Source organism: Pleurodeles waltl, chromosome 7 (genome assembly GCF_031143425.1).
Source record: "Pleurodeles waltl isolate 20211129_DDA chromosome 7, aPleWal1.hap1.20221129, whole genome shotgun sequence".
In the NCBI taxonomy this organism is placed as follows: domain Eukaryota; kingdom Metazoa; phylum Chordata; class Amphibia; order Caudata; family Salamandridae; genus Pleurodeles; species Pleurodeles waltl.
Genome location: NC_090446.1, coordinates 555916077 through 555988165, shown reverse-complemented (window position 1 = coordinate 555988165; position 72089 = coordinate 555916077).

Genomic DNA, 72089 nt, shown 5'->3' with positions numbered 1-72089 from the left:
ATCTCGCTTCGCCAGTTAGCCAGAGTGGTGGGGTTACTATCCTCATCGATTCAGGCTATTTTTCCAGGCCCTCTTCATTACAGGGCTCTCCAACGCCTCAAGGCACATCACTTACGAAGGGGGCTGACCTACTCTGAACGGATTGCTCTCAATTTGGAAGCCAGAACGGAGTTGATGTGGTGGTTGGACCACATGGAAGCGTGGAACGGGAGGGCCATCTTCGGCTCTGCACCCGATTGGATCATAGAGTCGGATGCCAGTCGACATGGCTGGTGAGCTCATTGCGGGGATTTGTCCTTCGGGGGTCGTTGGGCGCCTCAGGAACTCGACCTCCATATCAATTGTCTGGAACTTCTGGCGGGCTCGTTCGCGATCAGATCCATGACCCGGGACAGGGTTTCTTGTGTGGTCCTTCTCCGGATGGACAATGTTTCGGCGGTTCAGTACATCAACCGCCTGGGGGGAACCCGATCCAGGGCACTAGCCGAACTGGCGAAGGATTTTTGGCATTTTTGCCTCGCGCACCAGATTTCTGTCACAGCGGAATACCTACCGGGCATTCACAATGCTACGGCGGACTGGAACTCCAGATATCGGACGGATTCCAGTGACTGGCAGCTGGATCCAGCGATTTTCCGGGCGATTATGGTCCATTGGGGTCCTTGTACGGTGGACCTGTTTGCCTCGAGGTGGAACGCGCAGATTCCCCGCTATTTCAGTTGGCGCCCCGATCCGGGGCGGAGGCGGTGGATGCGTTGCAGCAGAACTGGACCTCCTTTCTTGGGTACGCATTTCCCCCGTTCTTGATGATTCCGAGAGTCCTGTCTCTGGTATGCCGTCAACGAGCCACGATTATTCTGGTGACTCCGTTGTGGCGCTCTCAGGCGTGGTTCCCAACCCTGCTAGAGCTGTCGTGCGACTTTCCTCTTCGCCTTTCCTCTACACCCCTCAATCCTTCGGGATGCATCGGGCCAGTGCCATCCGTTGGTCCACCAGGGTCACCTGAAGTTGGCAACCTGGAAGATTTCCGGAGCCGCTGGCACAATTGCCGACTTTCGCAAGAGGCTCAAACCCTCATTTCCCAAGCCTGGGCCCCTGGGACTGGAAAGAGGTACAAGTCAGCCTGGTCTAGATGGGCTAGCTGGTGTCTCGACAGACATACCGATCCCTTGGGGGCCCACGTTACAGATGTGCTAAATTTCTTGGCGGAATTGGCCGCTTCAGGGTTGTCATATTGCACAGTGAACTCCTTCCGGTCCGCTATTTCGGCTGGACATCCACCTTTAGAGGGCTACCCAGTGGGATCCCATCCATGGGTTTGCAGCCTACTCAAGGGTGTGCGCCTGTCCCGTCCTCCCCACCCTAGATATTCTGAATTATGGGATGTTAACCTGGTCCTAAGGCTACTATCATCTTGGCAGGATAATTCTTTCCTTTCCAGGAAACAGTTGTCAGCGAAGTTGGCAATGTTATTGTGTCTCATATCTTGCAAGAGAGTCTCGGACGTTCGGGCTCTTGAAGTTATTGATTTCCTCAAAGAAGCCGTTCAAGGCGATCTCTTCACCTACCATTGCTAGGTGGGTTAGATGGATCCTTTCCGAAGCGGGGGTGGACATTCAGGTCTTCGGCACCCATTCAACTCGAGGTGCCATGGCCTCTAAAGCCGTCCAGGTAGGTGGTAGATTAGAGGACATCATGAAGGCGGCTGATTGGTCCTCGGAGTCGGTTTTCAAGAAGTTTTATTTTAAACCGATCCATGAGGCAGCCTCTCTGGTGGTAAGTAAGCTTTGAACTTGCATAATCCTCGCCTCCGGTCCTGATATAGAATGTAAAATTTCCTAGCTATCGTGAAGGAAAGTTTAAATTCTATTAAGGACACGGAGGCGAGGATTATCCCTCCTGTCACATGTTAGGTTCCGCCCCGCCCGGAATAGACGTGTGGACCAAGTTCAAGGTGGTATACTTTAGGTATTTTGGAGTGCAGGCTCTGTTGTATGATGTGTTTTTCTCCTGTACAGTTTCTGCTTACAGTGATATAGGATTTAGGTATAAGTACCAGATGGTTGATTTCTTTATTCCTAATCGCTTTGTATGCCTAATGTTTTCTTAGGTTTCAGCGGTTATGTGTTGCGGTCAATTATCAGGGGGCTGATGCTGTGTTACGTTTTCTCTTAGGTGCTGAGTCAACGACTACTTGAAGTTCTGCTGTCCCTTCGCAGTGAAGTCGACGGTGGATGACGTTACTCGGTGGCATTTATACTGTCAATGTTGTAGCTGTTCATTGGTTCACGGTTTCCATGACTACAGACTCATGGGAGTTGTAGTTTGTTATATATTTTTTTGTTGTACTTTGAATCTGCTGTATAATAAAAAGTGAAGAAAGAACTGCATAATCCTCGCCTCTGTGTCCTTACTAGAATTGAAACTTTCCTTCACGATAGCTAGGAAATTTTACATTATTTGTGCTTTATTTCCTTAAGTCCTGCACAGAGTGTTTGGAGGACTGCCGTTAGTTAGATCTGTAGAGTAAAAGGGCAATGGGAGAGGATCCTCGGGATCTTAAAGACAGGTAACAGGCGGAGCCTGAAATAATTATCTGGTGACAAAAAAGAGAGCATGGTAAGTATGAAATGTATTGGAGCGCTAGCCAAGACCTTGTATTTTTAATAACAATGCATAATAACTTGCATGGGCTTTCAGTTCCCCCTCTTCATCCATCAGTCTTCTGTATTGCCATTCACATTTTTTATGCACAGATAAGCAGCATGGGGGCACCATCAACCCACTTCAGCTACTGGCTTACCAGCCTCAAAGTGAGCTAGGGCAGCCTGCCCTTCAACAATGTGCACGTCCGCACAATAAGCAGTTCCCTTCAGTGCCGGACTACAGGATATATATTCTGTCTTTTAGACAGTGTTTGCTTGCAGACAATGTGTGCTTTTGTATATAAAAAAAAGTTCATAAACAAAATAAGCATTGCCAAAGTGAAAAAAGCCAACGCCAGACCTTTTTTATGGTCTGGCCTTTAAGACAGCATTAGCTTTCTCGCTAGTCGCTTGTTTTCACAAAATGTAAACATATCTGTATTTCCATCTATAGCTCTCTCTCCCTCTCTTTCATATATATATATATATATATATATATAAAACAAAAGTTAAAGTACATTGTAGTTAGGTGAAAATGTCAGTTTAACCGTAAATGTTACAATAAACAAACTCTAAAATTCACCAGTTATAGAGTTTTAGCAGCGCACTCTGCTGCCGGTGCCGGTGACAGAGGAGACCACCCTTGACGTAATTTTGTATCCAAGAAGTGAATCACCGCACTCCAAAAAATCTCAATGTTGCATCTCTATATGAAACAATCAACAACCACCAGCGCATTTCAACTCCTTATGGGTCTTGCTCACGGTTAGTGAGTCCTACTACTATTACCCTTAAATAGTAAAATTCCGTCCTGCTCATAATGATGCATTCTGGATGTAGTAGTTTAAAAGTATAACCAAACGTGATAAAAACAAAAATATACCATTCAATATTTTACAAGATGGATATGTTATAAACACCAAATGTAAAGGTATTACATAAACTAGCAAGTTAGCAAGATTGGTCCGCTAATATTATACTTCAAGTGTGCACTACCATAATGATGTTCTTTAATTCTTTTATCCATTCTAACTGAAAAAGAGGTTTGGTACATCCAACTGAATTGTTCAAAAGAAAATCAGTTCTTTACATTATATTTCTAGCTAATACTGGCAGTATTAGCTAGAAATAATAAAGTATAATATTAGCGGACCAACCGTGAGCAAGACTAATAAGGAGTTGAAACGCATTAATGGTTGCTGATTGTTTCAAATACAGATGCAACATTGGGATTTTTTGGAGTGCAGTGATTTTCTTCATACCTATATATATATATATATATATATATATATATATATATAGTTAGAGTTATGTCAAGAAAATATAACTCGTGCCTTAAGGTAACTATAACATGCACAGTTTTTTGGCAAAACGTTTACTGCAACTATTACATTGATATTATCAATAATGTTATCAGAAATGTCACGAGTGGCATAATTTTAGGTAATTAGCAGTGCATGGCGAGGGCGCGAGTTATAGTTACCTTAAGGCACGAGGTCCCCATCGCAATGGGGGACACGCGCCCCCACATATTTTAAAATGAAAGCCCTGGGAAGGTGGCGATCCCCAGGGCAGCGAGGAGGCCAAGGGCCCCCACATATACTTTTATTAATACTTGGGGTGGTGGTCCCCAGGGCGCAGCAGGGCCGGGGCCCCTCCTCGTACATCAAAAGAAAAGCCCTTGGGACTGGGGAAGTGGGGGTCCCCAGGACAGCGGGGGCCACGGGCCCCGCATATTAATTAAGGAAAGCCCTGGGGAGGTAGCAGGCCCCAGGGCAGCGGTGGGGCCACGCCCCCGCATAATTAAAAAGGAAAGCCTTGGGGAGGTTGCAGTCCCCGGTGCAGCAGGGGGGGGCGGGGGCCCCCGCATATACAAAAATGAAAGCCCCGGGAGGTGGTGGTTCCTGGAGCTGTGGGGAGCCAGGAGCCCCACCCCCGGCCCACACTAAATTTTTAATGTCCCCAGGACCTGACCAACCTGGAAGCCTCTAAAAAAAACAAGTGCGGGAGCCCACGCTTGTTTTTTTCTATTTTTTTTGCAGCAAAATCTTGAATATTGCAAACTTGCGGCAAAAACATAATTAAAAAAAATGTTTTTTTGATCTGGGGGTGTCCCTCTGGGACCTCCCCACCAGTGCTAAGGGGTAAGGGTGTATTTACCCTGGCACCTTTTATTTTATTTTTACTTTTTTTCTGAGACTCGGCTCAAGCCAATTCCCAAGATGGCTGCCAACATTTCCTGGTTTGAAGTGTTGGCAGTCAATCAAAGCTGTGCATTTCCCTCCATGAGCTTGTCTTTGTTTGGGAATACTTCGCGGCCAGAGATATACAAATTTGAATTTCCCTACATTTTTCAAAAACTACTGAACGCTTTTAATCCAAATAAGCAAAAGCGTAATCTGCATACTGACAGCTGGCATTCTCCCAAATTTGTGGGTTCAAGCTGTAGACGTGTCTAAAGAATCCTATAGGAATTGACATGGGAAAACCAATGTTTTTTGAGCCACCTTTTTTTCTCGGCACCCGCTTGATGGATCACCCTAAACCTTTCTGTGCGCAACAAGAATCACTACAACAATTTTTTGGGAAAAATTTTGTGAAGATTTGTCAAACGGTTCCAAAGATATAGGAAAGTCAAAAAATGCGTTTTCTATGGAAACATGGTCTTAACTATAACTACCTATTTGCGACCGCCACTTGGTAATATATATATATATATATATATATATATATATATATATATCGCCCACATAACCACATATATATCTGTGTGTATATATATATATGTATAAATATAGAGGGCCTTTTGGTCATGAGGCTTAATCCATTGGTCTGTTTTTCTGCCATTCACAATATATGTCTGCACACCATAGCATGGGACAGTGGTGCAGCCCACTTTATCCATCGGCACCCTTCAGTCTGAGCAACTACGCAAAGTCTTTCACATTGTTCACATCCAAATAAATGAAGTTTATTTTTTCTTCAGTGACACATTTGGGTCAAAGTGTGCTTTACTCTATTGTTTTACATTAACTTTAAATACCAGCTATTTATTTTGCCAGTTAGATGGTGATCTACCTACCCTCTTCTCTTTTAAATTTTATGTTATAACGTGGTTAAGTGACATTGTAACAATCTAGCTCTCGGTGAGTTGAGGGCTTGGTGAGTTGGACATTTTTTGTCTTCCTCACCATCACTAACAATAAAGTACATAACATCCCTGGTTTCATAGTCACATCACTGAATTATTTGAACGTATATTGTGTACTGCAAGCATATCTTGCCACATGTAGGAGGCTGCATGTTTTCTTCTTTTCTGTTTATTTTAATGGCACATGCTTGCAGTAAAAAGTTAAGCATCACACCGGTTTGCCAGGGCCAAACCGATTTACTTTGCCAGTGCTTTTTTAAACTTCATGTACTTCGCAAAGCAAACGTTTGTTTAAAAAATGTGAAATTTTAACTAGCGAGGTTTTATTTTTAGGTTTTCATAGGAACTGGCACCTTAGTAGGTGAAGATAGCCATCCCTGTAGTTAACATCTGTCCACTGGGTAAGACCACAACCCCAGACTGTGTCGCTCACCAGATGTGAAAACTACAACCTCCAGGCTCCGTCAATTCAACCAGATGTGAACAGCACAAAAAGCATGCCACTACAAGCCACACAAGGCAGATCAGTGCTCTGGAAATATCCAGTGATGAAATTAATCTCTACCCAATTCCTACCACGCTCTGTCCTGGATTAATACTCCAACACTCATTAGTCCGGCGGCCGCCTGTGGAATACCATACTTGGCTCTGTTATACTGTATTCTATATATGGGTAGATCTGCAAAAGGCTTCAACTAAAATCCAATATGCTTTTCAGTACTCAGAATCTAGACTCTCTGTCTGCCATTTGGACAAGCATGATATGACTTTCTGAAGAGATCTATTGCTCACTACTGGCCACCGATGGGCTTTCACATAGTCCACCATTGCAGGTTCCAGCAAGCCACATTCTATTGCATTTACAGAAAGGATAACTCTAATCCAGGATATCGTTGCATATCTTTGATCCTCTCACATCACACCCATGCCTGCTTTTGTCCATTAATACCACTGCCTGTACACTAGTAACCATAAACGGTGTGCCCATGTCACACCTCTCCATCCATCACCCCGCTAAGTGTAGCATCCTATAATCCAAAACGGCAGCTTGGGCTTTGTCACACATGACGCAGAAACACTTCCTCCACAGGATCAAACTAAGGATTGTGTGTGCTAAATTGAGAGCAAGACAGAGTTGAGGCAATTATTCAGCAACCACAACCATATTGTAATTGAATAGACAAGCCAGGGTTCAGGCATCCTGTTAGGAAACAGTACCAAATTGTAAGCCAAAGAACATGTTAGCATTCAGGCTCTAAGGTCAGGGAACCAGGAAGGTAACAAAACAACAACGTTGAGTGATGCAACAATGGTGAACAAAATGAATGAAAGCTAAGGAGCCAATACAATACGGAGAGGTTGCCAGGCATCCTCCCAAGGGAAGCAAACTGCTTATAAAGTCATTCTACCACTTATTACCTGCAAGTCCCACCCATGACCTTCGCCAGTGATACTTCTGATGCCTATCCACCACAGACTGGTCCTTCACAACCTTTTATGCATTCCAATTATATTGTTTGGCCATCAGTCCCAGAAACAAATCCCCGATTTTGCATAGGCCCCTTATCCCTGACACCAGCCATGTGTGAGTGGGGCCGAAACAGAATGGGTGTTTGGGGGCACACCTGATGAGGAAAGTTTGCCCTTTGACTTTTCTGGGCGGTGTTTCAGCCAGGGGCGGGGGCCACGTAGTGAGCAACTGTTTGGTTTTAGCAGTGTTTATAGGGTAAAAGGTGGGTCCACTACAATGCTGTCACTTTTACCAAGGAGGGATTTAGGAAGGGCAGTTTGTGAGCAGCTAAGGCTTGCAGGTAAGTCAGGTAGGACGGAATAGGAAGAGATAATGCAGTCATATAAGGCTTCAGAGGAGGCTTTAAGGATAGTAAATGTGGTTTGCTAATTGCTGCCAGGAGCCTTTGAGGTGAAAGGCCCAATCCAAGGTGTTTCCCATGGTACTAGCTTGCTCACCACTGCGTGCCAACTTAAGCCAGTGTCAAACGAGATGTGCAGGCAAGCATAGGGTACAGAGTAGCAGGTGCATGGTGAAGGCCCCTGTGGTGCCTGCAAGGCAAGAAGCAGGGCAAGCGATTCAGAGTGATGGCTTACCTTTAGAAGGTGCAATAGAAGAGCTCCCAGTAGGAGTGGGCCAGGACATTTAGATCCTCTGCAGGCAGCCAGAGCGTTCTACGAGACATCTGTGTACTCCCTCTTTGTAGTGATAGCAGATGGGAGAAAGAGGACACTAACAGCAGTAGCGCGACCTGCTTCTGTGCATGGATTGTCACTCAATGGCATGTCAGTGAAGAGGCAGACCAGAAGAGTGGCATACCTAGACATAGGGTAGCAGACCAAATTGGTGGTAAGGAGAGGAGAGGAGAGGACAGGAGGGAGGTGAATGGGAATACAAAGTGTTCAGGTGGATAATAGAGGCCTACAGGGAACTTAAAAGCAAGGACCTTTATGACAGGAATGAAAAGGGGGTTAAAGTGCAGAGGGCAGAGGGCTTTAGAACCACAATGGAGATTAAAGAAAATGAAGGTGCCTAAGGGGAAGGAGCAGGTTTTTTGCCACCCAGTAAGGGCAAGGGCAATGGAGGAAAGTGGGTTTAGGTGCCATAAAGTATTGAACAGATGGATTGGAGAGAAGCCTGCTCATCTAGCATCCTTGGCCTCCTGGAGACAAACAGGCCATCTGCAAGAAGACAGGCATGGCAGAACCTGGAGTATTTTGTGCAGCTCATAGATCCCGAGAGAGGACAAGGTTTGCTGCGACCAGCCTGACTGTAGCGGTGGACCATGGTGCAAACAACTAGGAAAGGTTTAGTGCAACTTCCTGTGGCACATCGCAAAACATCTGCATGATGAATGGGGCTATGATGAAGTTGGGGATGGGGAGTTGATGGGTATGAGTGGTGTACAGCGGGTCAAGGACATATATGGGGAAATGTCAACTTTGGATTAATATGAAAAGGAATTAGAAGAAGGGGAATTGGTGAAAGTAGCAGATAATGGGCAGGATTTGGAAGAGTGGAATCGGTGGGCAGCAGAGACTGCAGTCCGGAAAGGGAAGGGGCAAAAGAAAATGGACGAAGGTTGGTGTTTTACATCTAGTGAAGAAAAACAGAATTGACAACACAAACGTGCAAACACTGGTGACACGGTCACATGCAGGATGGCAGACTGACCCACTGGCACAGACCTTAAGGCCAAGTAAGAAGGCTGACGGTGCCAAGCCGTGGATGGTTTCCTAAGAGGGGAATGGAGGAGGAGGAAAGGAAGAGGATGGTGTTGGCTTTAGACAGTACAAGGGTAGGTCTGTGGCAAATTAAAAAATTAAGGAGAACGCATTGAGGTGATGGGCATTAAGGCGTTGGTGGAAAGACAACGAGAGGTGAGGAAAGGTGAAGGGGACAAAAGGAACAAAGATAGGGAGGAAAAGGACAAAGGGGGTTATTCTAACTTTGGAGGAGGTGTTAATCCGTCCCAAAAGTGACGGAAAAGTGACGGATTTACCACCAGCCGTTTTACGAGTCCATTATATCCTATGGAACTCGTAATACGGCTGGTGGTATATCCGTCACTTTACCGTCACTTTTGGGACGAATTAACACTCCTCCAAAGTTAGAATAACCCCCAAAGACAAGAAGAAGGGTAAAGACTTAAAGCTTTCATACATGGGAATAACAAAACCATTTGGGGCCCACTTGATGACATTGATAAAGGTGTTGATTTGGAAAGGGGAATATATTAAAGTTTTCAACTTGTCACATAGGAAATTTAGAGCCAAGGAGGGGACAAAAGAGATGGGGTATGAGCTAGCAAAGAGGCCAAACACGCTAATTGCAATTGAGAATTAGACGGCAAGATCCTTTTTTTTTAAACCTTTTTTATTGAGTTTTTTTTAAATTCCAAAACAGAAAGTGAGAATAACACCACTCCATTCATATTATTACAACAAACACCAATACCAATTACATCCCCTGCCAACTCCAGCCGAGCAATTTCACTATTAAATAGTATTTGGCTGAAAGGTGCGCACTTCATCTGTCAAATTGCGTGTTTTAGTCTGATGGGGTCTGGTGGAACGCCCCTGTATGCAGCCCATTTTTCTCATATCTTTCTGGTGTTTTTGGGGACAACCTCTGGATTGAAATATTGGCTTTTCCAGGCTCATGCATTAATTCAGACCCGTTCTACACGTTTCTTCAAGAGTGGAGCTCCAGTCCTTGCATTACTGTGTGATGTCCTTCTTGGCGAGCACGAGGCCCAGCCACTACAAAGCCAACGTATATCTGTTGCTGTCTAAGTCTACATTGATGTGTAGCAGGGCCATCTTAGAATCTTGTGAGAGCCGCCATCCAAGTAACTTCCCTGGCGTGGAGAACACATCTTACCAGAAGGGGTCAATCTTCATACTGCTCCACAGTGTATGAATTAGGTCACCCTGGTCTCTGAACAGCAGAGGCAAAGCAGCAATTCTATTGCTTCCATCTTCAGAGTCAATGGCACGTGAAATATGGTTGTTGTAGAATTTTGAGTGGAATCAATCAAAACCGAGCCACTATTCCTGAGGCCAGTGCCTCTAGGAGAATCTAAGGTTCTCGTGAGCAGAAGTCTGAAAGTTCAGAGAGGCCTGATATATAAAGCTCCAGACCATAACAGTTGCAGGTACCTAAAGAATTGAGTTTGGTGTAAATAAAAATCTTCTTGTGGGGTGGAAAAGGATTTCCTCTCCAATCCACATATGACATCGCCCAACTTGGGGATGCCAGTCATGTCCCAGCTCTGGAATCTCTGTAGCTGAAAGACACCTGTCTTAACAACCTTCTTGTCTCTTTTGGGAATCTGTTTCTCCACCCCAGCACTTTAGAAGTGTTGTGCAGGTGCATAGAAGCACCTATTTGAGTGGTGATAGGGATATTTCTGCCCTCTCCCCATACAACAAGTGTGCCAGTTGCTGCCCCCGCAATGCCCATTTCTCAGAAGCAAACACAACGTAACGCCACGGCGGCTGATAACCGCCAAGCATATTAGGACACACACATACCAATCCGTCACTATACAGCCACACACACAAGTCCGCCAGCCCAAAGGTCAGTGATAAACTGGTTTAGCAAAACCCACACCCACGAATCACGTGGCAGACATTCAATGGCGGTAAACCATTTGCGGTACATCGCGCAGCGCTCAAAATACACAAACAAAACAACACCACATTGGACAATTCAAACTACACACACCTGACACACATACATACACCACACCCACACCACTATAAAACACACACCCACATTACCCCAACTCTTTACGACTAGAAAGAACACAACCAGAGCCACACAACATCATCACCTATACACCATCCACGCACCTTACATCACACACTCCAACACATCACTCCACACACCCTCACCCACAGCACTCACACTGCACCCATTGCACCACAACAACACCGCAGATTCTCTGAGGAGGAGCTGAGGAAATCATCCAGGTAGAGCCACAGCTATTTGGAGCACAGGTGCAGCAGACATCCATTGCTAGGAAGATGGAGCTATGGTGGAGAATCGTGGACAGGGTCAAAGCCATGGGACAGCACCCCAGAACAAGGGACGACATCAGGAAGAGGTAGAACGACCTACAGGGGAAGGTACGTTCCAGAGCAGCAATACACCAACTAGCTGTACAGAGGACTGGTGGTGGACTTCCACCTCCTCCCCTACAACTAACAACATGGGAGGAGCAAGTCTTGGCAATCATGCATCCTGAGGGCCTGGCAGGAGTAGGAGGAGGACTGAACTCTAGTAAGTCAACTCTCTATTACTATCACACCCCACCTGCATGCCATCACAAACCCCCACCTGTACCCTCACTGCTATCACTTCACCACCTCCCACATACCCCACCATCACAACTCACTCATCCCAATACCAAGCCCTGCATGTAACACCAATGCATTGACACCCCTCACAGACCTGCATGGACACCTATCACCACTGCATGCACACTGGAGAGAATCACCTAGCCCACCAAATAGCTACTCACTCTAAGGCAAATCGGCCAGGGCAACAACATCCATAGAGGACAACATACAGGTGCACATGATGCACACGCAGAAACAATAACACTGCATTTACATCCCCACAGATCCCCCAGCTAATGTCACCGGAGAAGGGGTGCCAGCAACATCCAGGCCCCCCCCCCACAGGAGGCCCACAGTGATGACTAATATAAATTGGTACGTTTTTGCAGAATATATTGGCGCTTCCTGCCCTCAATTCACTTACTTTCTAGCCCAGAAGGTGCACTGAACAGGGTGAATACCCCCCAAAAAACCCTGTAATCAGCAACAAAGTTCCTGATAAGTTATATTTAGTTATTTTCAGGCACTTATCCAGCTAATAAATCACAATTAGTGTACTTCGCAATATATAGTCAGAAATTAAAGAATTTAAACAAAGGAAAGCGAGGAAGTTAAAAAGAGACAAATGGGATTACCTGAATGGTAGAGTTTTTACTTTTACTAGGAAATACGACCACTTAGCCAAGGAGACCATCACTAAAACCTCTTCAATATCTTCTTTAAGCTCTGACTCATCTTCAGTTGTTAGAGGGCAAATACGCGAGAGCGACAATGCTAGGAGAGAAGCAAGTACAAGTGCAAATCCCACAAATGGGAGTTCTTTTTTACAGGAGATGTTAAGAATAATGCAAGGGAATTGACAACAAAGAAGAGAAACAACAGGAAAACCAGGAGGGGACACAGAGATAGGTAACGTTACACAGAGACGAGGGATAAAAACAAGATCTTGGGACAGGAAGACACATGGCCCATGACAGGGCAGCAAATAAATGTGATTAACTTGTCGGATAAACACCTAACGACAGATAAGATCTCCTTACTTAGCACAGGGCTAGGGTTTTGCCCTACTAATAAGGGAGATTCCTGTAAACAGCAAACTGACTTTTTTTTAAATACGTGAGACGTTTGAAACTTAAGAGCTTTTTTGATATTAAGAAACAATTGGGACAGAACTCTGATCCTATAAGGAGATGAAGTATAGTGAACTGACGATACAGGACATTCATGATACAGCAACCATAATGTCCGTAACAGACTATGAGGAGGTACCAACTATCATTCAAAAATTATTGAATGATTACAAAAACAATTCAGATCTACATGAAACGAGTAGTTTGAAGAAGAAATCCAGTTGGACACCAAGAATGGGTAATGATGGCAACATTGAAGTGTTCTATAAATTAGTAACTAGGGATTATAGAGAACACATGTTTAGAACGAAAAATAGAAGAATGAGGACTAATCTTACTAGGAAGGAGTGGCAAACTTTGAAATTACAACAAGAAGATGAGGACAGACATAATGATTAGACAAGCCGACAAAGGAGACAATACTGTTGTTATGAACAAGAGAGATTATGATGAGGAAATTTATAATCAGTTAAATAATGAAGATTGCTATGAAGCTCTCCCCTCTAATCCAATACATAGTCTTACTATTGTAATCAATAATTTACTAGGGATATGGCATCAACAAGGGTTGTTGGATGAAGAAGAGTACATGTATTTGAAAGTAGATCGACCTAGATATCCATGCTTCTACACTCTACCGAAAATACATAAGAATCTCCCTTTTCCCCCTGGGAGACCAATCATTTCAGGGATTGAGGGACCTACGGAGAAAATTTATGAATTTGTTGATATATTTGTACAACGATTGGTAGACAACTTGCCATCTTATATCAGGGACACCAAACAGATATTAGGATTGTGGGGGGATATACAGTGGAAGACAGACATATTGTTAGTGACTTTCGATGTGGTGTTATTATATACGAGTATTAAGCATGAAGTAGGTCTTGAGGCATTGAGGTATATGCTAAATCGTAGATCAGTAAGTTTGCTTAAACATACAGAAATTATTCTGAATATGGTGGATCTAATCTTGAATCATATTGTATTTCTTTTCAACAACCAATGGTATAGACAAAAACAAGGAGTGGCAATGGGAGCCGAATTCTCCCCTTCTTATGCCGATCTCTTTATGGGATGGTTTGAGGAGAGGTGGGTCTGGGGACCTGGTGCCAGAGACTGGCAAGATTATATATTGTATCGGGGACGATTTATTGATGATTGTTTCATGATATGGACAGGCAATACAGAGCAACTCATTACATTTTGTGAGTATTTAAATAATAATTATGTAAATATAAGATTTACCTATCAATACAGTAAACATAAAATATAATTTCTAGATGTAGAACTATTTATCAGGGAGGATCACATTCACAGTAGATTATTCAGAAAACCTACTTCATGCAATGCAATACTACATGCCTCTAGCGCACACCCAAATCATCAGATACAAGCAATTCCATTTGGGGAATTAATGAAGGCAAGACGCAATTGTAGTAGGGACACAGACTTTGAAAAATGCGTACAAGATATGACATTACGCTTTGAACAAAGAGGATACAATAGGAATACTCTTAAGGTTGCACGAGAAAGGATCAAGAGAATCAAAAGAACTGAGACTTTATTACCACACATGAAATCTCGAGAGGAGGATACTAATAAGATACGATTGATCATGGATTAGACTGACTATGCACATATCATAAGGGAGATCATGAAACAACACTGGAATATTCTGAAACAAGATAATTTTTTTAATACTTATACCTCTTAAGGTCCGCTAATTACATACAGAAGAGGAAGATCATTGAAAAACTTGTTGTGTCGTACCTACCCAAGACCTCAGGCAAAGGAAATTTGGCTCACAGAAAATAATTTAGGTTTTTATAAATGTGGTCATTGTGGATCTTGCAAATAGGCTTGTCATGGCATAAAAGAATATGTTGATTGTAGTGGGAATATCTACCAATTAAGATCACATATGACTTGTGGTACAAAATATGTAATAGACATTATCAAATGTAAATGTGAATGCATATATGTTGGCAGCACAATACGTCCTTTGAGAGCAAGAATTGTTGAACACTTGAGAGCATTGAAACATATGGATGAGAGATATCCAATTCTACAACATGTACTGTCTTGTGTTAAACAAAATACCCATGAGAACATTAAAATCTTTGGTTTAGAATACATGCCTGTGGACCCCAGGAGAGGTAACAGGGAGTTACAGCTGAGACGTAGGGAATCACTATAGATTATGAAATTACAAGTGGTGGAGGAGCGTCTAAACACAGACCATGAGTTAGAATATTTTTGGGGGATATAAATGCATGAGTACAACAACTCCCCATATGTTAGGGGAACTTTGGTACATACACACACAATTCTTTTTATAAATGAGACCCATAGTGTATAATTTACATATGTGAATTCAATAGTTCTGGATTAGGTACAAAATTATTAACAATTTTTAGTGACATCTCTAATTAGTATACTCACCTATTTTGTAAACTCAGGTTATGTGTGAATAGTTATTTATAGATATTCGATGATTTAGGATTAGATATATGAAGTAGGAGTAACAATAGAAATACTTTAAAAAATCTGAAATGTATATATTTAATAGCTTCATTTACACTAATTATTCTAATATTATGACATTGAGTATGTAGTAGATCAAATATGCACATAAATCACAAAAGTAATTTTAAATTAATAAGAATCTATATATTTAGTTACACTGCTTACAGTTATAAGACATTTTAAGCGAATTTATTTGTGTTAGCAGACTATTTCGATCTGCGATTGAATTCATGGGGATTTATGTGTATTTATACACACTAGTGAAATATACATTTAATAACACACACGGGGAGGAACAGCGGTCAAGTCCGCCTTTTGTTGTGGTCGGAGGGATGATAAAACTAAAATAGGACTAATCAGGGTGAGGTTGCTGGCTCACGCGCGCAACACGTAGAGCCAGCTATTTAACTGCTGAGTGCTCACTGCCAGCGTTTGATGAGCGTACCCGCATCAGACGTTGGCAAATCATAGGGATAATGGATAAAATCAGGTAGGCAGTTAGAGAGTCCTATTCTACAGGGTGCTATAATATAATCTCAACAGCACAAGTTTTGGAATCTATCTGTATTTATATCGAGGGGTAAAAACTATTGCATATTTTAATATGGGCACTTGAAGCAACTCCAAAACGCATTAGCGCTAATATGGATAAACCCAACTAATAAATCCCACTTGTGCAGTGATTAATCTAGATGGTGACTGGCAAGTGCATTTAAATTTTAGTTCATCTATTATGATTTTGTATGAATAATTATAGATAACAAATAACACAAGGAAGTCATATTGACTATTTATGTTCTAGACAAATGGAGAACAAACAAAGATAAGTTACGTTGGCCAATTAAATATGAAGAAAGAGAGTATAATAGAACAAGGATTATAACCTGGAAGTAAGGAATCTATTACTAAATGAAGGTCAGTTTAAATGGTAAACATGGCAATATACACAGGTGTGTGCATGTAGACAGTGTGATTGGTAATTGGAAACTGGGCTAATATTTTACATGATAATTAATATATTACCTGCACAATAAAACTATTAATACATTAATTACATTATTTTAATATATATATAATTATGTAATTTACAATAGAGCTCATGTTGAGGGAATATTACACAAACATTAATCACACAATTTAATAAGAATATTGGAGTTATTTCATTGCTTTCCACTGAACATCAAAGGGTGAATTAAATGCAGTAACAATACAAATGGTTACATTAAAGCTTTTTGTATGTTATATATTATTACAGCCCTGATGAAGTCTAATGGGAGATTTTCCTTATGAAACACGTGTTGGCTGATGTAATGAGGATATCTAAAACGGCTGATTTGGCTGACATAAAGCTGATGTAATGTGGATATCTAAAACAAAATTTATATGATTTGGATTGAATGGATATCTAAGGGATTTATGTTGGACTTTTTTTAAAAAAAAAGCTACAAGGCTCGATGTGGATATCACGTAGGCACATGTCAGAGCTGTTGGGAGCAAAAGGTCGAGGAGGAGTGAGTAGGGAAGATGTAGAACTGATGAGGTACACTGTGGAGAACACGTTGTGTAGTTGAAAAATCGATTAGAGAGGAAAATGTATGAATGTGCTTTTGAAAACATGTCCCATACAGAGATTTTGCCCAGTGCTCTAGTGGAGCCTGTTTATAGGAAGTAGTTTCTGCAGTGGAAGTATCTTTTTAGGCATAAGGCCAGAGCAATGACACTCCAGCTGCTGGGGGTTTTAAGAAAGGGTATGTGCAAGCTGGGGTAACCTGAAGGGGAGTCTAGGGTGTACACCTGCAGGATGGGGCAGCAGAGCAGGTGGCAAAAAGAGGTTGATAAAGTGACAGAATTAACAATCTGGGGAGGTGGTACTCAGAATGTTGTAGGAAATGCGAGTGGGAAGAACCAGAGGTTTATTTATGGGATGGCATAAAATGATTGCTTGTTTTCTAGTTGCTGTACCTGACATTGCTACAGAATTAATAACAATTTGAGCAGGTGGACATGTGTGTGTGAAGTGGGCAGAGAAGCAGAAGGCAGCAAGACAACAGGGGAGGCAGCTTGGATTCAATGAAGCAAAGATACGGGTGAAATTGAGTGGGCAAGGGTGGTTGGAATGATATAAACTACTATCCACTTTGAAAGATGCTGGGCACGGATGGATGTCCCGATGTTTTTAGCGATACATTTCGGCTAAAATATTTTGGTGAGGGTGAACGATTTAGCACTAATAATAACAATTAAGTCAGACTTAGCAGAAGTAAAAAGGCAGTGAGTAAGCACGTTTGTCCTGTTGACGGAATTGATACCAGGAAGGGTGCTGAGAAGAAGGGAGTGGCAATAGATTGAGCTAGAAGGAAAATGAAAAGAGAAATGGTGAGATACTCTGGGGAAACGAGCATAGGTAGAATTACACATCCTGAGGTTCAATACGGTAAAAACGTATTTTACTGAGACGTTGATGTTCATTAATCTGAGATGAGGATGGGGATGTACCTGATGCAGATGAGGGAAACGTTGGCCGAAACACTGGAGATTAAGAAGTGGTAAGGACAGACCAGGACTATGGGAAAGATGTGGGGCAGAAAAACATCTTATAAAGGGTTTTTCTGTGTGGCAGAGCTGCGAGATGTTTTACAATAAGAATGAGGTTGAATACACTTTGAGGTGGGCAAAGCAGCCAGCCTGGGGTGGGTGGTGGGGGGGGGGGGTAATAGAAAATGTGACATTTTATTCGCCAGGAACCTCAAGGTTTGGAATGCTAAGGGTTTGAACAAAGTGATGGTTCCAGGGGCCTGGAGAAGTGGGATGAATTTGAGTTGGCAATGTGTTTGGGTGGTCTTTTAGGGTAGCGGTGACAGACGTTGCAGGTTACACTGAGGTATAGTGAGATTTACAATCAGTTTTATAAGGCTATCAAAAGGTTTGATGATTGTGCTGTGTACCTTCAGTATTAAGGCGACAGTTTTCATACAATCGTTAGCCTTTATGGAGTAGTTTGTACGGTGTGCCTTGTTGTCCAAAGCAGTATGAAACATGTGCTTCTTGTGAAATCTTGTAAAGGGGCAGAATGCTATTACAGTGAAATTAGCCAGTGGCTGAAGTGGGCTTACCTACTGCCTGACGCCACATGCTGTAGTGGACTGAAACAAGTGTAATTGGCAGGATAAAAGACCAACAGATGAAGAGGGCTATCTGAAAGCCCCTTTGAGTACGTATATTATACATATAATTTTCTAAAATCAAAAGGTCTTGGCTGCTACCAGGCATAAATGACACAACAGCAGACCAATGGATGAAGAGGGGTGGTTGAAAGTCCCTATAAGTTAAGTATATTAGCCTTGGCTAAGGCCAGATCTAATGAAAGGAAGGGATTGCTGGACTGCACCTTGTTACAGTCACGGCGACTATTGGTAGCTATTAGTTGAACTCATGAACATTAGTCTAAAATACACATCTTTCCAGAAGAAAACAACATAGCAAAATGTTTATCGTACCTCCACTATTTAAACGAAAAGCAGCTTGTATATTTACTGTTCAAATAATGGCATGCTGGATGATTGATTTGTTGTCTCACTTAAGCAAAAACTTAAGAGGGTATGATTTGTAAGATGAACCCAAAAAGAGGCGAACTTCGTAGAGTACTATGATGTGATGAGAGTCAGACTTCATATTCATGGGATTTAAGCAGCAGATGAAAAAAGCAACACCAGTTTATTAAGAAATGAAAACTGCGATCCAACCCAACCCCATGATTTGGGAACATTCTTACTCTCCAACCATCTCTATGGCAGAGTAATGGCTGCAAGCAAAATTAATGTCTGAACTCTGAGGCTGTTGTCAGAGTCAAATCTTTTCACCTTTCATTCCAAAACGTTGTAGAGATGCATTAGATAGTACGTATTTTCCTTGAAAGGAAATGGAACAAGCAAAGACAGTCAAAGTGATAAAGAGCACCATTCATCTGAAGCAGACATCACAGTAGCGGTATTCGCGGGCTACACTGTTTATGCTTAGAAGACTAAGGAGCCAGATCTTGGGGGATGGGTGGAGCAGTGGCATAATGCAAAATGTTGGCCCCCCTATAGATTATGAAGAGGGCCTTGAATCCCCCATATCATACAGATAATAATTGACCCTGGGCTAAAAGGGCACACTTAATGCCTCGAGGCCCTCCTGAAAAGTAGGCAGCACCCCCTGCACTGTAGGTGAAGGTGAGAATGCAGGGCTGGCTTTAGGCCCATTCTTCTTAAATGTCTCTGATCCTGGCTGCACAGAGTCACATTATCTCACTGGCAACGCTCAGCCAAATTGGTAATGCTTCTTTGTTTAAGTTCGTGTCAGAGAGTCTCAGATGTGCTGAGCTTTAGACTTGGTCAGTTTTTCACCCCTGGGGCCCTATTGTTGATGCAACACACTTTTCAGTTTTTATGCCACGGCGCACCTTAAAGCAAGTGTAATGGGGTCCCGGGGGGGACCTGCCGAAGAATGAGGTCTCCCCCCCTGGGTCTTTGGGGAGGGTGGTGCGGTCCGAGGTGCCGTGGGCTCTTTTTGGGCGTCTTTTGGGCTTCATAGAAGTGGGATATATAGGTGGCCATTTTGGGCAGGGACAATTTTTCTGGCATATTCCTCGCATTTTCGAGTTGCGCTTTAAAAAAAAACAACAAAAAAAAAACAACGAGCGGGTTATCAGTAGTCGGAAGGCTACATACCGAGAATGTTTTGCAGCAAGCACTGTACTTATACCGGTATCTCGAGTCCGACGTTTTTTTTCCTGTACGCGGCGAATGTCGGCGTTTCCTGAGGATGGAATCTGGGCTACTGCAAGAGGCGCTGGCATTATTGCGTCGGGCCGGGCGCATGGACCTCTTAAACCAAGATGGCCTGAATGCGCTGCGCCTGGCCCGTAGAGCGGCCCAAGGGGTTGCGGCCGCAGTTCTGGCGTGCTCGCCGCCTCTTTCGCCGGGCTATGTCAGGAAGGTGAGTAGTCCTGGGTGGGCCGCGGGGCGGGCCGCGGGGCGGGGCTGTGGGCAGGCAAAATGCAATTTGGGCAGTGCAGCCTTCAAGGCTGCCGGCTTTGGTAGGCGGATCGGGGCGTCGCCGCACACCCAGAAGGGCGGGGTGCGAACGGCGAGGTCTCACGGTGCGAAGAAGAAGGGGCGTGGGTCATTAACTCTGAGAGTTTAGCGCCCCCGCGTAGTTGCAGGCAAGGAGTTAGTGAGGGCCCAGCAGGACCATAGCAGCGAGGAGGGGAGCTGGAGGGGCGTGAGCCCCCAGAGTTCTGAGGAGCCGGGGGTAGCTGAGAGATGGCGGCAGGAGCTGGTTGAGTGCAGTGAGGATGAGGAGGGTGGAGTGGGTGTTGATTGTGGGGAAAAATCAGACCCTTCGATACCCCTTTCTAAGAAGTGGCCCACTATGCTTGAGTGGAGTAGTGAAGGAGAGGATTTAGGAGGCCAAGGGGCACAGAGGTCCCGTTCACCTTCCCCCGCCACGTTGCAGAGTTCCCCGTCGGGTTTGTGGGGACTGGGAGGGCAAGGTTCCAGGTAAGCCACTGGTGGAGAGGGTTTTTTCGCGGTCCAAGTACGGGGGTTTCAGGGAGGCACGTGTGGGTGACAGGGCTCGGGGGGGGGTGCAGCCCAGGGTTAACGTTTTTGCCGGTGCGCCAGACCTTTTTTGGCAGAAGGAACGGAGAAGCCAGGTGAGTCCGGGGCGGCTCGGATACCCTGGAGTGAAGTTCAGGCAGAGCCTAGTGCGGCCGGCCGGTGTATGTCAACAAGCGGACGGAAGAAGAGGTCGTCGACTGCGGATGCTCCTGAGGGGGGGTGTGGTAGTACGGGTATTGCGCCCGGTAACGCCGCCCCTCTTTGGGAGCAACGTCCGGGTCCATCAAGGCTTTCACGGGGTGAGGTCGCGGGCGTAGAGTCCCAGCAGGAGTTCGATTCACGGGGCACCTGGGCAGCGGCGGTACAAGGAGGGGGCCCATGGTGCGAGGAGGCATGTGTTTTGGATTTTGATGAGGACAGTGTGAAGAAGGGTTGAGGAGAGGGAGGAGTAGGATTGGTGGCCACAGGGTGGGGCGGGGCCCGCTAATGCTCTGTCTCAGTCATTTAAGAGGGCCAGGCCAGTGCAACCGGCTTTCGGGAAGATGTTGGAAGGATCCCAAATGGGTCGACGGAAGGAAGAAGAGCGGCCACCGTCTTTGACTGCAGGTGAGGAGAGCGCTGGCGTTCGCAGGGTTTCGGTTGAGGCCACGGGGATCTGGGTAATGGCGCAGCGCGGCTGTTTAAGGGCATTTACGTGTCCGATGTGGGCGTCAGGACTGACAAGGCAGTAGGGTCAGAGCCCATTAAAGGGGAAGGTGCAGACAAGGCGGCGGACGGAGGCGACAAGGCAGGTGGGGAGGGCGGGGGCAAGGAAGGCAGCAAACAGCAGGAGGATAAGGGGGATCAGCCGATAGCGAAGCGGGCATGGCTACCATACATGGGCACGGCTAAGCCGTTGGGGGCCCACCTGATGCAGGCCACTAACGAGAAGATTTGGAAAGGGGAGTATGTTGGGGTGCTCAAACTTCTGCACAGGGAAGTGAGAGCAAAGGAAGGGTCTAAAGAGGAGGAGTTTGAACTGGCCAAACGTCCGAGGGTGCCGGTGAATATTGAGAATTGGACGGCGGCATTTTTTATTTTTGCCAGCGTCTATTGCGAGAGTTATCCAGAGCGGTCCGTCGTGTTGTTTAAGTACATGAATATAATTCGGAAGGCCCACCTCAATTATGGGGGGTTTGCATGGCGCCAGTACAACGAGGAATTTCGCGCTCGTATAGCGGCAGATCCGGAGGTCAAGTGGGGGGAAATAGATGCCGATCTTTGGCAGCATACTATGGGTCCGGCGAAATTTGGCAAAACCGTTTTTACGGCCAGTGGTTTACCGATCACTTACTGGCCCTTTCGGGGGTGCCCCACCCAAGGGGTGGGGAACGGGGGCAATAATCAGTCTGGAGCCAGTCCGTCAGGCAGCAGCCGAACAGGGGCCTGTTGGGACTACAACAAGGGGATCTGCCACAGGGAATATTGTAAATCTCAGCACGAATGTTCTAAATGTGCAGGGAGACATCCGGTCACTAATTGCTCCAGCCAACCGTCCTCGGGAGCGTCGGCCACTCAAGGACAGGGGTCTTGGGTGCGTGAGCAAGCAGGGAAGGTGGGGCGCGACCAAAGATTTAGGCAAGGAGCTGCTGGAAAAGGCTTGTACTCCGGTTAAGGTGGACGCGTTGGCGGTGTGGTTGTGTTGTTATCCGAACGCGAGTGACGCGGACATGCTGCGTCGGGGTTTCACTCACGGTTTCAGGCTGGGATATGAGGGCCCGCGGCAACGTCAGTGGGCGGAAAACTTGAGATCAGTGAAAGGGAAAGAAGATTTAGTTCGGGCTAAATTAGAAAAGGAGGTGGGAGAGGGCCGCATGGCGGGCCCCTTTTCGCATTGGCCCTTGCCCAACCTCATCTTGTCCCCTATTGGCGTGGTGCCAAAGAAAAAAAAGGGCCAATATTGCTTGATCCAACATTTGTCTTGGCTCGAGGGCTCTTCGGTGAATGACTTCATTCCGGAGGAGTGCACGCGCGTGTCGTACGCCTCGGTTGATGTGGCCATTGGTATGGTCGATGCTTTGGGGCATGGGGCTTTGATGGCAAAAACGGATATCAAATCGGCATTTTGATTGCTCCCGGTTCACCCGGATGATTTTGAGCTGCTGAGTATTCAGTTTGGTGGATTTTGGTTCGTGGACAAACCTCTGCCTATGGGGTGTGCAAGCTTGTGTGCCCTGTTTGAATGTTTCAGTTCTTGCCTGCAATGGATCTTTATGGAAGTGTCTGGGCATGCTCAGGTTACGCATTACCTGGATGACTTCTTTTTTGCGGCAGAGGCTGACTCTCCGCGGTGCGCGGAGATGTTGCGCATTTTTCAGGGCATTATGGGGGACCTTGGTGTGCCCTTGGCCCCCGAGAAGACAGTGGGGCCTAGTACGGCACTGTCGTTTCTTGGTATTGAATTGGATATGGTGGTGGGTACGGCGAGGCTGCCGGAAGAAAAGAGAGTGGACAGGATCCACAGGATATCGCATGTGCTGGAGAAGGAGAAAGTCACGGTACATGAGTTGCAGATATTGCTGGGCCATTTGAATTTTGCATGTAGGGTCGTGAGGGCGGAGAGGACTTTTTGTCGCTGCTTGGCTTTAGCCCTCACGGGTAAGACTCTGCCTCACCACCATGTGCGGATCAAAGTGGGCGTGCGAGAGGATCTTCGGATGTGGCTCACGTTTTTGGAATCTTTTAATGGCATTCCTTTGAAAGCATGGCAGGAGTGGGAATGAGACGTGCAGATCTTTTCAGATGCGTCCGGGGCGACGGGGTTTGGAATTTATTGGGAAGGCAGGTGGTGCGCAAAGGAGTGGCCGTCCGAGAGGAGGGGTGGAGGGCGCAGCATTGCTTTTTTGGAACTTTTCCCCCTGGTGGTAGCGGTGTGTTTGTGGGGGGATGCGTTAAGACATAAGAAAGTGTTGTTTAGGGTGGACAATTTGGCGGTGGTCCATCTGGCGAACAGGCAGTCTGCAAGGGAACCCCAGGTCCTTGGGTTGCTTCGGGCATTTGAGCTACTGTGTTTGAAGTTGGACATTGCGTTTCTGGCGCGGCATGTGCCGGGAGTGGACAATGACATTGCTGATGTTTGTTTCGTTCGCAGTGGGACAGATTCCATGGGTTAGTCACGGGCACAGAGTTGTGCAGGACGGCGATGCCGGAAGAGCTGTGGAGCATAGGCACGAGAGGATGCTTCAGCTGGTGGTAAACTCTTTGGCGCCTTCAACTCGCCGGGCGTATGCAAAGGCATGGGAGGAATTTAGACAGTCGGGTGCGCGCAGTAGGAGCCGGCCAGAAGATGCGGAAGATGTGGTGCAGTTTATTTTGATGTTGATCGATAAAGGTCAGTCTCGGGTGACCATAGCGGGTAAGCTTGCGGCTCTTGGATTTATGGGGAAATGCTTGTGGGGCTACCAGCCGTCGGCTGGGGAATTGGGACAGAGGATGTTGGAAGGTTGGGCGAGGGAGTACCCCAATGCGTCGATGTCGCCCGGTGTCGCTACGCCTGTTAAAAGACTTGTCGGGGTCATTGGGTACGGTGTGTTTCTCGGGGAGGGAGGTTACTCTTTTTCGGACGTTGATGTCCTGGATGTTTTTTGGGGCTTTTCGGGTGTCGGAATTACTTGGTTCATAACAATCGCCGGGGATTTGCTGGTCAGATGTGCGGCTGGGGGCTCGGGGCGTCGCACTCCACATTCACATGTCGAAGACGGATCAGAAGGGCTCTGGGGTGGTGGTGTTCCTTAGGCGTTACCTGGTTTCGGCGATATGCCCGTTAGCGTTGGGGCGGCAGTGGAGCCTGCAGTCTGGTAGCTTGGGGGGTGTTGTTTTTAGACATGCAGATGGTACCAGGGCGACACCTTCTCAGTTGCTGGCAGTATTGCAAAAGGGTTTGGTGTACCTGGGGGAGGACCCACGTCTTTTTGGCACCCATTCTTTCAGGATTGGGGTGGCGACTGAGGCTGGGCGGAAGGGTTGGACAAGGGAGTCTCTCATGTCTTTGGGTAGGTGGAGGTCAGAGTCTATCAGGAGGTATATCAAGGGGCGGAAGGCATCAGCTGGGGGTGCGTGTTAATTGTCTTCTTTCTGTTTCAGGTGCCGGAGCTGGACCCGAGGAGGAGTTTGTGCGCATTTAGGTAGTCAGACATTCTTTTGTAAAATGGGTCCAGCGCCAGGCTCGGCGGACCTCGTTGGGCGCGAATTTGGGCTTGGATTTATGTTGATATCAAGTCCAGTGGTTTGGGAAGGGGGGTATGCGGTGGCAGGAGCTTTTACCGCGTTTGCAAGGGGCCCGGGGGGTGGCCCTTGCCCTGATGTTTTGTGCTTACAATTGGGGGAAAATGACATGGTAGTTAAGACTGGCTTGGACCTGTTGAAGGCAATGAAGAGGGATCTGTCGTTGATTGTGTCGCAGTGGTGTGGTTCGCATGTGTTGTTTACGGGTTTTGTCCCGCGTTGGGTGTGGAGAGGAGCGCGTAAACCAGGAGCAGTGGAAAGGGCAAGGCGGAAGGTTAACAAGGAGATGAGGGGTTTTTGTTTGGAGAAGGGCATTACGTTTTTAGAGCATAAGGATTTGCGTTTTGAAGACTCCGAATTTTTTAGGGACGATGGAGTTCATTTGTCTTTCATTGGGATGGCGCTGTACCTCTTACAGTTGAAGGATGATTTGAGAGCACTGTTTCGGTAGACATAACGGGGGCAGAAAAAGGCTGTAGGGCTTTTTCTGGTGGCGGCGAGGAGAGCTTGCAGCCAACAAAACACGTGCGGTTGGGCAGGATGGCAGGGAAATTGTGGATAGTGGGGGGGGTACAGCAGCAGGTAGCGACGGGCAGGAAGGAAGATTAGAAGTGTTCAGGAGGAGAACAAACGAGTAGGATTGGGAAGTAGTTTAACAGGAGTTGAGAGGGGTGGCAGGAGTACTTGACAGGGAGGGGGGAGGTCGGGGTAGGGGAGGGGGGAGGATTGTGGGGTTAGGTGGACTTGATGTCTAGTGAGGATTTCGTTTTGTAAGGCAAAGGCTGAGGTTAAAATGTTATAAGTGCACCTGTTCCAATAAAGCGGCCTTTTACACACAACATCGGTGTTGAGTTTCCGTGCCTCTCCTCCCCATTGGGTGCAAACAGGGAAAGTGTCACCTATTAGGAAGAATGTGCTGCTCTCAGGGCAGCTGCCAACTCACGTTGCCTGCAGGGCAGCTTCTCCCCTCCAGAGTGCTGCTGAAAGAACACACGTTTTTTGTGTATCTCCTAGAGGCATGCCTCTGCGCTCATGTCGGTAATACGGCGTGGGCCGAGACGCAAAGAGATTCCCTGATTTGTATGGGGCCACGCCCCCATGCAAATGAGGGAACACCATCTCTTCATAGCGCTGGCTCGACATATGTACCAGAACTATCTGTATTACAGGAGAGGCAACACAAGCTTCTGCAGTCCCATCTGTAATACCAGTGTGGCTCCGGGGAGCACACAGTGAGCATAAACACCCGTTGCGCCCCTGCAGCATTTATTGAGTACGGGCCCAGTTGGCATTACCTATATATTATCTAAAAGGATAGATCCCCTTTCTAGACAAGAGTTTTATGTGTCTTTCCTTGGAGATCCCAAGCTTTGTGTGGCAACTGGTTTCATACCTATGAAAGAGTTACCAAAGAACCTAAAATCTCCCCTTCTCTCTTAATCCCTATTTTATGCTCTTATACTCCCATTTCATTCCCTACTGTTACCATATGGATTAGATGGATTCTATCGGAAGCAGGCATAGATGTCTCCATCTTTGGTCCCCATTTGTTCAGAGCTGCTAAGGTGTCAAACTCTTACGCAATGGGTGCTTGCTGTGTTGATATTATCCAAAGGCAAACTGGTCCTCTCATTCACTGTTTAGGGAGTTCTATTTTAAACCATCAAGTCATTCTTTTTCTATTGTTCTAGCTTTGAATTTCCATAGGCATTGCCTCCAGTCCTGACATAGAATGTGAAATTTTCTAGTAGTTCTGAAACAGATTTTCAATTCTATTAAGGACATGGAGGTGAGGTTTTTCCCGTACTGATTATTCTGGCTGTTGTCTCATTAAATGCTGTTTATGGTTAATTAAGTACATGCTTTGCTGTAGTTCTTTTTTTCCAAACCCAAGGAAATAATACAAATATGGGTCCCAGTGATATTTATTATGTTGTATCTGTTTGCATTTATCCATAATTATTTTTCAAGCATTTTATCAGTACTCATTTTGTTAATGGGAAGAAAAACGGTGCAGCTTATGTTTTACCAGATTTATTTTAAAATGCAATAACCCTTTGCACCTGATTTTTATAGAGTTAGATATGTTTATATGTGCACAAAAAGAAGAACCTCCATACTCATCTGAAAACCTTAAAATAATAGTGCATACATTTCAAGAGAATTTACAGGCATTAACACTCTGATTTGATCACTGACTGCAGGCCACTGAAAAGCTGTTTGCTATTTACCAGTGATGCTGATATGATCACAAGATTCAAAGAAAGATTATGGGGGTGATTCTGACCCTGGCGGTCGGTGATAAAGCGGCGGCCAACCCGCCAACAGGCTGGCGGTCCGAAAAATGGAATTCTGACCCTGGCGGGAACCGCCAACAGAGACCGCCAACTTAACACTCCGACCGCCACGGCGGGACAAACAAACAGCGCGGCGGTCACCGCCAACAGGCAGGCGGCAGACAATGTACCGCCCACCCTATCACAACTCACCAATCCGCCACCTTTTCCGGGGCGGGAGCACCGCCGATAAAAACACGGCAGAAACAGCCTACGAACGGGAAAACGCTCACCTCTACGCACTCCACGAGGATGGAGGACAGCATGGAACCCGAATTGAACATCATACCTGCTCTCGTCTACCTGCTCATCTACCACGAGGACGAACTCCGCCGCAGACGTCAACGGTGAGTACTGCACCTACGACACACGGGAGGGGGGGAGGAGGAAAGGTTACGGGCACACACATATGCGACCCCCCCCCCCCCCAAGATGTACACACCAATGCAGAGCAACAACTCACAGTGACACCACCCAAACACCCGTAAAAAATACAATCACATAACCAAATTGAGAATAAATATTTATGAACAAAATAGTCTCAGAAAAGTATTATCAACCATCAAAACTTTCTTCTGATAAACAAATTATTTACACAGCAGTGGATAACTGAAGCAAGTAGTCCTGCACATCTTACGAATCCATCATGTCCGTGGGCCAAAGTGTAGCGAAACAAGGGCAAAGCCCACACAGGAGACCTGAGTCCTTTGGAGAGAACACTGCAGGGGCATCTGGTGACAAAACTACAGGCACCTCAGGGGGAAGGGAAGGGGGGGCACCACAGCCACATGAGTCCACGACGCCAGATCCACGATGGGCCCACCATGCCCACTGTGCCATCCTGGGGAGTGCAAAGCCACAGTCTCTCAAGTCTCTACAGTGGGTGGGTTGCCCACTGTGCCATCCTGGGGAGTGCAAAGCCACAGTCTCTCAAGTCTCTACAGTGGGCGGCTTGCCCACTGTGCCATCCTGGGGTGTGCAAAGCCACAGTCCATCAGGTGGATAAATGTCCCCACTGGACAAGGAGGATGCATGGTGGGCACAGTGAACCCTGAACAGTGCCTGACAGGAAGGGCCCAGCGGAGCGGTGCTTGACAGGTAGGGCCCAGCAGGGCGGTGCTTGAGACGGCGGGGCCCAGCGGAGCGGTGCTTGACAGGAAGGGCCCAGCGGAGCGGTGCTTGAGACGGCGGGGCCCAGCGGAGCGGTGCTTGACAGGAAGGGCCCAGCGGAGCGGTGCTTGACAGGAAGGGCCCAGCGGAGCGGTGCTTGGGACGGCGGGGCCCAGCGGAGCGGTGCTTGAGACGGCGGGGCCCAGCGGAGCGGTGCTTGACAGGAAGGGCCCAGCGGAGCGGTGCTTGAGACGGCGGGGCCCAGCGGAGCGGTGCTTGAGACAGCGGGGCCCAGCGGAGCGGTGCTTGAGACGGCGGGGCCCAGCGGAGCGGTGCTTGACAGGAAGGGCCCAGCGGAGCGGTGCTTGAGACGGCGGGGCCCAGCGGAGCGGTGCTTGACAGGAAGGGCCCAGCGGAGCGGTGCTTGACAGGAAGGGCCCAGCGGAGCGGTGCTTGAGACGGCGGGGCCCAGCGGAGCGGTGCTTGACAGGAAGGGCCCAGCGGAGCGGTGCTTGAGACGGCGGGGCCCAGCGGAGCGGTGCTTGACAGGAAGGGCCCAGCGGAGCGGTGCTTGACAGGAAGGGCCAGCGGAGCGGTGCTTGAGACGGCGGGGCCCAGCGGAGCGGTGCTTGACAGGAAGGGCCCAACGGAGCAGTGCTTGAGACGCCGGGGCCCTGTTCAGCGGTGCTTGTCTTCATGGCGGGGCCCTGTTCAGTGGTGCTTGTCTTCACGGCGGGGCCCTGTTCAGCGGTGCTTGTCTTCACGGCGGGCCCTGTTCAGCGGTGCTTGTCTTCACGGCGGGGCCCTCTTCAGCGGTACTTGTCTTCACGGCGGGGCCCTCTTCAGCGGTGCTTGTCTTCACAGCGGGGCCCTCTTCAGCGGTGCTTGTCTTCACGGCGGGGCCCTCTTCAGCGGTGCTCTTCTGCACGGCGGGGCCCTGTTCAGCGGTGCTCTTCTGCATGGCGGGGCCCTGTTCAGCGGTGCTTGTCTTCACGGCGGGGCCCTCTTCAGCAGTGCTCTTCTGCACAGCGGGGCCCTGTTCAGCGGTGCTCTTCTGCACGGCGGGCCCTGTTCAGCGGTGCTTGTCTTCACGGCGGGGCCCTCTTCAGCGGTGCTTGTATTCACGGCGGGGCCCTCTTCAGCGGTGCTTGTCTTCACGGCGGGGCCCTCTTCAGCGGTGCTCTTCTGCACGGCGGGGCCCTGTTGAGCGGTGCTCTTCTGCACGGCGGGGCCCTGTTCAGCGGTGCTTGTCTTCACGGCGGGGCCCTCTTCAGCGGTGCTCTTCTGCACGGCGGCGCCCTGTTTAGCGGTGCTCTTCTGCACGGCGGGGCCCTTTTCAGCGGTGCTTGTCTTCACGGCGGGGCCCTCTTCAACGGTGCTTGTATTCACGGCGGGGCCCTCTTCAGCGGTGCTTGTCTTCACGGCGGGGCCCTCTTCAGCGGTGCTTGTCTTCACGGCGGGGCCCTCTTCAGCGGTGCTCTTCCAGTCAGTGTAGGGAGTCAGACCTGGCCTGGACAACCTGCTCACTCGCCCTCCAAACGTGCAGTGTCAGGCCCCTTCGGAGACGGAGTCCTGGGCCCTTTGGTGTCGTCCCTTGCAGCCGGGATGGGGCGTGTGGGACCCTCCTGCTCCGCGCTCCTGCTGGCTGGCCTCTCCGCCCTGCTGCCCTTCCGCTCCTTAGATGGGGCTCTCGGGCCCTTGCCTCCCCTGGCTTTTGTGGCAGGTGAAGTGGCCTGAGTTACCTCCTTGGGGGCAGCCGTCTCAGTCCGCTCACGGCGGCCCTTCACTTTCCGGGTCCTCTTGCCTGGGGGGGGGGCTACCAGTCCCCTTGCTGCTCAGTGAAGTGTCACTGCCGCCAAAGGGTGGACTCCATATTCCATGCACCACTTGTACCTTGGAAGCTGGGCTGGTGGTGGCTGAGGTGCCTTTGGGACTTTTCCCAGATGGAGGGGGTGGGTCAGGGGAGGGGAAGAGGTCAACATTTGTGAGGTAATATTTCTTTGGGCCAGGGTAAAGGGTAGGAGTAGTGGAGATAGAAGTGGAGGAAGAGGATGTGGTTGTAGGAGAGTCAGGTGTGCTGTCCTTGGGTGCAGGTGACTGAGACGTAGGCTGTCGTGAGGTGGTTGGCTGTTGTTTGGGTGTCTGCCTGCGTTTATGTGTCTTGGAAGAGGGGGTGACAGACACAGTGGGAGAGCACACAGGGGACGTGTACATGGCAGTGGGGGTGGTGACTGCACGTGTGAGGACTGTAGTGGAGGGTGTGCTGGTGATGGAAGAACTGGCTGATGTTGGTGTGCATGCAGGTGTGAGTGTAGACGTCACAGGGAGGGAGGAGGGAGACGAGGAGGAGGGGGACACAGAGGTGGTAGTGACTGTTGGTATGTCTGCAACTGGGTGTTGCTTGGGTGAATGCTTGTGTGTTCTGTGGTGCTTATGTTTGGATGAGCTGGCCTTGGGTGTTGAGGTGTGTGCAGGCTGGTCAGATGGTGTGGATGGGATAGGCTGAGGAACAGGAGACAGAGAAAGGCTGGAGGCAGTTAGAAGAGGGAGACTGGAGACAGGGACAATGGCTGCCGTCAGTGCTGAGGCCAGAGAAGTGAAAGCTCGTTGATGGGCAGCCTGACCCGAATGAATGCCCTCCAGGTAGGCATTGCTCTGTTGCACCTCCCTTTGCACCCCCTGGATGGCATTCAAAAGGTCAATGAGCTCCGCACTGAGGGCAGCAGGGGTAACAGAGGCAGGGGCTGAGGTGCCTGGGGCGAAGGAGACGCACGCCTTCCTGGGCGAACGGGCATGGAGCGAAGACTGAGGGGCTGCTGAGAGGGCGGTGCTGGTGCGCTGGGTGGCGGCTGTACCTGTTGTTGCTGGGGGCACAGATGTTGCCGCCCCCGCCAGGGAGCTCCCAAACGAGGACGTGTCCGTGTCGCTGGTGTCTCCACAGGCCCCCGTTGTGGTGCTCCCCTCGCCCTCCGGATCACTGGTGCCCTCAGTGTCTGTGTCAGTGCCCACCGGGGCCTGGTGACCTGCAGCTCCCTCATGCTCCGACGCCAATTCTCCTCCGCCTGATGATGCTAATGCACAAGAAACAAAGAATAAGGGTGGGGGGAGAAAGAAAACAAAATTGAGTGCATGCCTTGTCAATAGCCTTGGCGGAGAGGACAGACACAGGTGCCTCATGCACTAAGCCGCGAACTTGGGGTACACTACTCTGTACTTCTGACTAGGCCAACAGGTCGAGGGACAACAGACGCGCTCATGGGTGATGTTGGACCATGGATAGCTGCACTTGGCACCCTACAGAGGAGGTGAGCGGGGGCACAGGGCCATGTCTGAGGGAGGGGACTACACGACAGAAAGCGCCCTGGCCTACTGTCACCCACAGCCCTCCTCCCCCACCCAGACGCCTCCACTGCGCGTATAGATAGGAGAATGTGCTGATACTCACCCCCTTGTGTTTGCTGTGATGTCCTCAAGCGCCCATCCAAATCAGGGTAGGCCACCGCCAGGATCCGGGACATCAGGGGGGTCAGGGTACGACTGGCACCCCTCCTAGGTCGGGAGGCCATCCCCAGCAGTGACTCGGCGGTCTTTCGGGTTCCGCGGTGGATGTCCTCCCACCTCTTCCGACAGTGGGTGCCCCGTCTGGTGTAGACCCCCAGGGCCCGGACTTCCTTGGCGATGGCAAGCCAAATATCGATTTTCTGATGGGCGCTCACCTGTTTGACATGTACAGGATGGGAAAGAGAAAACGTCACATTTCTGCATGTTTGGAGTACATGCCCCCCCTCCCCACCCTTGCCATGTGGCCCATACTCTCATCAGTCGTGCGTTGCATTCCTCATTTTCTCCCCACCCCACCAACTGACAGCCACCCCACTCCACACAGGCATTACCCATTCAATGTGCACTCAGTGTACTCACCTGTTGGTCTGGAGGACCGTAGAGTAGCGCATACAGGGGGAGGACCCCGTCCACGAGTTTCTCCAACTCTTCAGACGTGAAGGCAGGGGCCCTTTCCCCAGTCGCAGCAGCCATTGTCACTTCCAGACCGAGTTCACAGCAGCACTTGCAGTATAGGTCCTCTCCTGTGGATGATCAGGTCTCGAGTGATTAAGCAGTTAGAAAATGGCGGTCACGCCCGCGGCGGTGCGTACCGCGGCGGTGCGTACCGCGACCGCCGGCGCACATCGTCATTGGCTCATGAATCCCATAGGGTTCAATGTTAACCAATGCGACTTCGTACAGCGGTTTTCGACCGCCTACCGCCACGGTGTGCCACGCCAGCGCATTGACCTCACATCCCATTGTCCCACTTCACAGGTCAGGCAGCCGCCATTTCAAGGGCCCACATGGCTTTAATTCTACTGCGTCACACAGGCCTAGGCCTTGCATTTGCACACATACAAACATAGCAGTCAAAACATTTTCGTGTACTGTGCAAGCTGTGTTGTACGTACCTGTGAGTTGATTGACTCAGTGCTCCATGTTGTCCTTCCTAGGCACCGTCCGCAGGGACTTGCGAGGAGAAGGAGGAATCCTCCCGTGTACCAGCCGCTGGTTGACCTGTCGACAATGGAAGAACGCCATATAATACTCCGATACCGACTTGACCGAGCCACTATACATGAACTGTGTGCCCAGCTGGAGCCAGACCTGATGTCACCCATCCACCAACCCACAGGAATTCCCCCTCTAGTGCAGGTTCTATCAGTCCTCCATTTCTTTGCAAGTGGCTCATTCCAGACAACAGTGGCCATGTCATCTGGAATGTCTCAGCCTATGTTTTCAAAGATTCTGTCCAGAGTGTTGTCTGCCCTGATGAAACTCATGAGGAGCTACATCATATTCCCAGAAGAGGGTGATTTGGCCACAGTGAAGGGTGATTTCTATGCCCTTGGACATATCCCCAACATCATTGGTGCCATTGATGGGACCCATGTGGCATTAGTACCCCCAAATGATGATGAACAGGTGTACAGAAATAGGAAAAATTACCATTCTATGAATGTGCAGGTTGTCTGTTTGGCAGACCAGTACATCTCCCATGTAAATGCCAAGTTCCCTGGGTCAGTGCATGACGCGTATGTTATGCGTAATAGCAGCGTCCCCTATGTGATGGAACAGCTACAGAGACAGCGTGTGTGGCTAATCGGTGACTCTGGTTACCCCAACCTGCCGTGGCTATTGACCCCAGTAAGGAATCCCAGGACCAGGGCTGAGGAACGGTACAATGAGGCCCATGGGCGTACTAGGAGGGTCATTGAAAGGACCTTCGGCCTCCTGAAGGCCAGGTTTCGGTGCCTGCATATGACAGGTGGATCCCTAATGTACTCACCAAAGAAGGTGTGCCACATCATCGTGGCCTGCTGTATGCTTCACAACCTGGCTTTGCGACGCCAGGTGCCTTTCCTGCAGGAGGATGGTTCAGATGGTGGTGTCGTAGAAGCCGTGGAGCCTGTGGAGAGTGAAGAGGAGGAAGACGACGGTGAGGAAACAGACAACAGAGAAGCTGTCATACTACAGTATTTTCAGTAGCACACAGGTAAGATTCAGCCACGCCATTTCCCAGTTACTTAGAGCCTCATGCATCTCAACTTTATGTATTTCCCCCCAGCTCTTTTAAATAACATATTCTTTTTCCCTTCCCTTCTCAGTTGCTTAATGACTCATAGCCCGACTTCTGCTTGGTTTGGCCATGTACTACAGCGTATTGACATTGGTATGTTGTCATCACTAACTGACATCACATATTGTGAACTGTTATGTGTTGTACGAATTTTTGAGAATACAGCATGACTCCAAACGGTTTTCTGTGCAATAATTGTTTTATTTTGTGTGCTTAGATAATGGTACATTATATGATGACGGTGATGGGGGGGGGGTGGAGTGATGTCCATGGCAGAGTCCAGTTCTCAGTCTGACAGGTCTATTGTCCATATGCCTGTGGAAGGATGGAGCAGGGGCTGTTTGAGTTTGGACAGGGTGGCAATGTGGGACAGTGGGATGACTTCTGGGGGTATCTCATGCTGGCGGTGGTCTTGGCATGCTACTCTGTTTTTTTTTTGGGTCTTAGGCTCCTCTTGCGTGCTGGTTGTTCTTCAGCAGGAGGTGGGGTTCTTGTGGCCTGTCGTTGTGTGTGGGCCTCCTGTCCACTTGCGCCGGAGGAGGTGGTAGGCTGTTCCTGGCTAGTGACAGTGGCCCTGTGTGGTGCCACATGGTCCCGCAACTTGTCTTCTATCCTGTTGAGGGCCTGGACCATGCTCCCCATGGCGGTAGCGATGGTGGTGAGTTGGTTGCTGAACCGCATGTAGCGTTCTTCCTGCTGTGCCTGTATCTCGGTGAACCTGGCCAGTACCGTCGCCATCGTCTCTTGGGAGTGGTGGTATGCTCCCATGATGGTAGTGAGGGCCTCTTGGAGAGTGGGTTCCCTGGGCCTCTCCTCCCCCCCCTGTCGCACAGCAGCCCTCCGAGTTGCCCTGTTTGCCTGGGCCTCTGTCCCCTGGACGGTGTGCCCACTCCCACTGCCCCCAGGTCCCTGTTGTTGTTGGGGTGTTGGGTTAGCCTGGGTGCCCTGTAGTGGCAGACACACCGCTGCTTGACCTGTCCTAGAGACAGAGGCATGGGCCCGCTGGGTGGGAGCTGTGCTGTTGTTCCCAGGGGGGTTTGGGTCTGCTGTGGCCTGTGTCTGTGTTTGGGGAACCCACTGCCCAGAGGTCCCCGATGGTCCGGGCTGTTCATCAGGTTCCAGGTCGCCAGAGCTGCTGTCCTCACTGGGGGCCTGTTCCGGGGGTGGGATGGACATTTGAGGACCCTCCTGACCGGTGTGTTGGCGTTCGGGTCCTGCATGGGGTGAGAGAGTATTGTTATTGTTTCTGTGTGTGAAAAAGCGTGTGAATTATGGGTGCCCTTGTCCCCCAGTGCAGGCATTCCCTTGTGGGTGGTGTTGTGAGGGTGGTTTGTGGGGGGGATGGGTATGTGCAGTGGTCATGCTTAGGTAATGGGTGTCCAATGTTTGTGGTGGCATGCAAGGGTTGGTGAGGGGTTGGGTGGGTTGTGCTAGGGATACATTCTCAGGGATGATGTGTGATGGTGGGTTGGGGGTGAGGGTGGGGGTGTGGGTTGGCATGCTGGTGGGGTGGGGGGGATGAAGTATATGAGATAGGACTTACCAGAGTCCATTCCTCCGGGTACTCCAGCGAGGCCCTCAGGATGCAGGATGTTTAATACTTCTTGCTCCCATGCTGTGAATTCTGGTGGGGTGGGTGGGAGTCCTCCGCCAGTCTTCTGCTCCGCGATGTTGTGTCGCGACACCATCGAGCGCACCTTCCCCCGTAGATCGTTCCATCGTTTGCGGATGTCGTCCCTATTTCTGGGATGCTGTCCCACCGCGTTGACCCTGTCCACGATCCGCTGCCAGAGCTCCGCCTTCCTTGCTATGGTGGTGTGCTGCACTTGTGAGCCGAAGAGCTGGGGTTCCACTCTTAGGATTTCCTCCACCATCACCCTGGGTTCTTGGTCCGTAAAGCGTGGGTGTCTTTGTGGTGCCATGGGGTGGTGTGGATGAGGTGTGGGGTGGTGTATGTGGTGATGAGTGTGTTGGTGTGTGGTGCTTTGTGCTACTATGTGGTGTGTGTGATGTTGTAGTGTGCCTCTGTGTGTCTGGCTCTCTATTCTCTGATGTGTCTCTCTCTCCTTCGTCTCTGATTTTTGGTCGTAGGGGTTTGTGGGTGATGTGGGTGTGTGTTTTATATTGTATTGGATGTGTGGGAGTGTTGTTTGTATGTGTATCAGGTGTGTGTATTTCAAATTGTCCAATGTGGTAGTGTTTTGTAAAGGTGTGGGTATTTTGACCGCGGCGGTGTGTACCGCCAATAGACTACCGCGTTTGAAAGACCGCCGCGTGGATTTGTGGATCGTAATGGCATGGGCGTATTTCTGTTGGCGTGGCGGTGGAGGTTTGGTCATCTCCAGTTTATCGTGGGCCGCTGATGTGGCGGACTGCAATGGAGGTCGGATTTTTGGCGGTTTGGCAGTTGTGGGTCAGAATGACCATGGCGGCTGACCGCGGCCGCGGCGGTATTGTGGCGGTCTTCTGACCGGCGGTAAGCGGCTTTTACCGCCGAGGTCAGAATGACCCCCTATATTTTGCCAATTTCTCCTTCTGAGACTGCCAGTATGTTCGATCTTTCTTTGTGGAATATTGTGTATTTGTTGAACCCTTCTTCTAAAACATTCATGATGGCTTACTACTCTTAAAAAAAAGCTCCACATTCCATAAGATATACAGTGGAGATGTGGGAATTATGTGATGGTCAAATGTAAATAATACATTTAGACTGACCTTGCTCTCACCATCCCACCTGCTGTGAATGTTTGAGAGCTATGACAATATGCCGACCCAACCCTTCCAGCCTCATCGCAAAAATGTGTGTACTGCCAGTTTGGACTAGTCCATACCCACTTCATGAGGATTGAAGTCTGTTTTCCTCAGTTCATTACTGGAATTGTAGTTTTTTTTCTCTCTCATAGACATATTTCTTGTTCTTGCTCGTGGCTCCCTGTTCTTAAATGAATTGAAAATTCTCATTCACGACTTCCAGAGAACTTTCCGATCGCTCCTTTACTCTGAATTCATGTGTGAGGCTGTAGGACTACTAATTATCTAATGCATGTTCTTATAGATAGAAATGTGCCCATTGTTGGCTGAAATCACAAGAAGGGTGCTAAACGAGTGTGCAAGATTGTCACCTCTTCCTATTGGAACCCTTATACGGCAGCCTAAGACTGTGTTAAACTATCACTTTATCATTTTAATGTCAGTTATTGAAAAATAAAGCTCACAGCCTTACTTGCCTAATATAAAAGGATGCATCCAAATTCATTTTATATTAAATATGAGAATAAAAAAAGATGAAAGAAATATTTTTAAAATTGTATTTGGGATTTTTGTGAAGTACTCTGTTCCACCTCACTGAATCCTCGAATAGGTAAATACAGTAATTGTATAGAGAAACAAAACCCGGAGAAGGGAGACCTAAACAGGAAGACGACAAAAATGGCATCTTCTGGTAAAATCATCCAACCAAATATGACCATAAATGGTGTTGAATGCCTTGGTAATGGTTAGAATAAGCATCCTGAGTAATCTATGGAGTGATGACATGGTTGGCATTACCAAACAAACACAAATGATGGCCGGAGTGTAGAACCAATCAAACATTCACCCCCAGTCACAGATCTAGGTTTAATCCATCATTTCTTTTGCTCACCATGCCTCCCCAGTTTTGCCGCAGACATATGCAAATTCGTATTGACCCTCTTCCCCATGGGAACAATCCAGCCGAACTGCCAGGCCAGGTCCTCCCTGGACCGGAAACAAGAAAAAGAACGATGGATTAAACCCAGATCTGTGACTGGTAGTGAGTGTTTGAAAAGTTTCAGCACTCCCTCTATCATCCTTTTGTGTTGCTATGGGTGGCTCTACCGGCAGTTTCAAACTGAAATGGATAGTTTAATTGTACCTATCGATAGGCTAGTTGAACTGACAAAGGTCATGGGAACGCGTGCTGCAAGTGAAAGGATCAGTCTCTGAATTTCGGTACATGCTACGTATCATACCTAAGGCCTAAGCCAGATAACGGAATCAGATGGCAAGGTAAGTTAGGTCCAGACTTACTAAGCCCTTGCTTTGTGTAATAGGCCTCAAAAGAAAGAAAGAAGGCCCAATCTGGTCAACACATGGCTTAAGGGGGAAACATGCAGGAGCATACACAGTGCGAGACAAATACAAGCCTAAACCAGGGTCCCATCTTACAATGAAGTACAGGGGCAGAAAGGAAAGCGAATGAACAGGCTAGATGCAGGGCAAAGCAGTTTCAGCAAGTCCTCGCATACCACAGATAATTTAGAAGGCTGCACACACAAGAGCTTGAGCCACTTCCTGATACGAGTGTTTGGAAGAGTGATACATCATGGCAGACCTGAAAGGAAGACACAGGATTCTTGTGAGTAGAGGGAGGAGGATAGGCCGTAAAACTTCAGAGTATGGGAGTAGTGTAGGGAGGAAACACAGATAGAATTCCAAGAGTGATATCAAAAGAAACTGTGCTCATTTGAGGATGCATACATATATTATATACGCTACAGCTGCATTTTTTGTGACAAGTAGCCTAATGTGTTATCTGAGAATTAATGCTTGTGCCAAAAATGAAGGTAGATAACATTATATTGAGCTACTGTGTTAACTGGAAAAATGGTAAGAAAGCATATACGAATTAAGTCTATAAAATACGCTGTTTGTAAAAGCTGAGTTGAATGTGGATTCAGTTACAAAACTCAGCTGTACTCCCAGCTGTCTTGTTCTTTGATAAATACTATATTGCTACCAGAGTTGTGTCACTTCTTTACTCTTCAAAACTCGACTACATTTTGGCGAGCGGAAGCCAGGAGCCCTCCGTTTCCTCAACTTCCTGGACCGCGGATGAAGGAAACACCGCCTGTGTCGCTTGAATTGTACATTGCATGCAAATCAGGTGAACAGACACCTGCCTATTCGAGCGGGCGGTCGGGGTTCCAGAGGTTGCTGTCCGAAAGGGTGAGGAGAGGTCGGGCTTCGAACTTTATTATTTAAATTGCATAATTCTGTGGCAATTGTAGTATAGGGGAATGAGGGCATGCAGGATTTGTGTGGGTTTTTGAAAAACAATGGTGATGCAGAAATGAGATGTGATTTCCCAGCCAGGCTGGAAGACTAGCTAGTAGGGATTCCCTTTTAGTGAAAGAAAGGAAGTGCAAAGAGTAAAAGTGCATTACTGTAGGAAGTTGGCTCTGTATGTACTATTTCAAAGTAAGAAATAGCATGCACAGAGCCAAGGGTTCCCCTTAGAGGTAAGATAGTGGCAAAAAGAGATAATGCTAATGCTCTATTTTGTGGTAGTGTGGTCGAGCAGTGGGCTTATCAGAGGGTAAAGTTAAGCATTTGTTGTACACACACAGGCAATAAATGAGGAACACACACTCAAAGACAATTCCAGGCCAATAGGTTTTTGTATAGAAAAATATATTTTCTTAGTTTATTTTAAGAACCACAGGTTCAAGATTTACAAGTAATACTTCAAAGGAAAGGTATTTCACTTAGGTAACTTAGGAACTTTGAATCAGCAAAATAGCATGTACAGTTTTCAAACAAATGGCAATAAGCTATTTTAAAACTAGACAGTGGAATTTTCAACAGTTCCTGGGGGAGGTAAGTGTTTGTTAGTTTTGAAGGTAAGTAAACCACCTACAGGGTTCAAAGTTGGGTCCAAGGTAGCCCACCGTTGGGGGTTCAGAGCAACCCCAAAGTTACCACACCAGCATCTCAGGGCCGGTCAGGTGCAGAGGTTAAAGTGGTGCCCAAAACGCATAGGCTTCAATGGAGAAGGGGGTGCCCCGGTTCCAGTCTGCCAGCAGGTAGGTACCCGCATCTTCGGAGGGCAGACCAGGGGGGTTTTGTAGGGCACCGGGGGAACACAAGTCAGCACAAAAAGTACACCCTCAGCGGCACGGGGGCGGCCGGGTGCAGAGTGCAAACAGGCGTCGGGTTTGCAATGGAGTTCAATGGGAGACCCATGTGTCTCTTCAGCGAAGCAGGCAGGCAAGGGGGGGGGCTCCTCAGGGTAGCCACCACCTGGGCAAGGGAGAAGACCACCTGGGGGTCACTTCTGTACTGGAGGTCGGATCCTTCAGGTCCTGGGGGCTGCGGATGCAGTGTCTTTACCAGGCGCCGGGTTCTATGAAGCAGGCAGTCGCGGTCAGAGGGAGCCTCTGGATTCCCACTGCAGGCGTCGCTGGGGGGTTCAGGGGGGTCAACTCTGGCTACTCACAGGGTCGCAGTCGCCGGGGAGTCCTCCCTGTAGTGTTGTTTCTCTGCAGGTTGAGCCGGGGGCATCGGTGCAGAGTTGAAAGTCTCACGCTTCCGGCGGGAAACGTGTGGTCTTTAAAAGTTGCTTCTTTGTTGCAAAGATGTTTCTTCTTTGGAGCAGAGCCGCTGTCCTCGGGAGTTCTTGGTCCTTTTAGATGCAGGGTAGTCCTCTGAGGCTTCAGAGGTTGCTGGACCCTGGGGAACACGTCACTGTTGCAGTTTTTCTTGAAGTGGGGAGACAGGCTGGTAGGGCTGGGGCCAAAGCAGTTGGTGTCTCTGTCTTCTCTGCAGGGCTTTCAGGTCAGCAGTCCTTCTTCGTCTTCAGGTTGCAGGAATCTATCTTGCTAGGTTCTGGGAGCCCCTAAATACTCAATTTAGGGGTGTGTTTAGGTCTGGGGGGTTAGTAGCCAATGGCTACTAGCCCTGAGGGTGGCTACACCCTCTTTGTGCCTCCTCCCTGAGGGGAGGGGGGCACATCCCTAATCCTATTCGTGGAATCCTCCATTTGCAAGATGGAGGATTTCTAAATGTTAGGATCACCTCAGCTCAGGACAGCTTAGGGGCTGTCCTGACTGGCCAGTGACTCCTCCTTGTTTTTCTCATGATCTCCTCCGGCCTTGCCGCCAAAAGTGGGTCCGTGGCCGGAGGGGGCGGGCATCTCCACTAGCTGGAGTGCCCTGGGGCACTGTAACAAAAGGGGTGAGCCTTTGAGGCTCACCGCCAGGTGTTACAGTTCCTGCAGGGGGAGGTGAGAAGCACATCCACCGAATACAGACTTTGTTACTAGCCACAGAGTGACAAAGGCACTCTCCCCATGTGGCCAGCAACATGTCTGGTGTGTGGCAGGCTGGCAAAACTAGTCAGCCCACACTGGAAGTCGGGTATGTTTTCAGGGGGCATCTCTAAGATGCCCTCTGGGGTGTATTTCACAATAAAATGCACACTGGAATCAGTGTGCATTTATTGTGCTGAGAAGTTTGATACCAAACTTCCCAGTTTTCAGTGTAGCCATTAAGGTGCTGTGGAGTTCGTGTATGACAGACTCCCAGACCATATACTCTTATGGCTACCCTGCACTTACAATGTCTAAGGTTTTGCTTAGACACTATAGGGGCATAGGGCTCATGCACCTATGCCCTCACCCATGGTATAGTGCATCCTGCCTTAGGGCTGTAAGGCCTGCTAGAGGGGTGACTTATCTATGCCATAGGCAGTGTGAGGTTGGCATGGCACCCTGAGGAGAGTGCCATGTCAACTTAGTCATTTTCTCCCCACCAGCACACACAAGCTGGCAAGTAGTGTGTCTGTGCTGAGTGAGGGGTCTCCAGGGTGGCATAAGACATGCTGCAGCTCTTAGAGACCTTCCCTGGCATCAGGGCCCTGGGTACCAGGGGTACCAGTTACAAGGGCCTTACCTGGATGCCAGGGTGTGCCAATTGTGGAAATAAAGGTACAGGTTAGGGAAAGTACACTGGTGATGGGGCCTGGTTAGCAGGCCTCAGCACACTTTTAAATCATAACTTGGCATCAGCAAAGGCAAAAAGTTAGGGGTAACCATGCCAAGGAGGCATTTCCTTACAATTACCCAGGGGACAGCTCCTGGAAGAAATAGATTGTACTCGTGTATTATCCAGGGGACAGCTCCTGGAAGAAATAGTTAGGTACTAGTGCATTATCCAGGAGGCAGTCCTAGAAGGGACAGTTCGTGTCCATCAGATATCCTGGTTAGACCAGGAGGGTTAGAATAGCGAAAGTGAGGTGAATAGGGTAGTGCGCACAAAGTCTGACACTGCAGGAGACGGTTACTTTACTGGCGCCGGAAGGCCTTACTCTAAAAAGGTCAGACGCCCGGTTCACAAATCCTCGTTTTAAGACATCGAGAAGGTGCTTTGGAGGGAGAACAATCAAGACTGAAGCATCAGGGAGGAGGCTGGCGTTAAGGTAAAAAGATGAGCACGGGCAGACCCTTGGTTGAGAACCTGAAAAAGTGCAACAGCAATGAATAAAAATAATGAGCTATAGGGAGAATAAAAAGAATACGATAGTTCACAGCCACAGCAGTCAAATTATTGAAAAAAGGCAAGGGTTCTCGCCAGTTGTTGTACAATCTGAAATAAGTGAGGAAGAGAGGGTGCGAGATATGTGCCATATTATTGATATCCCAATAGAAGAAATTAAAGCTGCGGGGAAGTGGGGAATCATTATTGCAGATAAAACACAAAAATAGATAACACCAAAACTAGTGGAAATAAAAAAAAGATCTTATGAGTGAGATTGATAATTCACTGTGACAGGAAACAGACACCCTTGACCTAGTTCTAACGTTTAAATGGGCTCATGGCGAACCCCCATGCCCGTTTGACACCCCTCGGTTTCGCATAATAACGCAGGAACCTATTGTATTAGAAGCCCTTCTTTATGCATTTTTCACAGACCTGTATGATTCTGGGGTTTTAAATAATGGAAGGGACGTCACATACCCAGACACCGCTACTGATAATTTGCATTCATGATAACTGTATAATGCGTATTGTGTCAGGCACCAATCCACTTCACCCACCCATAAATTTACCCGCACCCGACATTAGTATGGAAGAAGTGCTGCACAGATTAGCGATCAGTATTGTTGATGTTCACCAGCACAAACTTACAACGATGTATGTCAAGTCAACGCTCCTTGAGAACACTTCTCCACCAAGCACACTGTTATAGGTTAGTGACATTGATAAGGACGCAAACATAGCAGCGAGGGAGACGAAGAGCAGAGAAGGGACACAAAGAGGGAATAATAATAAGCAGAAAATACAGGAAGGCTATGTCCTGGGAAAAGCCATGGATGCCCCCCGGGAACACATGATAAAAACTCTCTCGTCAGACAAAAGGAAAATACAGAAATATTGTACACAATGGCATAAAGATACTAAGGAACATGGCCAAAGGCAGGGACATTTGACGAAGACATAGTTGAACACACACGGAGGGAAGCTATTCTGTCATTATGGCGGGTTTTCTGTGATACGAAGACAAATGTAAAAGTGACAGAGCCTAAAGAGGCAGCAATGCAGAAGCAAGAGAACCCCCCAGAGCAGGCTCCAGAGGAGCCCCCTCCATATGGCATCTATCCTACTCTGCGGGCTGCGGGGTAACAGGATCCACAATCGGTTGAACCCGAGGAAGATAGGACAGATGTGAAAGGGTCTGGGAGAGCTCCCAATTCCCCCTCGGCAGCTCCTTGGGTGGATTATGAGCAGAAAAGAAGAGACAGGGCAACACCTGAGTCGCAGCACATTAGAGAACAGGCAGGAAGATCCAGGAGCCTTGACCCTCTTCGAGGGCAATGGATGACTGGGCAGACTGTTCTAAAGTTGGGAAACACATCGGTAGAAACACTGAGAGAGACAGCTGGGGAATGGATGCAGGAAGAAAGAGAGTGGGAAAAAGAGATGGAGAGATCTCGGTATGGCAAATGTGGAGATGAGACAGAAGGAGGAGTGAGGCAGAAGCGGAAGATGAGGAATGGGACAAAGGATTTGAAATAAAAGAAAGTACCTTCGGAAGAGATAGAGGCCTGTATAATTTCCAACCGTGGCCCGTACGAAGACTACAATTGATAGCAAAAGACCTAGTAGAGACAGAGAGAAGATCAATTTTAAAACCATCCAGAGGGGAGCCGACACCTATAGAGACAATAGAACAGAAGGAGTGTAGTTATTATTGTCAGCCCTTTTCAGACGAATTGGCAACATGAACTGAAAGAAACGGGAGGACATTGTGGCCCAGACAGGAGTCTTTACAACCCTATGATTTAGCCACAGCTGAAGACTGTATATGGCAGGGACGGGGTGCACCAGAATGGGACTATCCATACATGCAGGATTGCCTTGCAGTCTGGGAGGTGTATGCCGACTGAAGTGACACATAGTATCAGGCCAGATCCGAGGTTGAACCACAGGCTGTCAGGTCTCCCGTCCATCACGCAGATGCCCCTCATTTTTAAAGGAAGTACCAACATACGTGCCCTGGCCAGAGATGGACAAAGAGAATTTAAAGAGAGCACTGCCCTTGCTGTTTGAAGGTGCAGGAAAATGGATAGGATGTTTTGAAAAAACATATGGCCGTAGTCAACCTCGTGCTGGGCGACATTAAAAGTTTGCTAAGTTCTCTAGTGGGAGATGAGGTAACCACCATATTTATGCGAGCAGGACTCCCTCAAGTCACATTGATAAATATGCAGTTTGACGGATCCTCTTTCAATAACGGCCACCAACAGGTTTTAAATGCATTTTGGCAAACATACCCAGACAGACCAGATACTGGAGCACTTATGGCAGAAAGTACTAAGCCGACTGAGGACAATGCAGAGTTTAACACGAGAATGAAAGAACAATGGGGACAGGAGGTCGGGTGTAATTGGGAAAATATGGGAGGAAATGCACTTTTATTTTACAACGTGCTGAAGAAAGGTCTTCCCACCGAAATACAGTCAAATTTGGATGGGGTAGTGGGAAATGAGGCTAAACTGTGGCTAGAAATACAGGCACACATAATACATTATTTTAAACTAAAACAAGAAAAAGAAAAAGAAAGAACGGAACAGGCAGAGAGGGCCACCGCTGAGGTGTTGCAACAGAAACTCGAGAAACCGAGCATGGAAGGGGCACTTGTGACAGCACCACCAGCAACTATCTCAATGCTAGTGCAAGCGCAGACATCAGGAGGGCAAATAGCAAGTGATATGGGGAGGAGACAAGGAAGTCCATCAGGAGAGCTAGGAATAATGCAGGGGAGAAGGCAAGGGGTGGGACAGCAGTTTTATTATTGCAGCAAGGTGGGTCATTTTGCAATAGAATGCAGGGCAAAGAGGTCAGATGAATGCATGCAAGGGTGGCCTACATCACAAAGACAGGAGACTAGACCGCTGCAGATGCAATGGGGACCACAACAATAAGGGAGACAGGAGTACCCCCAGAGCCTTCAAGCTCAGTGGATGGCACCATAGGGCCCACCGCCGCAAAATGGACCACAGGGGGGCAGCAACACCATGGAGGGCAAACACAGGTTCAAGGAGGTAACCCCTTTCACACATCACCCCAAGCGTTCAGTGGGACACTGACACCTAACTATGTCCAATGACAAAGCCCACAGGTAACAACTATGGCCCGCTTTATGACATTTGCGGTAAGTCCCGCATACCGCCATGCCAACTACAGCCAACATACCGCCTCAGCGCAGTTTACCGCCACCCATATTATGACCCACACGTAGCAATCCGTCACTATACAGATGCACACATAAGTCTGCCAGCCCAAACATCAGTGACAAACTGGCAGTACCAAAACCCACACCGTTACGCCAACAGAACTATGCCCACAGCACTATCATCTACGAATCACCGCAGCGGACATTCAACCACGGAAGTCCATTGGTGGTACATACCACCGCGCTCATAATACACACACACTAAGAAAACAACATTACATTGGACAATATGAATAACACACACCTGACACCCATACACAAACCACACCCACACCACTATAAAACACCCACCCACATTACCCACAACCCCTTACAACTCAAGAAAAATGCAGCAGACATCCATTGCCAGGAAGATGGAGCTATGGCGGAGGATCGTGGACAGGGTCAATGCCGTGGGACAGCACCCAAGAACAAGGGATGACATCAGGAAGAGGTGGAATGACCTACGGGGGAAAGTGCGTTCCGTGGTAGCAAGACACCAGATAACAGTACAGAGGACTGGCGGTGAACCCCCACCTCCTCCCACACAGCTAACAACATAGGAGGAGCAAGTCTTGGCAATACTGCATCCTGAGGGCCTGGCAGGAGTAGCAGGAGGACTGGACTCTGGTAAGTCATATCTCTATTACTACCACCCCCTACCTGGATGCCAACACATACCCCCCCCCTTCCCTCACCCCATCATTCCACCATCTCACATACACCCCACCAACACAACCCACCCCTCCCACTACCAAGCCCTGCATGCAACACCAATGCATGGACACCCATCACAGACATGCATGGACACCCATCACCTAAGCATGCACACTTGAGACAATCACCTATCTAAACAAATCACCACTCACACAAGCCTAAGCTGCCAGGGCAATCACGACCATACAGGGCAACACACCCATGCACAAGATGTCACATGCAGAAACAATAACACTGCACTTACATCCCCACAGGTCCCCCACACAACTTCACTGGAAAGGAGGTGCCAGCAACATCCAGTCCCCCCACAGAAGAGGCACACAGTGATGACAGCAGCTCTGCACGCCTGGATCAGGATGACCAGCCTGGCCCATCAGGGACCTCCGGACAGTTGGTTACCCAGGCACAGTCCCATACCACCACAGAGTCTCCTCCCTCAGGAAACACCAGCACAGCACCCACCCAGCGGGCCCATACCTCTGTCCCCAAAACACGTCAATCAGCAGTGTGTCCACCACTACAGGTACCCCAGGCAACTCCACAAACACAAGATGATCAGGGACCTGGGGACAGTGGCAGTGGGCACACGGTTCAGGGGCCAGAGGCACAGGACAACAGGGAAGCTGGGAGGACTGCTGTGCGACAGGGGGAGGACAGGCCCAGGGAGCCGACTCTCCACGAGGCACTCACCAACATCCTGGGAGCATACCACCATTCCCATGAGACAATGGGCCAGATACTGGCCAAGTTGCAGGAGACCCAGCGGCTGCAGGAGAGACAGTACCTGGGGATTAGGGAGGACCTGAGGGACATCAACACCACCCTGGTCACCATTGCAGGGGTGCTGGCAGACATGGGCAACACCATGAGGGCGGCAGTGGCACACCAACGTGCCCCTGACACTAGCCACACCGATGAACAGCCCTCCACCTCCGCTGACGCTTGTGGACAGGAGGCCCCACCACAGGAACAACAGGCCACCAGCCCCCCACCCCCTGCAGAAGGAGACCCACCCTGCAAACGGTCCCTGCGATCCAGGCAGAAACCAGAGAACATTGCCAAGACCCCACCAGGAAATAAGACTCTCCTGATTGTCACCCTTGTGTCCCACTCTGTCACCCTGCCCACCTTGAACTGCCATTGCTCCCCTTCCTATGCCCCCTTTGACAATGCACCTGTGATATAAATAGACTAGAACTTTTACCTGGACTCTCCTCCACCCCACCCCAGCCTATAGCAATACCCCATCCACCTATTACCACATAAATAAACACCCGTGTAAAAAATACAAGTATTGTGTCTGTCAATTGATTGAACTATGTATTTGTTTGACAGTCTGTAGACATTGCAATTCAACTGTACAGTAATGTACACATAGGTATGACCTGTAGTTTGCTGCAGTCAATACACCAGGAGCCAGAGTGGGGCACATATATTTGGAAATAGACATGTCAAAGGGTACAGTAAGTGGCCATAGTAGTGTGAATATCAGCCTGCCAGTGACAATTTCCAATACAAAACTGCAATGTTACAGTGTCTTACCTGTGTGTCACTGGAAGTACTGTCGTATGATTGATGTTCTATTGTCCACGTCCTCATCCTCTGCCTCCTGTTCATCATTGTCCACAGGCTCCACCGCTGCCACACACCCATTTCCAGCCTCATCATCCTGCAGAAAAGGCACCTGGCGACGTAAAGCAAGGTTGTGCAACCTGCAAAATGCCATGATGATCTGGCACACCTTCTTGGGTAAGTAGCACAGGGAACCACCTGTTAGATGGAGGCACCGAAACCTGGCCTTCAGGAGGCGGAAGGTTCGCTCTATAATTCTTCTTGTCCGCCCATGTGCCTCATTGTAACGCTCCTCTGCCCTTGTCCTGGGATTCCTCATTGGGGTCAGTAGCCATGAGAGGTTGGGGTAACCAGAGTCACCTGCAAATATAGAGGGATATTAGCCACACCCGGTGCCTCTGGAGGTGAGCCATCACATATGGGATGCTGCTATTCCTCAGGATAAAGGTATCATGCACAGACCCAGGATACTTTGCATTGACGAGGGAGATTATACTTTTTGACGCTTAACTGCGCTAACGCAGTTTAGCGTCAAAAAAATTAGCGCCGTCTAACGCCATTCTGAAGCGCCATGCGGGCGCCGTATTTATAGAATGGCGTTAGCCGGCGTTAGCCGACCGGCGCTGCTTGGTGTGCGTGGGAAAAAAACACGTACACCAGGCCGCGCCGGCGTAGGGGAAAATGGCATATGGGCGTCTCAAAATGGGGCAAGTCAGGTTGAGTCCAAAAAATCGCCTTAACCTGATTTGCGCCATTTTTTTACGACGCCCATCCCCCATTAACATGACTCCTGTCTTAGCAAAGACAGGAGTCATGCCCCCTTGCCCAATGGCCATGCCCAGGGGACTTATGTCCCCTGGGCATGGTCATTGGGCATAGTGGCATGTTGGGGGGCACAAATCAGGCCCCCCTATGCCACAAAAGAAAATTAAAAAAATACTTACCTGAACTTACCTTAATGTCCCTGGGGTGGGTCCCTCCATCCTTGGGTGTCCTCCTGGGGTGGGCAAGGGTGGCAGGGGGTGTCCCTGGGGGCAGGGGAGGGCACCTCTGGGCTCATTCTGAGCCCACAGGTCCCTTAACGCCTGCCCTGACCAGGCGTTAAAATCCGGCGCAAATGCGGGGTTTTTTGGCCCGCCCACTCCCGTGCGTGATTTTTGCCCGGGAGTATAAATACCACGCACATGCCTGGGAGTCATTTTTTTAGACGGGAACGCCTACCTTGCATCTCATTAACGCAAGGAAGGTGTTCACGCAAAAAAATGACGCTAACTCCATGGACTTTGGCGCTAGACGCGTCTAACGCCAAAGTATAAATATGGAGTTAGTTTTGCGTCGAAATTGCGTCAAAAAAACGACGCAATTTCGGCGCAAACGGAGTATAAATATGCCCCACTATCTGCACATTCATCGAGTGAAAGCTCTTCCGATTTCTGAACACCTGTTCCTTTCTCCGGCGGGAGGGGGGGCAAATGCAATATGTGTACCATCAGTAGCCCCAATAATGTTGGGGATATATCCCATTGCATAGAAGTCAGCTTTCACTGTGACCAAATCCTCCACCTTGGGGAAAACAATGTAGCTGCACATGTGTTTCATCAGGGCAGACAATACTCTTGTTAGCACTATTGAGAACATTGGCTGTGACATTCCTGCTGCCAAGCCCACTGTCACTTGGAAAGAACCAGTTGCCAAGAAATGTAGCACAGATATCACTTGCACAAGAGGGGAGATCCCAGTGGGATGACGGATAGCAGAGATCAGGTCTGGCTCCAATTGGGCACACAGCTCTTGGACTGTGGCCCTGTCAAGTCTGTAGGTGAGGATAATGTGCCTGTCCTCCATTGTTGCCAAGTCCACCAGGGGCCTGTATACGGGAGAGGTCTCCATCTTCTATTCATCTGCAGCAGTTGTAATCTAGGGGGCAAAACAATGAGCATCTGGTCAGTATTCAACATTTCCAAAATGTACTGTGCATTGCATGTTGTGACTGAAACAGTATTTTGTAGTATAGGCCCAAATGGTGCCTATGTGTGCTGTGACGCAGTTAGGTGCCATGGCCTGCCACCCCCTGAAATGGCGTCCGCCTGTCCTGTGTGGAAGGACATGTGGAAATGAGGCAATGTCGCTGACGTTGTACGCCTTTGCGGGAGGCGGTTGAGTACCACCGTGCAACTCCTCATTGGTTGTCATTGGGCCCTATGGGTTACAGTAGCCAATGGTGATGTACGCCGGTGGTGACGGGACGCACCACCACAGACGTAACTGCCATTTGCTGTCTGTTCACTCACTTCCTGACCTTCAACAGGAGAGGACCTACACTGCATGTACTGCTGTGACCTGTGTGACCACGGCTTGTGTCACTGGGGAAAGGGTCCCTGCCTTCACCGCGGCGGAGTTGGAGAGACTGGTGGATGGGGTCCTACCCCAGTACCGAATGCTGTATGGGCCTCCAGACCAAGAGGTGAGAAAACTGTGAGCACGATGTAAGGGGCATGGATGCATGGAGTGCTGTATGTGAGGGCTTTGTGTAAGGGGGGGAGTGGTTGAGGGGTCCTGGGCTGCGTGCTGGATGTATGGTGGGTAATGTATGTGCGTAAGGGGATGGGAGGGATATGGTGGGACATGAGTGTAACAGGCCAGACAGTATGACTGATACCTTTTTTCAATGTGTATTTCTCTGCAGGTCAGCGTCCATCAGAAAAAGGGTATATGGAGTGGCATCGCCAAGGATGTGTGGACCCTGGGGGTCTACGGCAGGCAGAGCACCCACTGTCGCAAACTGTGGGAGGCCGTGAGACTCTGAGGAAGGAAGACGGCGGAGGCACAGCTGGGGATGGCCTCCCAACAAGGAAGGGGTGCCCGTCGAACCCTGAACCCCCGATGTTCCGCATACTGGCCGTGGCCTATCCGGAGTTGGATGGGCGCTTGAGGGCATCACAGCAGCCACAAGGGAGTGAGTACAGTTTCACATTATACTCCTTGTGCGTGGTGGAGTGGACTTCAGGTGGGGGATGTAGGCCTGTTGGTGCCCCTAGGCCAGGCCGGACATAGCAGGGTAGGTTCAGTGTTGGGCAGGGGCTGATGAACTCCACCTCCAACCAAGCTAGTAGGCATCCACTACTGGGCAGGGCTCTGTGGGTCTCAGGTATAGTGCAATTGACGTTAGGCATTACTGTCCATGGCCTAGTGACTAGCATTGTGACTGGTAGTGCATTGCCTAGTGCGTAGGGAGGTTCCCTGTGTGTGTGTGTGTGTGTCGTGTACGCCAACGGTTGTGTTGTTGCTGCCATTGACCAAGTGTATCCTCTATCTCTTCCCCCACTTTTTGTTTTGTCATCCTGTCCTTATGTGCATTAGCATCATCTGGCGGAGGAGCAGAGGCACCGGCAAAGGAGGGAGCTGCATCCCACAGGGCCCATGAGGCTAAAATCCACCGACGGTGAGGGCACCTGTGGGATGGAGGGCGAGGGGAGCACCACGGCAGAGACAGGAGGGGACAGTTCGGAAAGTAATACGTCCTCTGATGGAAGCTCCCTAGTGGTGGCCGATAGCTCTGTGGCCACCTCAACTACAGGTACAGCCACCCCCTGTACCGGCACCACCCTCCCAGGGGCCCCTCAGCGAGTTCCCCGTGCCCGCTCACCCAGGAGGGTGGGAATCTCCTTCGCCCCAAGCACCTCAGGCCCTGCCCCAGTTAGCCCTGCTGCCCTGAGCGAGGAGGCTATTGACCTCCTGAGATCCATCTCTGTTCGGCAGTCAACCATAGTGAATGCCATCCAGGGGCTGGCAGGGCATTTGCAACAACAAATGCATTCCTGGAGGGCATTTACTCTGGCATAGCGTCCCAACAGAGATCAATCCAGGCTCTGGCCTCCTCACTGATGGCAGCCATTGTTCCTGTCTCTAGCCTCCCCCTCCAGCATCCTCTGCCCAGTCCCATTCCCCTCAACCCCAACCTATCCCAAGCACACATTCAGACCAGCATGCACCCAAGACAACACACAGGAGTGGCTCAGGCAAACACAAGCACCACACATCATCCTACAGGCACTCACACAAACACCATCCAGATGCAGACACACCAAGATCCACTGCCTCCACTGTGTCCACCTCCCTCCCACCTGTGTCCTCTGTCTCCACTCAACCCTGCATGCACTACATCCACATCCACTGGCTTCATCACCATCACGCCTATCACTACATGCCCCTCACTGGCAGTCACCACCCCCACATCCATGCACACGTCCCCTGTGTCCTCTCCCACTGTGTCTGTGCCCGCTCGTCCCAAAGTACACAAACTCAAGGACTCAGACACCCAACAGCCATCTACCTCACAACAGCATCCAGCCCATGCACCTGCACCCAAACACAGCAGACAACCACCTCCTACAACCACTCCCTCTTCCTCTACTCCATGACCTTCTCCCTCCTCCCGCCCCAGTGTCCCTAAGAACCTTTTCCTCTCTGCCGTTGACCTCTTCCCTACCCCTCCACCCCATCCTTCACGTTGGGCCAGGGTGGTCGGAACCCAGGATAGCACCTCAGCCACCCAGTCCACGGCCACAGTAGTGGCAGCAGCTACAGCAGGTGTGAGAGGCTCCAAGGAAACACTCATCAGCACTGGCAGTGTGCCTGCACCAGCTGTGAAGGGGAAGGGCAAGGATGCACCACCAGCTGCCAAGAGGAAGGGCAAGGATGCACCACCAGCTGGCAAGGGCAAGGAGGCACCACCAGCTTATAAGGGGAAGGGCAAGAAGGCACCACCAGGTGGCAAGGGCAAGAAGGCACCACCAGCTTACAAGGGGAAGGGCACGGAGGCACCACCAGATGGCAATGGCAAAGGGCCTGCCCCTGCAGGCAGGAAGGACAGGAGGCCTGGTGCTGAGACTGGTTCTGAGCCCCCACCACCAACCATGGTGGTTCAGCCGTCCGAGGCTGCAGGGGAAGGGCTGGAGCCTCCCCCCACCACTGGCAGCCCGACACCAGCACCGCTGCCAGCACTGCCGCCAGCCGCAGCAGCCCCAGTGGGCATCCGTCCAAGGCTGTAGGGGAAGGGCTGGAGCCTCCCCCCACCTCTGGCAGCCCCGACCCCAGCACCGTCACCAGCACCACTTCCAGCACTGACGCCAGCAGCAGCAGCCCCAGTGGGCAGCCGTCCGAGGCTGCAGGAGAAGGGCTGGAGTCTCCCCCCACCACTAGCAGCACCGACACCAGCACCACCACTCCCACCACTGTACAGCCAGCACCGCCAGCGGGCAGTGTGTAGACCTACCTATATGGACTGTAATGCATCCTGGCCACTGCATATCGGGTGGGTTTGACACCTAGGTGAGAGACTGTGACCTTGCAATCCCCAAGATCTGCATCACAGGGCACAAAGCCCCCTCCAGAACAGGTGGAAGAAGGCATCCACTCACCCCCTCCTTGCCAGGATGAAGCACACAGGGCACAAAGCCCCCTCCAGAATCAGTGGAAGAAGCCACCCACTAGAGAGATTGTGGCTTTGCACCCCCAGGACCAAGCAGTGGGCAAACCCCCCACTTGAGAGACTGTGGCTTTGCACTCCCAAGGACCATGCAGTGGGCAAACCACCCACTTGAGAGACTGTGGCTTTGCACTCCCCAGGACCAAGCAGTGGGCAAACCACCCACTTGAGAGACTGTGGCTTTGCACTCCCCAGGACCAAGCACAGGGCATGTTGCCCCCTCCAGGACAAGTGGTGTTGTACCATCTTCAGGCTGAGGTCCTCCCGTTCCCCGTCCCCCTGAGGTGCCTGTGTATTTTTGACCTGATGCCCCTGCAGTGTTCTCTCCGTGTTGATGCAGGAGTCAAGTGGTGTCTTGACCTATGTGATGTGGCCCTGTGGCCCACGGAGATTGGGGACTGGGCAGTGTCCCTCCATTTGTATATATGTAAATACTGTTTTGATTTTTGAGGACGTATTTTTAGTATTTCTTCTTATTAAACTAACTTCAATCACTTCTTTTTTCCTTGCATTATTCCTGAGGGCTACGGGGTGGATGTGTAATGTTGTTGCATCTGATTGTGTGCATGGTGTTGGGGGTGGGGGTGTTGCGTGTTGCGTGTGTGTGTCACTCTCTTCACCCCCCTGTGTGCTAGGTGGTAGTACTCACCGTGGTTGTCTTTGCCGGCGTTGGTATTCATGGTGTAAGAGGAGGTAGACCAGCATGGGGAAAACCGGCAGTTCGGGCTCCATGGTGGCGTGGTTCTTCCCTGAGTGTCCACAGGTGAGTCATTTCCCTTCTGTGTTCTGTTTCCACAGTGCTTTTGATGTCATTGGTACCGCCCCGGAAAAGGTGGTGGATAGGTGTGTCATAATAGTGTGGGTGTGGGCCATGGTGCTTGTTGCTACCGCTGTGGCGGTCGATGTGTTAAAGTGGGTGTCAGTGTGGGCGGTTTCCGCCGTGGTCATAATTCCATTTGTTTTACCGCCGGCTTGTTGGCGGTATTACTGCCGCTTTATCACCGACCACCAGGGTTGTAATGAGGGCCTATGTGTCTAGTACTATCGGTAACCCACAGGTCAGAAGAGTAACCCACTGTGAGGGGAGCCACAGAAGGGCACCCCATCACTTTTTAATTGACACTGGGGCCACCAAATCTTGCATAAAGGAAGGACCATTACCACTTTCGTGCAACTCAATGGTTTTCTGGGGCTGTCAGAAGGGTTCCTTTTATGAGATCAGTAAACATGACTGTGGGTGACGCACAAATTGATGGACCATTGTTGTATTCCCCAGAGTCACCTATCAACCTTTTTGGAAGAGATCTAATGAACAAGTTGAATATGACCATTTACTGGAAGATGGATCAATGATGTGTTCTACACCCGGTGCAACGCCAGGCAGAATACTGTCCCTCATAGCTCATCAGGAATCAGGGCAGCAGGTTAGAGCAGTACCAGTTGACAGAGAGGCTTTCTTGTGTGGCATTTATGCTTTGATAGCGCACACACCAGCACTGCAAGGGAAGACGGTGCAGCTACTAAAAGAACTGGTGTTTAGACCATGCAAACCCATAGACCCCATAACAGAACAAGAGATGTTACTGGACATATTAGTTCTTGAAATAAGACCAACATATGAGGCGCTCATCTCATTCAACAGGAGGCAGGAAATGTGGGCATCAGTAGTGTTTACAGATCCCGTGGTCAAATTAAGGGATATCTCTGGTGATGAACTGTTCAGTGAACACCCCCTGATTGGAACAGTTGCGTTTGAAATGGACATCTCCATTAGAATGCAGTTGCAGTATAGGACAGTGAAAAAACACGCACAAGACACTACAATGAGAGAAAGAGATTTGGCAATGGTACCAGAAGTGTTTTAGACAAAGAGGCCACATGACGTGGAACTGATTAAAGGAGCTGAGCCTGTGAAGAATACATTGAAACCTGGAGCCATATTGCCCAGGATACATTAGTACCCCCTCTCCAGAGAAAGTGGAGGAAGGTATCTTACCTACAATTGAGGCGTTAGTTGAGCAGGGAGTAATATATGTTGTGATCTCTGTGATCTGTTGTGTTCTGATAATGAGTTTCATTATCATCCTTGCAAGTTATCAGATGTCACAGTTAATCCAGCGACATTCTTCACACACCCAGCTACTGACGACGAACAAGTACATGACTGTGCCAATTATGTGCCAGTTGAAGAGAGCAAGGCGGGAGAGGACCAAATACCTGGGAGCATGCTGCTCTTTGTGGATGGATCCTCTTTCATAGATCAAGAAACAGGGATTAAACATTCAGGAGCAGCAGTTGTAAGTAGGAGTCATCTGATACTTTACAGATAATGAGTCATCTGCCACTACCCTGCAGATGCAGAAATAGTGGCCCTCATCGAAGCACTGCAGCATGCGGAGGGGTTAGAAGTTACTATCTATTCAGATTCAGCATATGTTACCACCACTGTCCATTCTAGCTTTCACAAGTGGGAGAGGAGGGGGTTTCTTAAATCTGATGGGTCCCCTGTGACGCACAAAGATTTACTGACAAAATTAATACAGGCTTTAGCTCTACCGTCCAAAGGATAGCAGTGATTAAATGTGCAGTGCACACAAACAAGCAAGACCTTGTCTCCAGGAGTAATGCTTTGACATTGGTCAGCATTCCATCCATCACTTGCTCTTCTTGCATTTGTCGCCCTAAGTGGGAAGGGTATGCCCAGACGTGGGTCCTGTGCTTCCCATGCCACTGGATTCAAGCTAGCCTGGCTGACGAGGGGTGAAACCCCAAAACCGGTCCCAGGATGCTTGTTTCCAGTCCAGGGAAGACCTGGCCTGGCAGTTCAGGCTGGACTGTTCCCATGGGGAACAGGGTCAAGACTGATTTGCATATGCCTGGGTCCAAACTAGAATGGCATGGGCAGCAAAAAAGTGAGAGATTTAGACCCCGATCTCTGTACTGGGGTGAATGTTTGACATTGTTTAGCATTCTGTCCATCACTTGTTCTTTTTGCATTTGTCGCCTTAAGTGGGAAGGGTATGCCCAGATGTGGGTCCTGTCCTTCCCATGCCACTGGATTCAAGCTAGGCTGGCTGATGAGGGGTGAAACCTTGAAACTGGTCCCAGGATGCTTGTTTCCAGTCCAGGAAAGACCTGGTCTGGTAATTCGGGCTGGACTGTTTCCTTGGGGAACAGGGTCAAGACTGATTTGGATACGGCTGGGTCCAAACTTGAATGGCATGGGTAGCAAAAAAGTGAGAGATTTAGACCCCGATCTCTCTACTGGGGTGAATGTTTGACATTGTTTAGCATTCTGTCCATCACTTGTTCTTTTTGCATTTGTCACCTTAAGTGGGAAGGGTATGCCCAGACGTGGGTCCGGTGCTTCCCATGCCACTGGATTCAAGCTAGCCTGGCTGATGAGGGGTGAAACCCCAAAACCGGTCCTAGGATGCTTGTTTCCAGTCCAGGGAAGACCTGGCCTGACAGTTTGGGCTGGACTGTTCCCATGGGGAACAGGGTCACGACTGATTTGCATATGGGTGGGTCCAAACTGGAATGGCATGGGCAGCAAAAAAACGATGGATTTAGGCCCAGATCTCTACACTGGGGGTGAATGTTTGACATTGTTCAGCATTCTGTCCATCACTTGTTCTTTTTGCATTTGTCGCCCTAAGTGGGAAGGGTATGCCCAGACCTAGGTCCTGTTCGTCCCATGCTACTCAATTCAAGCTAGCCTGGCAAATGAGGGGTGAAATCCTGAAACCAGTCCCAGAATGCTTGTTTTCAGTCCAGGGAAGACCTGGCCTGGTAGTTCGGTTGGACTGTTCCCATGGGGAACAGGGTCAAGACTGATTTACATATGGCTGGGTCCAAACTGGAATGGCATGGGCTGCAAAAAAACAATGGATTTAGGACCAGATCTCTGTACTGGGGGTGAATGTTTGACATTGTTCAGCATTCTGTCCATCGCTTGTTCTTTTTGCATTTGTCACCCTAAGTGGGAAGGGTATGCCCAGATGTGGGTCCCTTGCTTCAGATGCCACTGGATTCAAGCAAGCCTGTCTGATGAGAGGTGAAACCCTGAAACTGGTCCCAGGATGCTTTTTTCCAGTCCAGGGAAGACCTGGCCTGGCAGTTTGGGCTGGACTGTTCCCATGGGGAACAGGGTCAAGACTGATTTGCATATGGCTGGGTGCAAACTGAAATGGCATGGGCAGCAAAAAAAGAATGGATTTAGGCCCAGATCTCTGTACTGGGGGTGAATGTTTGACATTGTTCAGCATTCCGTCCATCACTTGTTCTTTTTGCATTTGTCGCCCTAAGTGGGAAGGGTATGCCCAGACGTGGGTCCCGTGCTTCCCATGCCACTGGATTTAAGCTAGCCGGTCTGATGAGAGGTGAAACATGGAAACCGATCCCTGGATGCTTGTTTCCAGTCCAGGAAAGACCTGGCCTGGCAGTTTGGCCTGGACTGTTCCCATAGGGAACAGGGTCAAGACTGATTTGCACATGGGTGGGTCCAAATTGGAATGGCATGGGCAGCAAAAAAATGATGGCTTTAGGCCCAGATCTCTATACTGGGGGTAAATGTTTGACATTGTTCAGCGTTCTGTCTCTCACTTGTTCTTTTTGCATTTGTCACCCTAAGTGGGAAGGGTATGCCCAGATGTGTGTCCCTTGCTTCCCATGCCCCTGGATTCAAGCAAGCCTGTCTGATGAGAGGTGAAATCCTGAAACCGGTCCCAGGATGCTTGTTTCCAGTCCAGGGAAGACCTGTCCTGGCAGTTCGGGCTGGACTGTTCCCATGGGGAACAAGGTCAAGACTGATTTGCATATGGCTGGGTGCAAACTGGAATGGCATGGGCAGCAAAAAAAGAATGGATTTAGGCCCAGATCTCTGTACTGGGGGTGAATGTTTGACATTGTTCAGCATTCCGTCCATCACTTGTTCTTTTTGCATTTGTCACCCTAAGTGGGAAGGGTATGCCCAGACGTGGGTCCCGTGCTTCCCATGCCACTAGATTCAAGCTAGCCGGTCTGATGAGGCATGAAACACTGAAACCGGTCCCAGGATGCTTGTTACCAGTCCAGTGAAGACCTGGCCTGGCAGTTTGGACTGTACTGTTCCCATGGGGAACAGGGTCAAGACTGATTTGCATATGGCTGGGTCCAAACTGGAATGGCATGGGCAGCAAAAGTATGATGGGTTTAGGCCCAGATCTCTGTACTGGGGGTGAATGTTTGACATTGTTCAGCATTCCGCGCATCACTTGTTCTTTTTGCATTTGTCGCCCTAAGTGGGAAGGGTATGCCCAGATGTGGGTCCCGTGCTTCCCATGCCACTGGATTCAAACTAGCCTGGCTGATGAGTGGTGAAACCCCAAAACTGATCCCAGAATGCTTGTTTCCAGTCCAGGGAAGACCTGGCCTGGCAGTTCGGGCTGGACTGTTCCCATGGGGAACAGGGTCAAAACTGATTTGCATATGGTTGGGTCCAAACTGGAATGGCATGGGCAGCAAAAAAAATGATGGATTTAGGCCCAGATCCCTGCACTGGCGGTGAATGTTTGACATTGTTCAGCATTCCGTCCATCACTCGTTCTTTTTTGCATTTGTCGCCCTAAGTGGGAAGGGTATGCCCAGACGTGGGTCCTGTGCTTCCCATGCCACTGGATTCAAGCTAGCCGGTCTGATGAGGGGTGAAACACTGAAACCGGTCACAGGATGCTTGTTTCCAGTCCAGGAAGACCTGGCCTAGCAGTTCGGCCTGGACTGTTCCCATGGGAACAGGGTCAAGACTGATTTGCATATGGCTGGTCCAAACTGGAATGGCATGGGCAGCGAAAGAACGATGGATTTAGGCCCAGATCTCTGTACTGGGGGTGAATGTTTGACATTGTTCAGCATTCTGTGCATCACTTGTTCTTTTTGCATTTGTCGCCCTAAGTGGGAAGGGTATGCCCACACGTGGGTGCCGTGCTTCCCATGCCACTGGATTCAAGCTAGCCTGACTGAGGTGGGGTGACACCCCAAAACTGGTTCTAGGATGCTTGTTTCCAGTCCAGGGAGGACCTGGTCTGGCCGGTCGGGCTGGACTGTTCCCATGGGGAACAGGGTCAAGACTGGTTTGCATATGGCGGGGTCCAAACTGGATTGGCATGGGCAGCAAACAAACAATGGATTTAGGCCCAGATCTCTGTACTAGGGGTGAATGTTTGACATTGTTCAGCATTCTGTGCATCACTTGTTCTTTTTCCATTTGTCGCCCTAAGTGGGAAGGGTATGCCCAGACGTGGGTCCTGTGCTTCCCGTGCCACTGGATTCAAGCTAGCCTGGCTGATGAGGGGTGAAACCCCAAAACTGATCCCAGAATGCTTGTTTCCAGTCCAGGGAAGACCTGGCCTGGCAGTTCGGGCTGGACTGTTCCCATGGGGAACAGGGTTAAGACTGATTTCCATATGGTTGGGTCCAAACTGGAATGGCATGGGCAGCAAAAGAAATGATGGATTTAGGACCAGATCTCTGCACTGGGGGTGAATGTTTGACATTGTTCAGCATTCCGTCCATCACTTGTTCTTTTTTTGCATTTGTCGCCCTAAGTGGGAAGGGTATGCCCAGACGTGGGTCCTGTGCTTCCCATGCCACTGGATTCAAGCTAGCCGGTCTGATGAGGGGTGAAACACTGAAACCGGTCACAGGATGCTTGTTTCCAGTCCAGGAAGACCTGGCCTAGCAGTTTGGCCTGGACTGTTCCCATGGGGAACAGGGTCAAGACTGGTTTGCATATGGCGGGGTCCAAACTGGATTGGCATGGGCAGCAAACAAACAATGGATTTAGGCCCAGATCTCTATACTGGGGGTAAATGTTTGACATTGTTCAGCATTCTGTCCCTCACTTGTTCTTTTTGCATTTGTCACCCTAAGTGGGAAGGGTATGCCCAGACCTGGGTCCCATGCTTCCCATGTGTCCCATGCCACTGGATTCATGCTAGCCTGGCTGATGAGGGGTGAAATCCTGAAACCAGTCCCAGGATGCTTGTTTTCAGTCCTGGGAAGACCTGGCCTAGTAGTTTGGCTGGACTGTTCCAATGGGAAACAAGGTCAAGACTGATTTACATATGGTTGGGTCCAAACTGCAATGGCATGAGCAGCTAAAAAACAATGGATTTAGGCCCAGATCTCTGTACTGGGGTTGAATGTTTGACATTGATCAGCATTCCATCCATCACTTGTTCTTTTTGCATTTGTCGCCCTAAGTGGGAAGGGTATGCCCAGATGTGGGTCCCTTGCTTCCCATGCCACTGGATTCAAGCAAGCTTGTCTGATGAGAGGTGAAATCCTGAAACCGGTCCCAGGATGCTTGTTTCCAGTCCAGGGAAAACCTGTCCTGGCAGTTCGGGCTGGACTGTTCCCATGGGGAACAGGGTCAAGACTGATTTGCATATGGCTGGGTGCAAACTGGAATGGCATGGGCAGCAAAAAAAGAATGGATTTAGCCCCAGATCTCTGTACTGGGGTGAATGTTTGACATTGTTCAGCATTCCGTCCATCACTTGTTCTTTTTGCATTTGTCACCCTAAGTGTGAAGGTTATGCCCAGACGTGGGTCCCGGGCTTCCCATGCCACTGGATTCAAACTAGCCTGGCTGATGAGGGTTGAAACCCCAAAACTGATCCCCGAATGCTTGTTTCCAGTCCAGGGAAGACCTGGCCTGGCAGTTCGGGCTGGACTGTTCCCATGGGGAACAGGGTCAAAACTGATTTGCATATGGTTGGGTCCAAACTGGAATGGCATGGGCAGCAAAAAAAATGATGGATTTAGGCCCAGATCCCTGCACTGGCGGTGAATGTTTGACATTGTTCAGCATTCCGTCCATCACTTGTTCTTTTTTTGCATTTGTCGCCCTAAGTGGGAAGGGTATGCCCAGACGTGGGTCCTGTGCTTCCCATGCCACTGGATTCAAGCTAGCCGGTCTGATGAGGGGTGAAACACTGAAACCGGTCACAGGATGCTTGTTTCCAGTCCAGGAAGACCTGGCCTAGCAGTTTGGCCTGGATTGTTCCCATGGGGAACAGGGTCAAGACTGATTTGCATATGGCTGGGTCCAAACTGGAATGGCATGGGCAGCAAAAGAATGATGGGTTTAGGCCCAGATCTCTGTACTGGGGGTGAATGTTTGACATTGTTCAGCATTCCGTCCATCACTTGTTCTTTTTTGCATTTGTCGCCCTAAGTGGGAAGGGTATGCCCAGACGTGGGTCCTGTGCTCACTATGCCACCAGATTCAAGCTAGCCTGGCTAAAGAGGGGTGATATCCCGAAACCGGTCCCAGGATGCTTGTTACCAGTCCAGTGAAGACCTGGCCTGGCAGTTTGGACTGTACTGTTCCCATGGGGAACAGGGTCAAGACTGATTTGCATATGGCTGGGTCCAAACTGGAATGGCATGGGCAGCAAAAGAATGATGGGTTTAGGCCCAGATCTCTGTACTGGGGGTGAATGTTTGACATTGTTCAGCATTCCGTCCATCACTTGTTCTTTTTTGCATTTGTCGCCCTAAGTGGGAAGGGTATGCCCAGACGTGGGTCCTGTGCTTCCCATGCCACTGGATTCAAGCTAGCCGGTCTGATGAGGGGTGAAACACTGAAACCGGTCACAGGATGCTTGTTTCCAGTCCAGGAAGACCTGGCCTAGCAGTTCGGCCTGGACTGTTCCCATGGGGAACAGGGTCAAGACTGATTTGCATATGGCTGGTCCAAACTGGAATGGCATGGGCAGCGAAAGAACGATGGATTTAGGCCCAGATCTCTGTACTGGGGGTGAATGTTTGACATTGTTCAGCATTCTGTGCATCACTTGTTCTTTTTGCATTTGTCGCCCTAAGTGGGAAGGGTATGCCCACACGTGGGTGCCGTGCTTCCCATGCCACTGGATTCAAGCTAGCCTGACTGAGGTGGGGTGACACCCCAAAACTGGTTCTAGGATGCTTGTTTCCAGTCCAGGGAGGACCTGGTCTGGCCGGTCGGGCTGGACTGTTCCCATGGGGAACAGGATCAAGACTGGTTTGCATATGGCGGGGTCCAAACTGGATTGGCATGGGCAGCAAACAAACAATGGATTTAGGCCCAGATCTCTGTACTGGGGGTGAATGTTTGACATTGTTCAGCATTCTGTGCATCACTTGTTCTTTTTGCATTTGTCGCCCTAAGTGGGAAGGGTATGCCCAGACGTGGGTCCTGTGCTTCCCGTGCCACTGGATTCAAGCTAGCCTGGCTGATGAGGGGTGAAACCCCAAAACTGATCCCAGAATGCTTGTTTCCAGTCCAGGGAAGACCTGGCCTGGCAGTTCGGGCTGGACTGTTCCCATGGGGAACAGGGTTAAGACTGATTTCCATATGGTTGGGTCCAAACTGGAATGGCATGGGCAGCAAAAGAAATGATGGATTTAGGACCAGATCTCTGCACTGCGGGTGAATGTTTGACATTGTTCAGCATTCCGTCCATCACTTGTTCTTTTTGCATTTTTCGCCCTAAGTGGGAAGGGTATGCCAAGACGTGGGTCCTGTGCTTCCCATGCCACTGGATTCAAGCTAGCCGGTCTGATGAGGGGTGAAACATGGAAACCAATCCCTGGATGCTTGTTTCCAGTCCAGGAAAGACCTGGCCTGGCAGTTTGGGCTGGACTGTTCCCATAGGGAACAGGGTCAAGACTGATTTGCACATGGGTGGGTCCAAATTGGAAGGGCATGGGCAGCAAAAAAATGATGGTTTTAGGCCCAGATCTCTATACTGGGGGTAAATGTTTGACATTGTTCAGCATTCTGTCCCTCACTTGTTCTTTTTGCATTTGTCACCCTAAGTGGGAAGGGTATGCCCAGACCTGGGTCCCATGCTTCCCATGTGTCCCATGCCACTGGATTCACGCTAGCCTGGCTGATGAGGGGTGAAATCCTGAAACCAGTCCCAGGATGCTTGTTTTCAGTCCTGGGAAGACCTGGCCTAGTAGTTTGGCTGGACTGTTCCAATGGGGAACAAGGTCAAGACTGATTTACATACGGTTGGGTCCAAACTGCAATGGCATGAGCAGCTAAAAAACAATGGATTTAGGCCCAGATCTCTGTACTGGGGTTGAATGTTTGACATTGATCAGCATTCCATCCATCACTTGTTCTTTTTGCATTTGTCGCCCTAAGTGGGAAGGGTATGCCCAGATGTGGGTCCCTTGCTTCCCATGCCACTGGATTCAAGCAAGCTTGTCTGATGAGAGGTGAAATCCTGAAACCGGTCCCAGGATGCTTGTTTCCAGTCTAGGGAAAACCTGTCCTGGCAGTTCGGGCTGGACTGTTCCCATGGGGAACAGGGTCAAGACTGATTTGCATATGGCTGGGTGCAAACTGGAATGGCATGGGCAGCAAAAAAAGAATGGATTTAGGCCCAGATCTCTGTACTGGGGTGAATGTTTGACATTGTTCAGCATTCCGTCCATCACTTGTTCTTTTTGCATTTGTCACCCTAAGTGGGAAGGTTATGCCCAGACGTGGGTCCCGGGCTTCCCATGCCACTGGATTCAAACTAGCCTGGCTGATGAGGGTTGAAACCCCAAAACTGATCCCCGAATGCTTGTTTCCAGTCCAGGGAAGACCTGGCCTGGCAGTTCGGGCTGGACTGTTCCCATGGGGAACAGGGTCAAAACTGATTTGCATATGGTTGGGTCCAAACTGGAATGGCATGGGCAGCAAAAAAAATGATGGATTTAGGCCCAGATCCCTGCACTGGCGGTGAATGTTTGACATTGTTCAGCATTCCGTCCATCACTTGTTCTTTTTTTGCATTTGTCGCCCTAAGTGGGAAGGGTATGCCCAGACGTGGGTCCTGTGCTTCCCATGCCACTGGATTCAAGCTAGCCGGTCTGATGAGGGGTGAAACACTGAAACCGGTCACAGGATGCTTGTTTCCAGTCCAGGAAGACCTGGCCTAGCAGTTTGGCCTGGATTGTTCCCATGGGGAACAGGGTCAAGACTGATTTGCATATGGCTGGGTCCAAACTGGAATGGCATGGGCAGCGAAAGAACGATGGATTTAGGCCCAGATCTCTGTACTGGGGGTGAATGTTTGACATTGTTCAGCATTCTATCCATCACTTGTTCTTTTTGCATTTATTGCTCTAAGTGGGAATGGTATGCCCACATGTGGGTGCTGTGCTTCCCATGCCACTGGATTCAAGCTAGCCTGACTGAGGTGGGGTGACACCCCAAAACTGGTTCCAGGATGCTTGTTTCCAGTCCAGGGAGGACCTGGTCTGGCAGGTCGGGCTGGACTGTTCCCATGGGGAACAGGGTCAAGACTGGTTTGCATATGGCGGGGTCCAAACTGGATTGGCATGGGCAGCCAACAAACAATGGATTTAGGCCCAGATCTCTGTACTGGGGGTGAATGTTTGACATTGTTCAGCATTCTGTGCATCACTTGTTCTTTTTGCATTTGTCGCCCTAAGTGGGAAGGGTATGCCCAGACGTGGGTCCCGTGCTTCCCGTGCCACTGGATTCAAGCTAGCCTGGCTGATGAGGGGTGAAACCCCAAAACTGATCCCAGAATGCTTGTTTCCAGTCCAGGGAAGACCTGGCCTGGCAGTTCGGGCTGGACTGTTCCCATGGGGAACAGGGTTAAGACTGATTTCCATATGGTTGGGTCCAAACTGGAATGGCATGGGCAGCAAAAGAAATGATGGATTTAGGACCAGATCTCTGCACTGGGGGTGAATGTTTGACATTGTTCAGCATTCCGTCCATCACTTGTTCTTTTTGCATTTTTCGCCCTAAGTGGGAAGGGTATGCCAAGACGTGGGTCCTGTGCTTCCCATGCCACTGGATTCAAGCTAGCCGGTCTGATGAGGGGTGAAACACTGAGGGCCATATTTATACTCCGTTTGCGCCGAAATTGCGTCATTTTTTTTGACGCAATTTCGACGCAAAACTAACGCCAACTAACGCCATATTTATACTATGGCGTTAGAGGCGAATAGCGCCAAAGTTCCCGGAATGTGCGTCATTTTTTAGCGTGAACCCCTTCCTTGCGTTAATGATATGCAAGGGAGGCGTTCCCGTCTAAAAAATGACTCCCAGGCCTTTACGTGGTATTTATACTCCCGGGCAAAAGCGACGCCCGGGAGTGGGCGTGGCTAAAAACGGCGCATTTGCGCCGCTTTTTAACGCCTGGGTCAGGCATGGCGTTAAGGGACAAGTGGGCTCAAAATGAGCCCAGAGTGCCCTCCCCTGCCCCCAGGGACCCCCCCTGCCACCCTTGCCCACCCCAGGAGGACACCCAAGGCTGGAGGGACCCACCCCAGGGACATTCAGGTAAGTTCAGGTAAGTTTTTTTTTTTTTTTTTTTAATAATATTTTGTGGCATAGGGGGGCCTGATTTGTGCCCCCCTACATGCCACTATGCCCAATGACCATGCCCAGGGGACAGAAGTCCCCTGGGCATGGCCATTGGGCAAGGGGGCATGACTCCTATCTTTACAATGATAGGAGTCATGTTGATGGGGGATGGGCGTCGTTAAAAAATGGCGCAAGTCGGGTTAAGACGATTTTTTCGACGTAACCTGACTTGCCCCATTTTAAGACGCCCATGCGCCATTTTCCCCCTACGCCGGCGCTGTCTGGTCTACGTGGTTTTTTCCCACGCAAACCAGGCAGCGCCGGTCTGATTGCGCCGTCTAACGCCATTCCATAAATACGGCGCCCGCATGGCGCTTCAGAATGGCGTTAGACGGCGCAAAACTTTTTGACGCTAAACTGCGTTAGCGCAGTTTAGCGTCAAAAAGTATAAATATGGGCCTGAAACCGGTCACAGGATGCTTGTTTCCAGTCCAGGGAAGACCTGGCCTGGCAGTTTGTCCTGGACTGTTCCTATGGGGAACAGGGTCAAGACTGATTTTCATATGGCTGGGTCCAAACTGGAATGGCATGGGCAGCAAAAGAATGATGGATTGAGGCCCAGATCTCTGTACTGGGGGTGAATGTTTGACATTGTTCAGCATTCTATCCATCACTTGTGCTTTTTGCATTTATTGCCGTAAGTGGGAATGGTATGCCCACACGTGGGTGCCGTGCTTCCCATGCCACTGGATTCAAGCTAGCCTGACTGAGGAGGGGTGACACCCCAAAACTGGTTCCAGGATGCTTGTTTCCAGTCCAGGGAAGACCTGGTCTGGCAGGGCGGGCTGGACTGTTCCCATGGGGAACAGGGTCAAGACTGTTTTGCATATGGCGGGGTCCAAACTGGATTGGCATGGACAGCAAACAAACAATGGATTTAGGCCCAGATCTCTGTACTGGGGGTGAACGTTTGACATTGTTCAGCATTCTGTGCATCACTTGTTCTTTTTGCATTTGTCGCCCTAAGTGGGAAGGGTATCCCCAGACGTGGGTCCCGTGCTTCCCATGCCACTGGATTGAAGCTAGCCTGGCTGATGATGGGTGAAATCCCAAAACCGATCCCAGAATGCTTGTTTCCAGACCAGGGAAGAGCTGGCCTGGCAGTTCGGGCTGGACTGTTCCCATGGGGAACAGGGTCAAGACTGATTTGCATATGGTTGGGTCCAAACTGGAATGGTATGGGCAGCAAAAAAAATGATGGATTTAGGCCCAGATCTCTGTACTGGGGTGAATGTTTGACATTGTTCAGCATTCCGTGCATCACTTGTTCTTTTTGCATTTGTTGCCCTAGGTGGGAAGGGTATGCCAAGACATGGGTCATGTGCTTCCCATGCCAATGGATTCAAGCTAGCCTTGCTGATAAGGGGTGAAACCCCGAAACCGCTCTCAGGATGTTTGTTTTCATTCCAGGGAAGACCTGGGGGCGTATTTATACTCCATTTGCGCCGAATGTGCGTCGTTTTTTTTGACGCAAATTCAGCGCAAAACTAACGCCATATTTATACTTTGGCGTTAGACGCGTCTAGCGCCAAAGTATGGGCAAATAGCGTCATTTTTTTGCGTGAACGCCTTCCTTGCGTTAATGAGATGCAAGGAAGGCGTTCCCATCTAAAAAAATGATGGCGACGCAAATGCGTCGTATTTATACTCCCGGGCAAAAATCACGCCCGGGAGTGGTCGGGTCAAAAAACCCCGCATTTGCGCCACTTTTTAACGCCTGGGTCAGGGTAGGCGTTAAGGGGCCTGTGGGCTCAAAATGAGCCCACAGGTGCCCTCCCCTGCCCCCAGGGACCCCCCCTGCCACCCTTGCCCACCCCAGGAGGACACCCAAGGATGGAGGGACCCATCCCAGGGACATTCAGGTAAGTTCAGGTAAGTATAATTTTTTTTTTTTTTTTTGGGTGGCATAGGGGGGCCTTATTTGTGCCCCCCTACATGCCACTATGCCCAATGACCATGCCCAGGGGACATAAGTCCCCTGGGCATGGCCATTGGTCAAGGGGGCATGACTCCTGTCTTTACTAAGACAGGAGTCATGTAAATGGCGTCTGGGGGTCGTTAAAAATGGTGCAAATCGGGTGGAGGCGATTTTTTGCGTCAACCTGACTTGCACCATTTTTAAGATGCCCTAGCGCCACTTTTCCCAACGCCGGCGCTGCCTGGTGTACGTGGTTTTTTTCCACGCACACCAGGCAGCGCCGGTCTGCTAGCGCCGGCTAACGCCATTCAATAAATACGGCGCCCGCATGGCGCTTCAGAATGACGTTAGCCGGCGCAAAATTTTTTGACGCTAAACTGCGTTAGCGCAGTTTAGCGTCAAAAAGTATAAATACGGGCCCTGGTTTGGCAGTTCGGGCTGGACTGTTCCCATGGGGAACAGGGTCAAGACTGATTTGCATATGGCTGTGTCCAAATTGGAATGGAATGGGCAGCAAAAAAACGATGGATTTAGGCCCAGATCTCTATACTGGGGGTGAATGTTTGACATTGTTCAGCATTCCGTGCATCACTTGTTCTTTTTGCATTTGTTGCTCTAGGTGGGGAGGGTATGCCAAGACATGGGTCCTGTGCTTCCCATGCCAATGGATTCAAGCTAGCCTTGCTGATAAGGGGTGAAACCCCGAAACTGCTCCCAGGATGTTTGTTTTTAGTCCAGGGAAGACCTGGTTTGGCAGTTTGGGCTGGACTGTTCCCATGGGGAACAGGGTCAAGACTGATTTGCATATGGCTAGGTCCAAATTGGAATAGCATAGGTAGCAAAAAAACTATGGATGGGTCCAAAATGGAATGGCATGGACAGCAAAACAAATGATGGATTTAGGCCCAGATCTCTGTACTGGGGTGAATGTTTGACATTGTTCAGCATTCCGTGCATCACTTGTTCTTTTTGCATTTGTTGCCCTAGGTGGGAAGGGTATGCCAAGACATGGGTCCTGTGCTTCCCCATGCCAATGGATTCAAGCTAGCCTTGCTGATAAGGGGTGAAACCCCGAAACTGCTCCCAGGATGTTTGTTTTTAGTCCAGAGAAGACCTGGTTTGGCAATTTGGGCTGGACTGTTCCCATGGGGAACAGGGTCAAGACTGATTTGCATATGGCTAGGTCCAAATTGGAATAGCATAGGTAGCAAAAAAACGATGGATTTAGGCCCAGATCTCTGTACTGGGGGTCAATGTTTGACATTGTTCAGTATTCCGTGCATCACTTGTTCTTTTTGCATTTGTCGCCCTAAGTGGGAAGGGTATGCCCAGACGTGGGTCCCGTGCTTCCCATGCCACTGGATTCAAGCTAGCCTGGCTGATGACGGGTGAAACCCCAAAACCGATCCCAAAATGTTTGTTTCCAGTCCAGGGAAGACCTGGCCTGGCAGTTCGAGCTGGACTGTTCCCATGGGGAACAGGGTCAAGACTGATTTGCATATGGTTGGGTCCAAACTGGAATGGCATGGGCAGCAAAAGAAATGATGGATTTAGGCCCATATTTATACTTTTTGACTCAAAACTGCGCGCTAACGCAGTTTTGCGTCAAAACAATTAGCGCCGGCTAACGCCATTCTGAAGCACCATGCGGGCGCCGTATTTATTGAATGACGTTAGCCGGCGTTAGCCGCCGGCGCCGTCTGGTGTGCGTTAAAAAAAACGACGTACACCAGGCAGCGCCGGCGTAGGGGAAAATGGAGCTTGGGCGTCAAGAAATGGGGCAAGTCAGTTTGAGGCAATTTTTTCGCCTCAACCCGATTTGCGCCATTTTTTTTCACTCCCAAACCCCATAGAAATGACTCCTGTCTTAGCAAAGACAGGAGTCATGCCCCCTTGCCCAATGGCCATGCCCAGGGGACTTCTGTCCCCTGGGCATGGTCATTGGGCTTAGTGGCATGTAGGGGGGCACAAATCAGGCCCCCCTATGCCACAAAAAAATAAAAAAAACACTTACCTGAACTTACCTTAATGTCCCTGGGATGGGTCCCTCCAGCCTTGGGTGTCCTCCTGGGGTGGGCAAGGGTGACAGGGGGTGTCCCTGGGGGCATGGGAGGGCACCTCTGGGCTCCTTCAGAGCCCACAGGTCCCTTAACGCCTGCCTTTTGCAGGCGCTAAAAAACGGCGCAAAAGCGGCCGTACGTCATTTTTTTTGACCCGCCCACTCCCGGGCGTGAATTTTGCCCGGGAGTATAAATCCGACGCACATGCCTCGGAGTCGATTTTTTAGACGTGAACGCCTACCTTGCATCTCATTAACGCAAAGTAGGTGTCCACGCTAAAAAATGACGCAAACTCCATGGACTTTGGCGCTAGACGCGTCTAACGGCAAAGTATAAATATGGAGTTAGTTTTGCGTCGAAATTGCGTCAAAAAAAACGACGCAATTCCAGCGCAAACGGAGTATAAATATGCCCCTTAGGCTCAGATCTCTGTACTGGGGGTGAATGTTTGAAATTGTTCAGCATTCCGTCCATCACTTGTTCTTTTTGCAACTGGCAGACTGGGCAGCCAAGGAGGGAGCCAAAACATCTCCCAATTATGCTGAATTAGAAGAGCACACACTAGAAATGATGATGCAACAGAATGATACTGAACTATCATCCCGTGCACAGAAACTGCACAATTACATCTACATGAGTTGCAAGAGCAGGCACAACCACCTGAAAGGGAAAAGAGAGGGTGCATACAATCACCAACAGATTTCTGCCCATATTTATACTTTTTGACGCAAAACTGCGCCGGCGCAGTTGTGCGTCAAAAATATTACCGCCAGCTAACGCCATTTTGGTGCGCCGTGCGGGTGTCAGATTTATACTTTGACGCACGGCGGCGCAAACAACAGGTGGGAGTAATTATTTTTGACGCACACCACAGCGTCAAGACGTAATGGAAAACGACGTTAACGCGGCGGAAATGACTGTGGGTCGATTTATGACACCGCAAACCGGATATGCGCCGTTTTTTTGGACGCAATAGCGTAAAAAAACACAGCGAACACAGCCATTTCACCAGAGGAGAGCCAAAATGGATCCCAGATGCCACTACAGACCCCAGGAAGATGACAGCAGACCAGGAACCAGCCAGGAGGACCCACACAAGAACCAGGACACTTTTAAGAAGAAAAGAAAGTGTTGTTTCAGTGCAGAGGAGCAGGAAATTCTGGTTAAAGAGGTGACGGAACACCAGCACCAACTGTTTGTCACATCAAAGTTGCCAATCAGTAGGAGAGAGGCTATATGGCAACAAATTGTCGACAAGATTAACAGTGTGGATGAAGTATGCAGAACAGTCATTGAGTGCAAGAAACGCTGGCATGACTGCAAACGCAGGACCAAGGAAAAGATGGCCAGGAACAGGAAGGCAGCACTGCAGACTGGGGGGGGGGAGTCCAGCACACCAGGAGGCCCTGGACCACATGGAGGAGATGGTCGCAGCCGTCATCCCTGAGGAGATCGTCATAGGGATTCAAGGACAGGACAGCGCAGACTACCAGGAGACAACGCACATGCAGGGTAAGTCGCATGGAGAATTGAAATGGACTAATGTCAACTGCAACCGGGGGGGGGGAATACCTACTACACATTGCATGTAAGTCATCATATACATGGAGTGGCATGGGTAAAGGGGCATGGCATTGGGCATGGCCCGTTCTGAGAAGACCTGGGGCACACCATTACACAACACCAACAACAGTCCCATGGGGGCATGCTGTCATGCCAACGATGGAGCAAAGGGAAAGCCACAACAGGAGGGAAGGCCACTACGTCAAACTTACATCCTGGCACTCGTCAGCCAACATACCTCCTACATTAACTAGGGCCCTAATAGCAATCCTCTAGCCAAACCGACAACTGCAATGTAACTGCGACAACAGTTGCCACTACCACCTCTGATCTGTGTGCAGCTCAAGTAGCCAATGGCAGTAACCTCCCCATGGAACATACATACCTAAATTAGGGGGTGAGGATGACATCTGCAACAATATCCTGAAACAAGATAAAGGCCCCAGTACACTCAAATGTCAATGCCCATAGTTGTCACAAACATCAGCCAAAGTAAACAACAATAGGAGCGACACAGCACTAAGGACACACCCATGCTGCATATGTCAGGGTCCATCCTGTGCCTGGGTAACAAGGCAACATCA